This window comes from Netta rufina (genome assembly GCF_964035555.1).
Source record: "Netta rufina genome assembly, chromosome: 2".
Taxonomy (NCBI): Eukaryota; Metazoa; Chordata; class Aves; order Anseriformes; family Anatidae; genus Netta; species Netta rufina.
The window spans coordinates 140813968-140874915 of NC_140124.1; the positions used below are offsets into that span (position 1 = coordinate 140813968).

General features: G+C 38.9%; 2 protein-coding genes across 5 annotated transcripts; one reads left to right on the forward strand and one right to left on the reverse strand.

The window, feature by feature from the left end:
• Positions 1-18935: 18935 nt before the first annotated feature.
• Positions 18936-55761, reverse strand: NUDCD1 (NudC domain containing 1). The gene is made up of 10 exons (XM_084282687.1): positions 55617-55761; positions 47410-47564; positions 40686-40871; positions 36753-36936; positions 34935-35120; positions 30597-30804; positions 27681-27813; positions 26277-26402; positions 24145-24304; positions 18936-21769 (listed from the first exon to the last, which is right to left on the reverse strand). The coding sequence occupies exons 1-10, from the start codon at positions 55732-55734 to the stop codon at positions 21477-21479; spliced, it is 1749 nt and encodes a 582-aa protein (XP_084138813.1). The 5' UTR covers positions 55735-55761; the 3' UTR covers positions 18936-21476.
• Positions 55762-55846: 85 nt separating this feature from the next.
• Positions 55847-60701, forward strand: ENY2 (ENY2 transcription and export complex 2 subunit). 4 transcript variants are annotated; one of them, XM_084281463.1, is made up of 5 exons: positions 55847-55936; positions 56286-56367; positions 57122-57192; positions 59128-59202; positions 60439-60701. In XM_084281463.1, exons 2-5 carry the CDS (start codon positions 56300-56302, stop codon positions 60513-60515), a joined length of 291 nt encoding a protein of 96 aa, XP_084137589.1. In that variant the 5' UTR covers positions 55847-55936; positions 56286-56299; the 3' UTR covers positions 60516-60701. The 4 variants fall into 4 exon arrangements, with proteins under 4 accessions (XP_084137589.1, XP_084137591.1, XP_084137590.1 ...); XM_084281465.1 differs by having other exon boundaries at positions 55929-55957; XM_084281464.1 differs by having other exon boundaries at positions 55936-55984.
• The last annotated feature ends 247 nt before the right edge of the window (positions 60702-60948 follow it).

The following is a 60948-nucleotide window of genomic DNA, read 5'->3' on the forward strand; positions in this document are numbered from 1 at the left end:
ATCAAATAAAGACTACATCAGTAGGGAAAGCCATTGAGTGCTTGCAGTAGTTCCGTGTTTTGTGACAATATTGTGGAAGGGGTTGTTGTATGCTGCACACGACTCATCGTGTGTTAATTAGACATTGCAGTCACATTTAGGAAAAGGTGTTTCACTTCAGATCTGATTCGATGCTGTAGTTTCAATGCTCACTGAAATCTGTTGAAGATAAAGACCTAAGACCTGTGAGTTGCTTAGTCCTGTGAGTTAATGTTGCTGCTTAGCTACATAAGCATTTAGCTTTTAAAGAGAAGGGCGGGGGAGGGGGAGAGGGGGAAAAAATATTACAAATATAAAGAGAATGTCACTCATTTAAAACAGTCACCTACTAGTACTGCAAGCCCTGAGGATGCAATAAAGTTATATGAAGTCTTACATATTATGTATGAAATTTGCTCAGATCATCTTTCTTTCCTATCCACTCTCATATCCCCAGGGTACTTTGATTTTTTCCAGCTGCAATGATTCACAGACATTTGCAGCTGATAAGCTTGTTCCAGAACATGGAGCCATGTGGCAGAGATACTGAAGTGCTGTGTGGTTATGAGGCTTGACTTCCAAGGAGGCTCTCAGAGATGATATGCTATCAAAGACAAAGTCAAATGTATGGACCTTGGCCCTGATGAAGACTTAGATGGTATCCTGTGACCCATCTGTGTGTTTCTGCTGGGCCAGGGGGCTTCCCTGCTGCATCCCAGGATGAAGAAGATGAGATATTCAAGCAGGCTCAGAAAAACTTCTTCAAGGAGGACTTTTGGAAATTGCAAAGGATTTCCAGAGTTTAATTAATTTAACAATAGAGGAGATGGAAGCTGTCAGCTACATCAGCACCTTCCCAGTGGTAGAGAAGCACACCCTACTGTAATGTGGAGAGCTGACAAGGAGTCCCAGACACATCTCAGTCTCTGACACATGAGGTTTTATTAAAAGGAAGCCTTGATTTTCTAGTTTTGAGGAGTATATTCCTTAAGTATGAAGACATCAGTGTTTATCTGTTATACCATTCTCTTCGCTGGTTGAAAATTCATATGCCAATGATAGTGCTTGTGAATGTCTGCACTAATTTGATAACCCTTTAAGCTACACACACACCAAAAAAAATAATAATAATAATAATAAAAGTGAACATATTATTATGGAGAGCCATACTATCCAGTTCAAATGAGTGGCAACTCACTTTGGTGAGATACCAATAGCATGTGGACTTGCCAAAAGGGATTTAGGCTGATTTTGTTTCCTTGTAAAGAAGATCAACTTTCAGAGGCTGGGAAGATGCTGGATTTGATAACTGCAACGTGTACCATCTCAACAACAAATCAAGTTTCTCATAGAAGAGCATGACAATCTAATTTTGATTCTATGGCTGTTGGAGGTGTACCCTCTGACGATGTCAGAGGAATCATAAATCACACAAAACTGATGCCAGTAACAACTGATATTCTTCAGTGATTGTTTCATATATTTTCTAGATGAACAGTTGTTCATATTTATGCTCAAAACTCTGTGGCCAGGTACTTGGAAAAAAAGAGGGTCTTTCCTAAATTCAGAGGAAAATGAAGATTGCTTTAATTTTGAAACTAATTTTTCAAGCAGTTAATGTGCGTTATTGAGTACATGACCCAACTTCCTTGTTTGGTACAAAGGCAAACTATATATACTTTTCTGTGACTGGAGGTGCAAGTCCTGTCTGAAGTTCTCAGCACCTTCCTCCATTGTGTTCAGAGAGCTCTGCCATGATTTCAAGGTCTGTAAAGTAAGGGTATATACAAGAGGAAGTCGTTGCCTATATTTCTGGTAGGCTGAAGATAACACTCAAAAATATTGCCACACATGCTGCTAGAAGCAGAAAACTACCAATAGAAAGCAAGGAATTAGTTGACTATAGGAAGCATCAAATATATTTTTTAAACATTCAAATTAAAGCCAAATCAGAGACATAACTCTACCTTACTTGTAACAGTGCTGTCTAGAAACAATAGTAACAGCAAGGGGTAACAAACATTTTCTTGATGAAGGCAGTGTTTAACATAGCATTCTAATGATTAATGTCAATATTCTTAAGATTTCATCCCATATCTAGCTGTTTGTCCATTCTTCACTTGTTTACTATCCTGTTCTTGTTTCATGATCACAATTTATCTTTTACATTATCCACTTTTTGTCCTAGAGTAAAATGCTTTTTAGCCAAATATTATGGTTCTTAATTCAACACAGTTATAATGTAAAATGTCGTCGGTTTGTTATCTGCTTAGTAGTCTCATCTTGGACGAAACCTCCTATTCAAAAAAAGGCAGCATCACTGAGCCAGGGAAGATACTGAATTCACTGAAAAAGAAGGCACATTGTGTTTTGCTGTAGACCTTTTTGTAGAGCTTTTAGAGCTATGTTGAGGTTGCCTATAACAAATGTAACCTTAACAGATTAATCTTCTACAGGAAAAAAACTACTGTAGCTTGACAGAGTCAATATATTTAATTCTTCATGATGTAGCATCATGTCTCTTGAGAAAACAAGTCTCCATCTCCATCAGTTTTGCCTTAATTTTACTGCTAAATATCATCTGGTTGTATTAGAACTAGAAACTCTTCCTAACTGGATGAGTAATCAAAGTTGCAAAATGCTTATGCTTGGATGGCTAATCAGAATTGCAGACTCTCTCATTGCTTAGAGCTAGACACACTTTCATGTTCAGCTGACTAATTAGAATTCAATGTTTTTCTGGGGAAAACAAGATACTCAGGACCTCATTTGCAAAACATTCAAGTATTAGCAGCTTGAAGACTGTCAAGATAGAAACCAATAAGAGCTAAAGAGCCCCGTAAGTATCTAAACTTTGAATTAGGTTTATTTTCCTCCACCAGAAGTTTAGCTTTTCAAATTAAGCAAAGTTGGGATAAGATGTCTCTTAAACACTGACTTTGCTCCTTAGAGATCCCATCTGTGTCAGCCAGGAAAGATTAAAAATAAATCTATAAGAACAGGTGCACCTGGTTCAGTCACAGTAAATAACAGTGTAATGGAGAACTCAGTACATTTTATCATTGATGCATAGTACTTGTGGAGTGCTTTTAAATTCAAAGTCTTTTGCAAGTATTAATTTATCCTAGGAATAAAGGCAGGTGTTAAGGTTATGTTATAGACAAGGCTTTCAACGTGGCTTCCTTTTAGAGTCTGAACATAGATGACTCCACCACAACCCCCCTCTGATTTTCCATCTGAAAGTACAAGGATTTTGAGTGACATGTTCACATTTGAACAGGCAGTGAGATTTATATCAGAAGAACAAGTCCTAAATGTCTGACTCCCAAGACTTCATGGGGAATTTTCTGCAGCTAACATTTATCATTTCCATATCACTTAAGCAACTTCATAGGCTGCATGGAGTCAAATAATACTAGAATACAGTGCTAAAATATCCAAAATTGTAGAAAATGACATTCAGACATTGCCCAAACAATAATTTGGGTTTGGGGAAGGTTGTTATTGTAGAACTGCATGTGAGTTAACATGCATATTGGGGTGCCTTTAGTTCTAGAATTTGATGTTTGAAGTTAGCTTGGCTGTCTATGCCTGGCACTAGCCTCTGTGTTGACATAAACAAAGTGATTGAAATTTAAAACTACCAAAAAAAAGCCTTTCAGATTTGTAGGAGATGAACTATATGTTGTTATCCTAAGCAGTAAGGCAGTACTAATCTGTTATGCCTTATCCCTTATCCCTTGAACTTCAGAAAGCTGAAGTTCCTCAGATTTCCAAGTCAGTTTGCTGGAGCAAGCTTAATTAAGGCACTTCCCCTTAGATTTTACACCCTTGTGGGAAGAGTGCCCCCATCAATGAGCATTTCTGAAAGGTATGCAAAGCTGATTTCAAAACAAGACTTGTCAAAGCTAAATATATGGAGCTTTAGGTACAGGAAGAAAGGAAAGGTACATGCTGGTTGTATCTTAAGCTGAAGGAGTAAAGTATTGATGTGGCAGAATTCCTACAGATGCTGATAGGATCAGGATTTTTCCCATGGCAGTGTCATTTGACTTTCACTAACCTCAGAAAACAGACTAGGGAATGGGTTTGTGAATAAATACAAAAGTAGCAGAACTACCAATTATGAATAAAAAAAAAATCAATCTAATGCAGTTATAAGGATCCCTCTATAGAGAATAGTCATTGGTTACTTTGGAACAGTTTAGCATTTTTAAAAGACAGAATTTTTACTTCTTCTTCTCTCTGTTTCAACCATCGCTGAATATCTTTGAGAATTTCTATTGTTAGAAATTCTAAGAGAAACAGGGAAAACCAGATACAATGCCTATCTCTTGGTAGGGGAAGAAGGCAGCATTGGAAATTTTAGATCAAGAAAGGTTAACAAAACAGGAGTCAAATGTCTTTATGTGTTTGTCAAAATTCAGTCATAAGGAAAAAAAAAAAAAAAAAAAAAAGACTTACCTTTATATCTAAAATTCAGAAGAGTTTTGACACTGCCTGGAATGATATCCTTATCAGTCAGCCAAGGAATTAGATTCTAGAAAAAATAACAGTCCATGATACAAATTTTTTAAAAAGCTTCTTCCTTACTGAGTAATTTTCAGCATCTCAGTGGCATTAGGAATGCCTCAGCTAAATCAATCTGTCTGATTTTGGATGCTGAACTTTAAGAAAAATGCAGACAAGAACATGAAGTGGACAACTAGCAATGATAAGAGTTTTAAAACATAGCGTGCAGCATGACCCACATATTTGATATGTTTGTAGTAGGTGATTCCCCACATCACTTCTATTATACTACAACCACAAGTAGGACCATAATAGCTCAGCTGAAAGTACAGGTCATTTTCACAGGGCTGGAAATGAAACTTTCACCAACTATAACCATGGAGGAGTACCCTTATATTAGCTTTTGAACAGAATGATCCTCTTTTTTTCCTCAGTTTATGACACTATTTTCAAAGACAAAATATCATAAGGACAGATGATCTGCTAACCAAAATTTAAACTACCAAGAAATATGGCAGGGTCAGGTTTATTCCTTTGGGTTCAAAATGTCGTTGACAAACAATTATTTGATTTTTTTGCACAGAAAGAAAATAAGGAGTGAAAAAACTGTACGTGAATATAAATGATTTTTCAGTAAATTACTCATTTCACTTACACTGTAAAAAGACAGAGAAAAGCACAGGAACTTAAATGTAGATGTCAATTCAGGCACTTTAATGTCAATTTCAGGAAACAAATATAGTCCATTAAATAAGTTTTAATTTGGATTAGAAATTCCTTTAGAGGCAAATCTCCCAATTGTCTTCACAATGGTTTCCATCCTGGGCGTTTCCATCCTGGACAATGCAATCTAAATCCTTTTGCATAAAACCAACCTAGAAAAATGCAACCAGTAGAACTCATAATGAACTGCAATCACTACTCAGGCTGATCCAAGACTGCAAACAATGCCAGTCCAAAAACAAGAAGAAAAAAAAATAAAAATAAAAATAAAAATAAAAATAAAAATAAAAATAAAAAAAATAATATATATATATATATATAGTGTGTGTGAACCTCAGGTACTCAGCATCAACTATTTTATCTCCCAGATTTCCAGACTTGCTGGTCTGCACCATTTGTGCTGTCAGGTCCCAGTGTCAGGTTCATGAATAGTCATTTTATCCATCAATATGAAAAGAACCTCCTATTTTAGCAGAAAGAATCCTAAGACAGCACTTCTGCAAATCTAATTGAAATCATAGTGTCACAGAATGATTTGGGTTGGGAAAAACTATCTAGTTCCACCCTCCTGCCATGGAAAGGGACACCTTCCACCAGACCAGGTTGCCCAAAGCCCCCATCCAACCTGGCCTTGAACACCTCCAGAGATGGAAGATCAATCCAATTCACACTAAATTTAACCATTTCAGTTAGCATTTTATCATGAAGTATGCTCTACAAAGCCCTTTTGTTACATGAGTCATGTTAATCTGCCTAGTACATTGCATCTGAGTGTTCTGCATTCTTGGGTTCTCCTTTACACCCCAAAGTTGGATTAATTCATCCCAGACCTACATCATAGTACTTTCTCATCTTCAGTGTTTACCTAACAAGCCCCAAAAGAGCACACTGTCCTGAGGCTATTGAGAAGTGTACTGGGTCTGGCTGGAATGTTAACTTTCCCGGCAGCAGCCCATTCAGTGCCGTACTCTGTAGTTGTAGCTGGAACAGCAGTGTTATCACACCAGTGTTGTGTCTACTGCTGAGCAGCAGTGGCACAGCATTGGGCCTTTCTCTAACCCTCCTAGGGGGTGGGCAAAAAAGTGAGGAGAGAAACATCACTAGGGCAGCTGACCTAAACCAATCAAAGGGATATTCCATACCGTGTGGTGTCACACTCAGCAATAAAAGGTGGAAACAGGAAGAAGAGGGGAGGGGTGGGCTCTCGTTGAGAAGACGTCGGTCCTCCTCTCGAACACCGGCTGCGTGCGTTGAGGCCTTGCTTCAAGGACGTGGTCAATCATCGCTCATTTGTGGGAAGTAGAGAGTAATTTCTTTCCTCTGCACTTCCATATCGCTTTCATTTATTTTGTTTGTTTGTTTTCCTCCCTTTTTCCCCTTTCCCTTTTATTTCCCCTTAGTTAAATTGTTTAGTTCATGGTAGTCTTTATTTAATTATTATAATTATTTCCCTTTAATTAAATTATCCTTATCTCAACCCGTGAGTTGTTCTTTGCTTTACTTCTCCCCCTCCTTATCTAAAGGAGGGGGAGTGAGAGAGCGGTTGTGGGGTTTAGCTGCCCAGCACGGTAAAACCACCACAAGAAGACAGTCCATCTTAAGGTGTTCCTGAATCTCACTATTCTTCTTGTCTTCTATGTATGCTCGCATCTTCTCATTATGCAGTTATATACTGTGATGACATGTCAGGTGTATGCAAACACACCTGTGTGCATCTCTGACCCCAGAATGCTGTGATGGCAATGGGAAGGCAGCAACAGCTACCCAAATAGTTGTTAGAAACTATATATAGAAATAGAAAGACTAGAAGTCCTGTGGATTCTGAATTAAACACCCAGAAAAAGAAGTCAACAATTTCCAGCTATTTTCTGCCAGATATCCCACCTGGTACTACAAGGAAAGCCCTAAATGCTTAAAAATTCATATCAATGTTATGCTTTAAAGAAACCTGTTCTGTGTGGTTTTAACAAAGTAAAAAAAAAAAAATAATAATAATAATCTGGAAGTGGTTATCCACATACTAATTAGCGCAAAACCTTTATGAGACTGATTTCATATTGTCAGCTTGCATAATAAGCCTCAAGAAGCCCACCAAGATTTAAAATATTAAGATTATTTTACATTTTTTAAATAGAACTTCTTGCACAGTTTGTAAAGATCTTTTATATAGATATAGTCAGGGTGTAGTAACTCTACAGGCTGCTTTGATTGCTCCTGATTTCATCAAATCAGAGAAAAATAGGGATCCATTAAATCCAAGCACCATCAAATGTCCCAAAGAGTGACAGTTGTGCATTATTTCAAGATAAGTTTTTTGTTTGTTTGTTTGTTTGTTTAAACAGCATAATATAGTTTGTAAGGGAATAGTCTAGTTGCCTGAAAAGTGGTAGCCACATTTATTCCCACAAGAGTGATAAATTTCTCCTCACCTAGAAGAGGTGATGTTAATTCAGGATTCAGAAACAGGAATCACCCAGAGGGAACAGGCATGGATAAATTTAATATCTGCCTAAAATTTCAGAAACTTTTGCAGATCTGAGGCTTGAAAACAAATCTTGCTGTATTAAGAAAACTGGAATATTTATTCTTTGAAACACGTCCAATTGAAAGGAGTAGAAACATTTCTAAACGGATGCATGATAGTTCTTCAGATTTCCTAATTCAATTGCTGTTTGCTTCTCAGAAGGTGGACTTTGCTGTCTGCCTTAAAGTTAAATTTGTGCATGACAATTGGTTCTTTGGCATGCTTCCCTGTCTTTCAGCTCTGTAAGGCATTAACAGTGCTAACTGCATAGCAGCTGATAAACCTCTTTATAAAATTCTCACTTACCACCTAGCAATCTTGTATTTTCTAAGATAGGCAGCACCACATCTTAACTTTGAAAGAGAAAAGAAACACACGCTTTTAATAACTTTAGCTCAAAATAAATTTTGTTATCTGGTGCTATTATTTATGAAAATTGCTTCCCTGGTAGGTTGCTTTCAAGAAGGACTTTGCTATAAAATGTCTGTTCTCTCTTCTCTCCTTAAAATGATTTATCTTCCTTTCCTACATACTACACAAGGAAAGTAAAAACATTAGCAAGAATAAAATAAAATAAAATAAAATAAAATAAAATAAAATAAAATAAAATAAAATAAAATAAAATAAAATAAAATAAAATAAAATAAAATAAAATGAGTAATAGCTGCCTTTATTCTCTTTATAATAAAGATAGGAATATCTTACAAAAATGGGAAGCTCTGTTTTAGAACTGATACAGCACAACTACTAGTCAGCCTTAATTCTCTTTAAGCTGAACTGCCTCTCAGGTGCCCTTCAAACATGTATGTTAGGCAGAGCAGCTGGATCCCACATTTTGGGCAGCTGAAAGAAGCTGCAGCCCTGGTGCCCACCCCTGGGTGCCAGTTCTCTGGGTGGTTGGCTGGGAGCAGAAGGGTAGCAAGCTTTTCCAATGAGCATCACACTATAGGAGGGGTGAGCTCTGCCTCAGAAAGCATTAATACTGGACATATAGCACTGTATCTATACTGATTTCACCACTGCATTCCTTCACAGGTCAGAATGAAAATAGAGGAGTGAAGCAAGTTTAGCATTTCAAGCCACAGTACAAGTCACACTGCTTGGGCCATGGTAGCTAAAAGTGTACTGGGCTCTGGGGAAATATTCCTGAAAGACTTCCTGCCATCTCTGGAAGTGTTAAGACAACTTTGTGAATTGCAGTTGGTCTGCAAATATGCACTTCAGACTCCAAATATTTGCCAGACAGAGCAGAGATGCATAGTGAAGTGAAGCTCCAGGAAAGACCAGGCTTCAGCAGTTGGACACCAGCCTATCATCAAAGACCTGCAGGGCAAAGCACACAATATCCAGAACTGTAGTGACAGAAAACAGACATGAACAGCAGGGAAGGAAAAAAAATAGCAGGCAACTTAGTCAGGACCCGAAAAGGCAGAAGTTTAATTAACTTCAGACCTAGCTAATTGGCTAGATTTTTAGTCATGATAATTTAGAGTGTAATTTGTGATGTCTTCCTGTCATCACTGCTAAAAGTGAGCCTGAAAAAAACCACTCTCTCAGTCAGTAAATAAAGGCAAGCTATCTAAACAAAGAGTGCTCAAGTGTTTCAGTATGCTTTTCCACTTCGTTAGGTTTAGCCAAGCCATTAACCAGAGCAGAGACACTACTATTCCCTAGTCAGTATCTAGTCTGAAAATCCTCTTGCATTTCACACATGCTGGTATATATACCAAGGGGGACAACGCAGATGTATAATCTATCTGTACAATAGTGCTTCTGCTCGTGTTATTCCCCTTCTTGCACCCAGCATTACAGAACCTGTACCTGTCCCTCCCGAGCTGCAGCACACAGGAGGTGCACATTCCATGCAGTGAGATCAGCTTCCCAGGATAGACTGGGCCTCAGGCTATTCTATGAAATGTGGAGCTTCTAAGATTTCCACATTACAGGCTGATATTCAAGGCCAGTTACAGCTAATCTGCATCATCATCCTTTTTAGAAACTTGCCTCCAGTATAAATCCATATTGTTCAATAACCCAGCATCCTTTCTATCCTCAGGCATTTTCATGCTGTCTCTGCAATTTGGTCATATTCAACACTGGACTCAAACTGTGCCCCTTTGCTTTTAAGGATTTAATCAATGATATGCACACTCCTGGAAACAAGTTTTTCCACAGGTATTGTGAACAAGAAAATTAGTCCTGTTTCCTAAAAAAATTCTTCTAGGGACTTCCTGATACCAGTATGAAAGAAAAGAAGCTCTGACTGATGCCTTTGCCTTAGCCCCCACAGGAACAGGCCCGGGCTGGAGCTGCAGCCCGTGGAGAGGAGTCCACACAGGAGCAGGGGGTCTGGGGGGAGCTGCCACCCACCTGTGGAGGACCCGTGCTGGAGCAGTTTGCTCCTGGAGGATGGACCCCGTGGGATGGAGCCGTGTGGGAGCAGTGCTTGAAGAGCTACTGCCTGTGGGGAGCCCCCGCAGGCTCAGTTCTGGAAGGACGGCATCCCATGGGAGGGAATCCACGGGGAGCAGGGGCAGAGAGGGACTGTGAAGGAGCGGCAGAGATGAAGTGTTAGGGACTGACTGCAGCCCCCATTCCCCGTTCCCCTGCACCTCTCAGGAGGAGGAGGTTAAAGAAGGTAGTTGAGGGAGAAGGTGATTTTGGTTTGCTTTTAGTTTCTTACTGTTCTATTCTGCTGATCATAGGCAATAAATTATATTAATCTCCCTATGCTGAGTCTGTTTTGGACGTGAAAATAATTAGTGATCTCTCTGTCCTTATCTCAACCCTTGAGCCTGTTCCATTGTATTTTCTCTCCCTCTTCCTCTGAGAAGAGGTGGGTGAGAAGATGGTGGAGTTCAGCTGCCCAGCAGGATAAAACCACAACAAAAAAAAGGCAAAAAGTAAACTAAGTTTTCATTCAGTAAGAACGTACATCTTTAAATTCAGCTGGAAGTGTCCTCTACTCTTCCAGAAAAATATTTATCTCCCAAAAATTCAATGAGCAATAATTTGCAAATGGTACTCAAAAGCCATGTCATGCCACAGGATCAAAGATTGCTGTTACAGAAGATGAATAGCTAGTATGCACAGCACTAGGTGTAGTCTTTGTGTCACTGAGCACACCACAGAAAACAAGCCAAGTTTCTTTTTTGGGGAGAAAAAGATGAAAAGAAAGAAGAGAATAAACCAGCTTGCTAAGATCCATATTTTTTGATGTAACAAGAGAAAAACTGTCAACTTGAGCCTTTCCAAGAGTCACAAAAAGAAGACTGATGGGTTTTATCCCTACAGTTGTGATACTTCTAGGACATAAAAGGTCTTCTCTCTTTTGTGCTTCTTCTTAGGTTTGGATTGGTCTTTTATCTTTCTCCCCTCAGGTCTTTCTAGTGAGTTCCAGTGAGTTGGTTTGTGCAGTAAAGATGCATGAAAAGTTATGTCTTGATTTTGACTATTTTTAATATTTTGTTTTGCTCTGACAGCAGAAAAAGAAAACTCTCTCTTATCTGAAAGTTTTCCCTCTGGGTGAACCCACTTTCTGGTCGAGGTGAGGGTGTCAGAGAACAGAGTGGAGAAGGCAGGGATGTCCCAGGATCCGCAGCAAACAGCAATACTCACGGGCCAGATTTGTGTGTGGAGTCCTATGTGCTGAAAGAAAAAACCTTCCGGAAGAACTGTATTTTCAACTTTGAAACTAAATGCAAGGAGGTTTTAAAGCACTATTCATACCTTAGATGAGAGGTTCCAGGTCTTTTTAGTAGAACACCAACTTCTCTTCAGCTACTGAATGAGAGGAGTTACCAGAAAGAAACACTTAATTAACTTTAAACCCCAAAAGGAGAGCCAGATGGGGTAGAAAGAAAGTCTCCAGTCCCTGTGCATAACCTAAATGTAGTATATCTTCAGTTATGGTGGAATTGGGTATTCTCCACAAGAACAACTGTTTCACTAAGAAATGTTTAATACTGTAAATCGATTAGCTTTTTAAATGTAATTTATTGAGAAAGCAAACCACTAATGTACTTTTCATGGCATTTGTCAAACAGCCTTTCCTGTTTCTTTCACATATGCCTGCAGTGATGAACTCCAGAGCTCATCTGTTAGTGATGCTGGCTTGTATCCTGTTTCTCAGTTCTCCTTTTGCCTTCTCCTAGAGTGACTAAATCCATCTATAAATAAATAAGGTTGAACCCTTTCCAGGAAGGAGAAATTTTAGCACCTGCGAAGTGCCATAATCTGGCACAAAAACACAAAAACCTGTGCCAGGTGTGTCTGAGCCAGCATATGTCAGGGAAATGGCAACTCCTACCATTTCACCAGCTGACTCACTAGCACATAAGTGTTGCTCATCTAAGTCAACACCAGAGCAACCTGAAAAAGAGGAAACATCAGCAATCCCCTTTGGGACCATTTTGTAATCCCGTGTCAGTCATATTTGAGCCCAAGGGAAAAATCCCACCTAATACAATTTAATATGATATAGCCAAACAGGTGTATGGCTTTTTTTTCCCCTTCTTTCCACCCATACCAGCAGTGAAAACTTGTCACAGTTCCATGTGCGTTTGTTTAAAGCCTGAAAAAAAAGGACAAAAAAAAAAAAAAAAAAAAAAAAAGCAAATGGAAAAAAATTGTCAAGTAACATGCCTATTTCTTATTTATCAGTAAGTATCATAAATAAACAGCTATGCATAAATACGAAGCAATAAATCCTGTAGTTTAACCACACAACTGATAAAACTCTCAGCTCAATTTGAATTTTGACCTGTATTTTCACACTGCTAACCTGACAGACTCCTAATGGATTTTGAGTCTTTACAGTTTGCTGTGGAGATAACTGGATTATTAACATCCTGGGCTTCAGGGTCAACAAAGCAGTTCAAAAAAATGAAGCTGACCAGTAATGTCATGGGCAGAAAAATTAAGGTCCCAACCATAATCCAGGAAATTACATCTGGACAGGGTGATTACTAAAAATGCTGATTGCAGACAGATTAACTAAGAAGTTGATAGAAAAGAATACAAATAGAATTATGGTGGATATGCATAACTATTTCATCTGCAGATAAATGCATCCCATATCCTGAGGGGGAAAACAAAATATTAAAAAGTCAGATTATTTACATGTGTAAAAAAGCACTTGTGAACCTAACCTATTCTAACGTAAACTTAGACCCAGTATTCACCCAGTGAACAAGCTTTAGTGGTCTTTTGTCCCTCTTGTCACACGAGGACTGGGAAAGTGCAGTGAGAGCCTTGAGGCCCAGGAGAATTGTGCTTCAGAGGGCACAGCACCTGCAGGGAAGAATAGGAGTGGATCAGAAAGAAATAAGCTGTTTTGGAGACACAGGAAGGAGACAGGAATGCAACTGAGCTGAGCCAACTGGCCCGCTGAAGGTGAAAGGTTTGTGGGATGAGCAGTATGTGCAGAATAACAGATTGTTTGGCAGTCAAAGGAGAAACACACAAGATGAGTAGGTGACGATCACATCAGCCATTTCTCAGAGCAATGGATTTGTACTAGAAGAAACACATTTTGCTTAGCCCAAGACTTCACATGGGTGTCTTCTGTTTTCTTAGGTCTGTGGTGTAGCAGAGAGTACCTCAACCAACACAATGTGCTTAGTAAACACAGACCTGTTCTTGTAATAAGTGCTCATCATGTACACCAAAGACTTAGGGAAATTTAGGGAGATTATCTGCAATGAATATGACCAAAAGAAGGCATTTCACAATTATCCAAAACAATCAGGATCTTGAAGTATATTAGTACATAGCCTTCATCCACTAAGCTAAGCTTTTCTTATCCTGCCTGGAATGGAGGGGTAGAGAAATTATACATATTAGTATATACAGTCAGGGTGTGTTCAGTAAAAACAGCAAGCAGAACCAGCAGGCTGCTTCTAATACGCATCAATTGTTCTAGCTTTCAAAACAGGACATTGCCATGATCTCACTTAGGTAACAGGTTTTTAAGCTTGAAATATATTATAACATGGCCACAGGTCTGGTTCACAATATGAGATTTTCTGGAGAGCAGGATACTTTAATTTATAGTAAAACTGGAGCAAAATTTTACATAGAAAGTCAGATACTATAAAAGTTTTATTAGTCAAAGTTTTATCAGTTCCTGCCACCGCAGAGCACATCAGACCTGCAGTTTAACACTACAAATCTATGGCCTTTTGCTCTCTTCCTGTGCATTTCAGTATAGTCACACAGTAGTTCTGTTCACTAGGACAAGATTTTTCTGAAAATAAAAACATTACCTCCTAAAATATAAGAGTTATAGAAAGTAATCCATTCTCTCATAAAAACTGTGTAAAAATGTAAAAACTTAATGTTCTGGTGCCTAGTTTGAACAAAGACACAGAGTAACCTTAGAAGTGGTAGCAAAAGCTGGAGAACCATTCCCAGGGTTTAAACACAGAGATTCACAGAAAATGGGAAACAGGTTAAAGAAACAAAAAAAAAAATGTCAAGGAATACATGAATGTAACACTGGTTTATTTCTTTAAATCCTTCTGTAACTAAAAGGATCAACTATAAATTAGAAACTACAAGCTATATAAAACTAAAGGAGTTAAAAATATAAACCTCTTATCAGCATATTGCTTTGTTTTACTAGAGTTTTCTCTACAAAGGGATCAAATAAATGAATTGCCTTGGACTTTGGGCAGCCAGGGTTATGTCTTTGTCAGAAAATAAACACATAAAAGCACATGACACCTTCTTTTCATTGGCTTTACTCACATTTACTTTTTTGAAGAGAGATGTTGATAGGCAGAGACAAGAGTTTATAAATCGTAGTCTGTTTTCAGAGGTACAACAGAAGCTAGTTGATGTGCCTCTCGGTTGGCTTTCAAACCAGGTGCCAGCCCTCAGACAGCCTCAGGCAGCCTCTGCATCACCTTGCAGGGCAGCCTGGGGCCAGGAGAGACCTCCACTGTGTCACTCCATCCACTTGGCTTATGCTATATGTGAAAACTAATTTCACTGATAGCTCATCAATGCACTTACTAAAGCTGCTTGTTTGAGTTAATGGAGACACTGAATGCTGCTGGCTGTCAGTTAATTTTATTTAACTACAATCTGATTGTCTTATTTCCTTATAAATCAAGTGATACTACTCTCATATGAATATAAAGTGATTTTTATATTGCCTTATATTCATAATATAAATTTATATTTATAAATCTAAATAAACAATGTGGCACTGTTAACTATTTATATTTATTTTCTTTCTAGGAAATTACAACATTAAAAAGTCTGATTCATGCAGGTTAGGGCAAGCAGGCCTTGGCTGAAGAGAAAACCAGCATGCTATCACACAGTTTTGCCAGGCCACTTATGGTCTGTTATGAAGACATCGTGTTCCTCATACAGCTCCCATCCAGGTGCTGTAACAACGAATTTCAACTTTTACGCCAGGGAGAATATAAGCCTCGACAGCAGAGTCAGCTATATCCCTCATAAGGTGCATGGTGAGGCTAACTCTTCACAGGAGTCTGTGGAAAGCAGCCAACATGGAGTACTTTAGGTCAAAGAGAGAATCAAGTTTTCAATCTACTTCTTCAGGCTCAAAGAGGAAACCAAAGTGTTGTTAGAAGAATGCCCAAATTCAACCTAAATGATCCTTAGACACCCTGCTGCTGCTGTGGATCGGTGAAGAAAAAGTTGCTGACAGCTTTGCTTCAAACTTCATGTTTTCTACGGGGCTTACAGAACATTTATTTTCTAAAGGACTATATTTCTGCCAAATAAAAGACAGAGGAAGGAAGAGGAAGTATATATAAATGAAGTATTGTATAAATACATTTCTCTCTTTTATGAAGGAAAAAAGCATGTATTTTGGAGTCCATGGTTAAGACTGCTGGCTTTAAAGGTATCTTCAATTCTGCTTCAGTAATTACAGAAGTTATATTGATGTTAATAGAATACTTTGAGTGAGAAAATATCAGCAAACATCAGAAAACAGATGCTTTCTAAGTAGCTAAAGGCAGCATATTTCAGAATCTTAGTAGAAGTGCAGATTTTTTTTTTTTTTAAAGTTTCTTTAAGGGCTTATTTTCAGATATCTTCAGCTGGATGCTGGCTTGTTTTTTGTCTTTCAAGTATTTGTTTATTGATTCACCTAGTTTCTTGAAGCACCAGAACATGAACATCTGAACCCCAGCAGGCTCATATATATCAATGCTCAGAGTTATTAATTTCCCTAAGCAGTGCAGCCGTTGGTAACCCACTGCCATATGGCTCATTTCTCTCCTCATCTTCTGCGCACGCTTTCATACATATAAACACATATGATACTCAATTTGTTTAAAATATACCCTCAGCTTTCTGTGAATGTTTTTCTCAATTGGCAGCAATCACATATCCTGTTTTCTCTCAAGTATTTTAATGAAGGGAGGAGGGGTATCAAAACAGCATAAAAAGCAATGCACCCTCCCTTACCTTGCTTTGGAACAGTTTCGCTGAATTTTAGTTCTGTCCTGTCACTGCAGGCACTGTAACTCATGCCACAATGGAAGTGGCCTCAGTTGAAACAGACAGAGGAGAGTGCTAGCCTGGGGAGGGCAGAGCAAGAAGACATTTTAGCCAGGGTTCAGAGACACAGACCGTCCCCCCCCAGGAGCTCATTGCCTTTCACACAGCTGCTAGACTCGGCTTCTGGCAACACTTCAGTCCCATGAAGGGACTGAGCAATGTCCCCAGGAAGGAACATGTGAGCAGTTCTACAGGGCCACAAGACAGGAAGAGGCCGAGTTTCAGAAGTGACTGCCCCATTCTACTTCAAAAGGAATTTGCTTTTTTTCCTAATAGTGGCTACCTGATAAGTCTTAAGAATGGTATACACATTTGATTTAGGAACAACCTTGACATACAAAGCATATTATTGACCAGATTTCTTGAAGAAATAATTCTTATGTCTGCAGACATGGTGCAGCCTCACCTCGAGCACTGTGTGCAGTTTTGGGCACCACAGAATAAAAAGTACATAAAAATGTTAGAGAGTGTCCAAAGGAGTGCCACAAAGATGGTAAAGGGTCTAGAGGGCAAGACATTTAAGGAGCAGCTGAGGTCCTTTGGTTTGTTCAGCCCCGAGCAGAGCAGGGTGAGGGGAGGCCTCATGGTGGCCTGCAGCTCCCTCACGAGGGGAGCAGAGGGGCAGGCGCTGAGCTCTGCTCTCTGGGGACAGCGACAGGACCCGAGGGGACGGCATGGAGCTGGGACAGGGGAGGGTCAGGCTGGGGGTTAGGGAAAGGGTCTGCACCCAGAGGGTGCTCAGGCACTGGGACAGGCTCCACAGGGCAGTGGTCACAGCACCGAGCCTGCTGGAGTTCAAGAGAGTGTTTGGACAATGCTCTCAGACATGTGGTCTGAATTTTGTGTGGTCCTGTGTGCAGCCAGGCATTGGACTTGAAGATCCTTGTGGGTCCCTTCCCACTCAGGATATTCTACGATTCTTTGATCTGACCACCTAGTTATAGATTTTTATTTCAAACTCAACCACACATATGCAGTGCATTTCAGAGGAAAACCCTTTGCAGATGGGCACAGCTGGACATCAGTGGTATTCCGCAGCTCCACATATGTTACCAATTTTGCACAGTGAGAGTCTTCGCAGCGCTACATGGCAGCAAGGGCTGGGTTCCCAGGGACTGCAGCTAAAACTGCCAGATGGGTCCTGTGCTGGGAACCAGAAAGTTAGGAACTGCGATCACTACTCAAGATGAGCTTGGCTTAAATAGAGAAAGAGGACGTGATTCACAGCGAGTTGCTTCTTCCTAGACTGTAGTCTCATTTAGATATAAATGAGGGCTACCAAGCTCAGGGAACATTGAGAAAGGGTAGGATTTTAGCAGTTGTTCTCCCTTTGCATTGGCAGTGTGCTTTTAAGCGTGCTTCTAAAGCATCATAAAGTACTCATTAATCTCTATTTTTTATAGGTTTCAAGAAATTTAGTTTACATAATGAAGATTGAGTAACTGACTGAAAATGAAATACTAATGAGAAGTGCTAATTATCACAAGCTCTGAATTAATGTTCTCATATGTTTACATAAAGTTCTGAGAATAATTCCGCTAGAAAATCTGAGTTGTGGGAATCCATTAATTGTAAACATTAATCAACTCAAAGTTGAAAACACATAAACAATTTGTTATGGTATAAACCACATCTGGTATAGAAATGTATCTCAAAGAATCTACTTACATACATGCCTCGGCATCCCCTCATGCCAAGCTTGCAGACCTCAACACACAAAGTTGGTGCAAGAGATGAGCAGCAGCAAGCTGCTCAGCTCCCCTTCGCCCAAGCCCCATTCTTATCAGTGACACTAACAAGTCTGACTGTTCTCCAACACCCCCTAAGATAATTCATTTTTAGAATTTGGATTCCTTGCATTGATCTTGGCAATTGCTTGCAAGTGCCAATTATAGATTACAAAACCACACTGGAATAGTTTTTAAACAATATTTTGCCTATAGCATTAGACCAGTAATGATTATGGAGTTTTCCAAGTCTAAGTCCAAACTTGTTAATTTATCATTATATTTTAATATCCAACTACCACATCATGGTAAATATTTTATTTATTTATTTATTTATTTTTAAGTGATTTAAGCTACTTTTAAAGGCCAAAAAAAATACTTTGCTACTTCTCCAAGCAAAACAGTACTGAGTACTACACCCAAAATATTTTGTGTGGCAGAATCAGACAGCAATAATTCCAGTATATAATAAGATTCTTATTACTTGCTAATGTGCAATTGGCTGCAGGTTTTAAGTCCATCTAATCTGCATGATAAGAACAGAATTTATAAACTAACAGAAAGCAAGGAAATTCAAAAGTTAGTGGGAATAATGACTATTATTGAAACAAAGCACAGCAAACTGAAATGAAATATAACCTTCAATATTACCTGTTACTCTCTCAGCATCTGCTGTTTCATTAATGAAGAGCCAGTCTTTGACATACGGCGTATGTCCTTGACCAAGACATGACCTTGCTGTGCTGACAACCATCAGAACTTTGCCCCAACAGAACAGTCCTTAACATAACCACTCTTATTTTAAGAAACTGCTTGTTTCTATTTCTATATTTTGTTTCAGTAACGTAGGACGGATGTACATTTGAAAGGAATAAAAATCCATTAAAATAATTTAAAAAACTTTATTAATAAATGTAACATTTTGTTTCCATTTATTTCAACTTGTAGAAGAATACATGATACATTCCAAATGTGCAGCCAACCAAGGGAAACACTAACGAGAATATTTGAAATAAATAATGCAAGTCTGTAATAGCCAAGTAGTTTCTCAGAAATTCTGTAAACAGACTGTGATTGGGACTTTTCAGGAAGTACTGTCTTAAAATGTTAGATTTCAAGAAGTAAAATTCTAGAAAAATTGAAGTGTGGTTCTCAGAAAACCACCTCTTAAATACACCCAATACTTTGTATAAGCCCGCAATAATACACTAAACAAATAAGCCTTACAATTAACTGAACACAGAATTGGAAATGCTGCTAGTAAGTGCCTCCCTGCGGCTTGCAGCCATTTAATTATAATAGCTTGCTGTGCGACAGCATGCAAGGTTCCTGAAGGCAGCAAATATTTTAAATAATAGTGTCCTTAATTCACAGGGAAAGCAAAATAAAAGAAACTGACAACTTTTCTGAGAACCCCATGATTGCAGATAAACAAGTAACAGAGAACATGAATGAACCTCTTCACCATGTTCAGTTGTTCCCATGAGAAAACAATAACTCCCTTGAAACACACACACATTGGAGCAGAATATTTTAAGTCACTACATATGATAATACAGTCTCTGAAAAGAGGACCATTTTACTTGACTTTGTTTTTTATCTGTTCCAGAAAACAACAGAAGTATGTTCCCAGATGTGCACGCCACAGCAAGGGGGAATTTGAAAAAGAGCTGAAAGTCTCATCTATATTCAGGTTACTAAGTAATATTCAAATAAATCTCAATGCACTTACTTTATGCTGCAAAGTAATTGACTGCATGGGCCACTACATGATTTCCACCACGCTGTTGGCATTATTGCCCAATACGGAAATTTAGAAGCAAAGTCATGAAACAGTAATACATTCACTGAGACTTATTAAAAAGTATTTTTAAGCCAGTTTAAAAAATAAAAGAAGTGAAGGTTTGCAGTAAAGAGAAGGAAAATCAGGCTGAATTTGCTTTTGAGGAAAAGCTGCTAAATTTGGATTTATTTTTTTTCCCAAGACAACTGCTTGTCTCCTTCTTAAATTGCCACCATATCATTTAATCATTTCACTGATACAAGTCTGCAGAATTTATGGAATAGTCAAAAGAACCACAGCCAAAAACTTGATAGTCCATAAAAAAGGAACACATTTTCTTCTCAATAGATTCTTACAGAGATCTGAAATAATATTGACAGAGATGCAGACTACCAGGGGACACACACTGTTTGTCTCAGTACTCCAGTAGCACAGGCCATGGCAGCTTTAGTACACAATGTATTCATTAGGCATTCATTCCTATGGAGTTATAAGCAAATTATGGAGAAAAAAAAAAAAAAAAAGGTGGGGAGCAGGACTTACACAACTGACCCTTTTTGGTTTAACTGTATTGACATGGTCACTTTAAATTAAAAAAAAAATAAAATCTTTAAATACAGCTTTTCAACAAAATTAACCATGCCTGTTTGGTAAACAGCATCTTTAAAGCATCCATATTCATACTCTCACATTGGAAACACACCACTTTTGGACTTGTACATCAGGGACAAAATAGTTATCAAGTAACACATTATTTAGGGTGGTATGACATTATTTAAGGCAGAAGCAGAACCTTTGAGTTTCCCATCTCATTTTACAATACAGGTACATTTCCTGTTAGCAGTTTTCTAATTGCAAATTAGTCACTTAAGTTCTTCCAATTAAAATAACAATTGAGAGTATAAGAGTTTGCCTTGTACCTTTCACTACGTTGTCACCAGCTATGCAGTCATCCTGATTCTCTTTCAAGAAAAATCTACCAGAAGCTATCCAACATCTCTTAAAATGTGACTAGATTCCACTGCAAGCATGAGTAAGTCACAGACTTTACATATTGGATATACAATGAAATCATTCCACTTGGATTAAATAACTGTATAAGAAACAATACTCCATTCATTCCACTCACATTCCATTCAATGTTATTGAATATCATAATATTCAATCATTTTTTGGCCAATACTATTTGAATTTCTAGTTTTTTCTTTATGATACACACTTCTTTATTTCGCACACCATACATTTGTAACTCAAGGCTTTATTTTCTATACCTGATTACTTCTTTCAGAGGTAAACAGTGTCGATTAAAAACAGAAGTGAATTCTCAAATTTTAGAAGTGCGGCAAAGAGTCATTTGGAAAAACCAATGCATAAATCTGTTTCACCTATGTAAACAGCAGCCTCTGAAGATTGCTTTGAGTAAGCTGCTAGCACAAAAGGTATTTTTCTGTGTCTCTGAAAAAGCTTAGTTCAGTGACAGCAAAGTTGAAAAACTTTCCCACTGACTTACAGACAAGTTCTAACAAAAATAATGATTCCCCTGTAAAATCCCTTTAAGTTTCAGCAAAACATACTGAACTCTTCAGATCCTTTACCTACCAATTCCTCAAACATAAACATAACTGCAGCAGAATATACTCAGTAATTAATTTCCAGTGTTCACCTTTATTAAAAACAAGGTCTTTGCTGTGAGAACAAATAATCTCTCATTTGTAGCTTGAAAGCCTAGGATGGGATCATTGGCTTCCAGGGTTGCTACCAGCTGCTTGGCAACCTGTCCTACTTGTCTTCCTTCCTTCCTGTTGTAGAGAACTGTGGACAGAGGAGCTGGCTGGCGGTAGATGAAAACTCGCCGCAAGCACTCACAAAGAGCAGAATAGGAGTAGTCTGGGGCGCAAGCCATGAACTTCTTGTCTTGTTTTGATGCTTGTACGTAACCTGCACAGCCCAAAAAGATATATAGGAAGAAGATGCAATATATTAGCTTCAAGAGCACTTTAAATGGCTAAGTCAAAATCAAGCTTAGCTTCAAAAATAATAAGCAATTACTAACAAAATTTTGAATCTGTGACTAAAACAGGGTTGATAAGACACGAATGGTTTGTCTATGGCCGGACACAGAATGGTTTGTCTATGGCCAGACTTGCACAGTGTTAAGGCTTCCTCTTTTTCCAACTCTTTGCCTCACACAGCCAATAGGTTTAGAATGCTCAAGAACTTGGTAGGAGACAGCTGACCAAACTCATCAGAAAGATGGAGAGGCTCCTTCAGAAAACTGCAGTAAGAAGGGGCAAGATCAAGTATTGCTCCTTTAACCAGCAGCAAAACATTGGAATTTACTTGTAATCTGACCAGTGTTTATTCAAAATTATCCCCCTTTTCAAGAGAAAGCTGTTAGGAAAGATACACAGAGCAAGAAAACTCTTGGTCACTTCAGTTGCCCTTCAATTCCTTCCTTAGGTTTCAGTCTAAAACTTGGACTGAAAAGTAACAATTTTGCAATCTTCATCATTGTATTGCTTGTTAAAAAGTAATCCCAAAAGTTCAAGCAAATAAAGATGGAATTAGCACTAATAGCACAGTTTTGTCCAATGTAACAAGTTTTAGAAATTTAGTTTGTTAGCCAATAAAATACTCATTTTTAGTTCTAGCTCTTCTACAGTATTTCAAGATTTGGCTACAGATGAACAAGTTGAGGTCTTATATCATACATGGCACAAAAAAGGTGTACTAGGTTAGTACAGATGTACAAACTTCAATATAGTATTGTAAAATGATAGGACTATAGGGAGAAAGAATTGGAGAAACATTTTGTTTTATCACCATAGGTATAAAAACATCAAAGATATCCTGATTTCCTTCCTGTTATTTTCAAAACAATTGAAACACATTATAAAAAGAGTACTACAAAGTCAGCATAGAAATTGAAACTAGCAATAATTTGAAAAAAAAAAATAACCTTAATCCTTATCATCCCTTTTTTTCCTAGTATAATGAAATTTGAAACGAGCAAAGAACAAATTGTGGAATTAATCTCTTTTGTTAGAGAACTTTTAAGATACTTACCGCTTAATATGACCATAAGTGAAAATAACAGGCTATAAAAAAAGAGCATTCATATACAAACCCAAATAAACTGCAAAAATCCAGACCAAAATCAATTATGCATTATGGAAACCTACATGAGCTCTATAAAACAGCTCGTGCCTTCCATTTCATTTTATATGCAGACAGAGTGGAGTGGTCAAACAAATGTATTTAGGGGACAGAGGGAATAAATTGTCACACGGCACTGTTAAAGGAGTAGGTCCAGACCACACTTAGAGAACATGAACACTATAATAAATAAATAGTAAATGGTGCACTAGATTAAACGAAACCTGATTTATCTTTATTAAGTTATAGGTACAACACTGTGCTATGTAGACCATTCCGCTTTACCTGATACATCAATTCTTACTTACTGTTTTATCTATTTATTTTAAGTATTTTCTGCTTCTTAGCTTATGAATTCTGCTTCCAGCTTTCACTAAAAAAAATCCTACACTTGAGTGCAAGAATACAGCAATAACTAAGGGTTTTCACAGTCACATTTTCCTACATTTCTGGCAGTCTAATCTCAGAGGTAAAGTGGTTTCTGTAGCCATAGCTGGCACAGTTATGCTCTTTATTTTTCCTGTCATGTTTGTTTATTTTAAATTCATTAAAACTTTTCCCATCCACAAGGTTTTATGGAAGAAAGTTCCACAGCATAAATATGCCTTTGCTAAGTATTTATTTTAGTTTCTTTTGAACCTACTATGTACCAACATAATTTGATGTTGCTAGCTCTTGTAACAGAATAAACATTGAACAATCATTTCCAGTTCCTCAGACCTGCCACCTGGGACAACGAGATAGGAAAAGTTTAATGGTCTCTTACTAAAATACCTTACCATAAGCACATACAAAATTAGACATGAACATCAACAGCGAACCTCAACTGTTGCCCTGTTTTTTTTCTGTCTTTTAAGGTGTTTACTGTGCTTTTAGAAGTCTTTAAATCAAGTTCACTTATCCAATGAACTCTCCTTTTTGCTGTGCAGTACTGTGCTTGCGTCATGTATATAGTCTGAATAGGTTCATTTTTCTCAAGGCATAAACATCTTATCTCTCACATTCTAGTATTTCTAGAATTAAGCTAGCATTCTGTTACCTACAGAATTACAGTGCCTTTCAATTCAAATTTAATTAAGTGAAATATCAACAGAAGCCATACTGAGAGAATTCAGGCAGGAATGTCTCAGAAATGTGACACAGAGTCAATATCCTACCTAAAGCATTAAAAGTTGCAATGTGTTCCCACATGTTTTCTGGCTGGTCAGGGTGGGGCTGCCAAAGAAGAGCATCAACATCGTGCCTCAGGCAGAAGCAAGGCATTTCTCTGGGATCCACAACAGCTGAGAAAAGATACTGGTTGCTTCCAAGATTAATCTGAAAACAAAAAGAAATACAAAATACTGATACAAAGCACGAATAACGGATTCTGTCACATGCTGCCACAGTTGGATGTTTAACAGATTAATGTTTGTTAGTTGATAAAATGTTTGAACACATTATGATGATGTGTTCAAACTGATCTCAGTACACAACAGGTGGCTAACACATTTCAAACATGTGCAATGTAGTTTCTTGGGATAATATTTAGGGAAGGATTATGCCCATTACACGAGCACACAGGAATAAATGCTTTTGTATAGAAATGATTTTCTAGGATGGAGGATCCTAATCTACAATGCCTGATGTTAGGAAAAGATTCTCTCTACTTAAAAAAATTAGTGCTGTTTTTCTGCCATGCCAATAGGGAAGGAAATACTGTCCCTATGCAAAAATAAAAGTTGGTGAGCACTGGAAAAAGGATTAGTTAGAATACTAAAATGATGAAATGTCAACAGTTTTGTATTTTCTCACAATGAAGTAATTACTAAGTTCCAGACTAGCACTCTGTTCATCAAGTGTCTAGATGACCAAAACCATTCAACAACCACTTCTATACACCAGGAATGATCATAAGAAAAGTGAGACAGGCATATCCTGCCAATCCCAATTACCTTCAAAATAAATAAAAACTTCTATCAGTGAATGATCAAGGAAACAAAAGTTCCTTCTCTGTGACACTGATGACCTTTATAGTCAACTGCTTTCCAAAAAGCAGATTTGGGAGACCCCATGTTCAGCCTGAATACCATGATATTCTGCCTTCCCAGCCTACAATTCCAAATCTCTTACATGTACAGATGCAAATTATTAAAAAACAACAACAACAAAAAAACAGCTCTTGTATTTATTATTAATGTTATTAATTAATAAAAATAATTTTCTTTCCAAGCACGTAGAAATTTTGGAATTTGCTATCATAAAAGAGTAAAACTAGTTTTGAAAGATACCGAGCTTGCTGCAATAACTGGTTTTGTAAGTGAAAATAAAAGGTCTAGTACAATGTGCTAGTGTTGAACTTTATATATTCTCATACATAATAAAGTAGCAAGCACATATATTTTTGAGATCTAGAAATGGATGAACACTACCTAAACAGACAGTAAACCACAAGCTGAAAAATATATCCTCAAGACTTTTTCTAGAGCTTTTCTAAGGAAATGGGAAATTAGGATTCAGGATCTTACTCTGTAACCATAACGTGTTCTGCAGAACAAAGGTTGTTCTAAATGTGCTTTGAGTAGAACACCAACATTAATTACAAGCTTAGTAGAGGTATCTTGAAAAAAAAAAAAAAAAAAAAAAGTATAATAATAATAATAATAATGACAACCACAATCCGTGATGCTCTCAGATGATTATTTTGTTTGTTCCTTTAGGGAATAAACCAGACCAAGTTCTAACTTACTGATAGTGGGGGACATTGCTCAAAATCTAGATTAAGCATTTTGCTCACTGCTATTTCCAATGTGACTGACCAACAGTGATCACAAAAAGAAATGGATCTATGCTTTATTTTTGTAGTAAAAAAGGTGCAGCTTCCTACCAGGCTATCTGAAAAGTTAGTGAAAAAAATAAAAGCTATGGAACCTACAAAAAATTTATGTCCCTGAAGAAGACTCCATTCATGTCATTATTCTGACATACCTTTGCTTTTTCAATTGACTCACTTTGAGTGAAAGTGTGCCTATGTAGATATATCTGTACAGATATACACAGATTTAAATGCATATATACATACACATACATATTGTAAAAACGAGATAAGAGCAGCCTTACTTTTACATCAAAGTGCTACTGAAGGACACATGGGTAGATAATTTTTTATTGTTGCTGTGATTTTATGTTATGGAAGAAATGTATGTGGTTTCAAGGACTTGCACAGATTTTTGTTCTGATAACAGAATTTAATGTTCATATCAGAAAAACAATATTTAAAAATATTTCTGTAATAATCTACAGTACTTACTACATGAGTGACCTTTAGGGTATCACCATCAAATCTGCATAAAGTTGCACTGTCTTCAAGAAAAGCATCACATTCTTCTAATTCTTGTGCATTACAAGGTGGGTTTTCCTTTTCGGGGTTTGGATTCTGAAACAGAAAGACAATGAAAACTCTGAAAAACTGAGCTTTAAATACAGCTGTATATGTATCAATCCATTTCTAAAACAAAAACAATCCATGGAACTGTAAGAATCATTTGCATATCCCTTTATACTTAAAGATCAAATTACGATGTACTTAACCAAAATGAAAGCCACCATTTCTGTTGTGGAAGATAGCATGGGTGGCAGGTACAACAAAATGTATTTCAGCTTAAGGAAAGGAACATATACCAGTAAAACATGGACAATATTTCTCCCCCATAAGTAGCAAGAGTATATGATCCTGAAAACAACCTAAGTAGGTAAAAGTAAATTTACATCACTGTAAAATTCTTTCAGATTGCTACTGAAAATGCTACAAAAAAAAAAATGGATTGATTTATTGTCTAAGTAGCCCTAATTACCCTCATCATGATAATTACTGCACAAGAACTGAAAACTTGTGACAAAAAAATCCTCTTATCCTCAGTATGAGTTGCAAAAGCAAAGACATTTGAAGTTCCCAATGAAAATATGTTTAGATGTGCTACAGTATCTTGCCCATGAACAGTGGGGGAGAGAGGAGTGAAATCAATTTTAAGCACTAACCAGAATTTATTGTAGTATAACTTTTTTCAGCCCTCTTCAAAAAAGCAGTAATCCACAACTAATATATTAAGATCCACAGGGAGTCATATTTCACAAGTTTTAGATGAGATACCACTTTCTAATCAAACCAAAAGGTGAAGTATCAAACAAACAGTACTTTAAAATTACATTTCAAGTAAAGACTCCCTGTATAACAATGCCAGAAAGTTTGTGAGTCATGCTTATTTTAAAAGGCAAGCCTAGGAAACCATTTCATTAACACTCACAGTCAATATAAGCCAAGTACAGCAACCCTAAAAAGACAGCATACAGTTGTTGCTAACCTACTGATAAACAAGGAATGGACATACTTAAAATTTACTTCAATCAACTGCTTTAAAATTGGCCCATCATGGGAACAAAATCTATTTTTTGAATTAATCAGACTTGTTTTGTTGGACAGACGCTATAATGTAAGCTAAATTCAGTCCCAGATGAAAACAGCACAGTTCTAAACATGTCCAGAACTCTAGTGCCATTAGTTTGTTACCAATTTCAGATAACAATGAATCTGGTGTTAGGATTCTGAATAGTAAATGAACTGAAGGTCTATCAATGATGTGCAAATTAGGGTATCAAGAAAAGACAACATACAAATGTGCAAGAATTTTAAATATTTTATTTTTCAACTTCTTACCATTTCTTCGGAGGTCAGATGCATCAGACATTCACTCATTTCAGTGTCCATAATGAATTCCCCATTTGTGTCGCCAATTATTAGCTCTGGCCACCGGAGACCCTCATTTTTCTTAATTAGAGAAATTTCCAAGCTAAAATGCAAATAGAAGACAACGAGTAGTAGATGAACACACTGCATCCTTTTTTCAGATGACAGTCAGAAAGCTCTGAATATAGATTTGAGAGCTTCTCCTCTCCAAACTGATAATGCAAACCTCGTAACAGAAAACACAAGGAACCAACTTATAAAATAAACTATTCTAATGGAAAATATCCCAAAATATCCCAAAGAAAATAAGATGAAAGACAAGTGATTTCTAAAAGTTTAATAATGAATAAAATGTATTCATGGAAGTGCCCTCAGAGTTTTCAATTCAACTGTGGTTTCCTCTGAAGTAGTTTTGTTAGTTTTTAAATACTGCAGGAGATCACCTATAAGTAAATCAATTCAGAGAGAGAAAATTTCACTGCAGAAGTTTATTTGAAACCTAACAGGTACTAAATGCCACCCCTCAAGCGCACACTACCTTTGTATAATGTGTAGAACAAAAATATTTGTATTTTATAAGCCTCAGAAATAGTACAACTGTTACCTACACTGTCTACATAAAATTCTACATAAAAATGTACAATTACTTTAACTTGTGAGGAAAAAAAAAAACACTTAAGAACTCGGTATAAGGAATAAATAAATACATAAGTAAATAATGAAGAAAACCTGATGTGTCAGCAGTGTAATTCTATTTAATTACACATGGGTAGAACAACAAATACAGTTTCAATGGACATGCTTTTTAGACACACCTACAAGGTCTAGAACATCAGTTGTTTACCTGACACAACAAGAAAACTTTCTAAGTTACTAAGTACTGCATCAGAGTAAGAAGTATTTGGTGACCTCTGAATTATCTTAATTTTATAACTGAAACCACTACATTGGTTATCAGAAATACAATTATTTTATAGAAGATAATTTGGAGCAAGTTTTTTTAATCAAAAAATTTAGTGGTACTGTAGTGTCACTATTAAAAATGAAGTGCTACTTATAACATTCAAATGCGTAAATACCATTTCATATTAAAACAGACACCTGAGAGTCATGCAGTATTAACCACTTGATAATTAGCTCAAACTTGAATCATTTAGCTATTTGTCTAATGATCAACTACTACGCATTCACATTTCAGTATACAGCATTAGCGTAATCTGCATACAAATATTAGTCTTTTAGTTATTCTCCAGAGGAATTACATAAACTTTCATTAGCTACCTTTGGGGAAAAAGCAAAGATTTTTATGAAAGAAAACTCAAGGAAAACACACTTATCAAATTAAATTAAAAAAAAAAAAAAAAAAAAAAAACTTTAACTGTGAATGTCTTGCCAGTAGTTTTCAATTTCAATTGTAGTTTTCCTACTACAACCAATTCTCACAAAACACAGGCTTCACTGTACTTCACATACTACACATGCAAGTTCACACAATGCATCAAGATTAACGTCAAGCTTGCCCAAACACCTCAAAGTCATTATTCCTAGCACATCTTCTTTCATTTAGTATTTTAAAGCATTATAATGGCAAGAATTCAGTCTTCCCAAACATTAGTCCTTAATTTCTGCATCATCAGGTCTGGGAACCTTTCTTTCAAAACTGTTCCAGAGAAAAAACTTCATTTTACCTTCATTAAAGGAAAAAAAACTCTTTTCTTCGAAACAACTTTCTTCTTTTTTTTTTTTTTTCACCTGATGATACCACACATGGAAATTACTCTTTAAGAAACCATTAAACTAAACGTGCTTGTTTCAATGCATAGTGGCTCATTACTTTATCCTAAGAGCAAAAGCAGTAAATGTTCTAACATATATGATATACTGTCAGAGTTTGTTACTTTTCTTATACTTGTTGAAGATCCAAGACAAATTCCATCTATTCTATCAAATTTCTTGTTATTACAAAAAAAGTCTGTGAAAAGCAGGGTGAAAGTCCAGTTAATCAATCCTGAATTGTCATGAGAAGAAAATAAAAAAAAATAACAAAAAAAAGGAAAAAAATAATTGATTAACCTTACTTTGATACAAAACTTTATTTTTTTTTTTTATGTTTGTATACCTTTTTTTTTTTTCCCCTGGACATTTTTAGTACTTCAAAATATTACTAAATTTCCTTACTGAATTTATCACCAAAAGTTTCACGATTTTATGATAAACGGTCTTTGTGAGAATCATTTAACAGTTCAACCTTTTCACTTTTGCACTGTGACCAACTAGAAGTGAATGGACAAGATTATTCTCAAAGAGAATAAAAAAAACACAGACACGTATGGGTTAAGTTTCAGTAGAGCACACCACTAAATACTGTTATAGAAAGGCAACCAAAGGTTTTAAAACATCACATTATCTCTGGTTGCCAATAAGCACAGGCAAAGCATGCAAAAATAGTGAAAAGGCATGAGCATTGATGTATCCTAACACTGTGAAGAATTCTGCTTCACAGCTCAGTAGTGGAAAACCTTGAATTTCCTGGTCTGACACGAGGATAGCTGTCAGTACCATATACATATTTTTGTGTGAAAAATAAATTTTTAGCTTGAAAAGGCTGTTCTGTGTTGTTGTAAAAAATAGCTTGTCATATAACCTCATAAGCAAGTAACTGTAAGAAGAGGGAACTACTTTCACAATTAGTTAAAGAAACAGTACTGTAAGACAGAATTGCAGAAGCCCGTGAGCTACTTTCAGCAGAGGAGATACAACCTTGTAAGGAGGAGTTCAGGGTCTAGCATTAAATGAGTCCATTCCCAGAGGGCCCAGAAGTCAGATATGATACACACTCTGAAATCAATTCCCAGCAGTAGTAAATCTAAAAACCATATACAACACCTTTTGTTCTCTTTAATTATCCATGTGCAGCTTTCATGGTCCACAGAAGAATGTAGTTTTCCTTCCATCAAAGGAGGCTGGTCTTTCAGTGTAACACATATGTTCTCAGGGGAAAAGTGTACTTTTATGTCATCCTTAGTGATGTCTTGAGGAATGTGAATTGTTATTGTCACATCATCTTCAGTCTGCTGCCAGTAATAGAGAGGGTCTACAATTGAAAACGTACAGAAAAATGTCAACCAGATTAAAAAATGCTGTCCTGGATTCCACAGCATGCAATGCTGCTGGGAGTCATGGTTGGGGAAGGGCGGAAATAAGCTTCTAATCTGAACAACTTCCTTAAAATATATTCTGATTATAAAATAGAAATTTTTTTTTTTTAAGCAATCAAGTTCATTTCGGGTCCCTCGGTTGGAAAACATCTTACATTCATAACTATACTCAAATATGCTGACGGAGTTATCCAATGGGCATTAAATATTACTCTAAAGTTAATTGGGAAACTTATTGTGAAAGATATTACAGAATGGATAGCCAAAATGTATCGTAGAATCATAAAGGTTGGAAAAGACCTCCAATATCTTCTGGTCCAACCATCACCCTATCACCAATGTCACCCACTAAACCCTGTCCCTGAGCACCACATCTGACTTTTCCTTAAACACCCCCAGGGATGGTAACTCCACTGCCTCCCTGGGCAACCCATCCCAGTGCCTGACTGCTCTTTCTGAGAAGAAATGTCTTCTCATTTCCAACCTAAGCCTCCCCTGGCACAACTTGAGGCCATTCCCTCTAGTCCTATCACTAGTTATCTGCGAGAAGAGGCTGACCCCCAGCTCCCCACAACTTCCTTTCAGGTAGTTGTAGACAGCAATAAGATTTCCCCTGAGCCTCCTCTTCTCCAGACTAAACAACCCCAGCTCCCTCAGCCACTCCTCATAGGACTTGTGTCCTTCCCCAGCTTCGTAGCCCTTCTCCAGACATGCTCCAGAACATTCAAATGCACTGAAGCATTAATGATCAGTAACTTGGTTAAAAAGACACCAGGTGCAGTGGTTATGATAAGCTACTCCATACTCTGAAGTATATGCTGTTCAGAAATGTGAACGTTTTCCTCTAATCTACTTTGCTAGAAGTTACACTGACTATTCAACAGAAATGGTTTTAAAACACCAAGTAGTCTTCATCTGCCTCAGAAGACAGAGATGAAATAAAACTGCCTGCCAAGGGGTAATGTTTGACCTTTGCTCCTGGGTCTAGAATCTGCCTCATACCTATCTGTATTATACTGCTAGAAGAACTGTACTTCTGTAAGAAATACTTGTACACAGGATGGCAACAAACCTGGTTAAAGGGCTAGAAGGCATGCACTGTAAGGAGCAGATGAGGACACTAAGATTGTTAAACTTGGAGAAAAGGAGGAGGGTGACCTTATTGCTCCCTCTAAGCTTTCTGAGAAGGACAAGCTGGGAGCGAGGTGTTCTTCTTGTGACAGGACATGCAGGAATGGCTCAAATCTGTGACAGGGTAAGTTCAGACTGGACATAAGAAAAAGCTTATTACTGAGACAGTAGTTAGTCCTCTGGATAAGCTTCTGTAGTGGGTTTACATGGAAAGGTTTTGGTAGCAGGGGCTGCAGTTGAGGACTCTGTGAGCAGAGCCCATCAGCTGCCCTACATCAGAGCAGAGCCAGCTCCAGATGGCTCCAAAGGGACCTGTTGCTGGCCAGAGCTGAGCCAGTGAGTGATGCTGTTTGGGCCTCTGGGAGAGCGGAGTTAAGAAAGGGAAAACCGCTGTGCAGCAGCAGCTGGGAGAGAGAGGAGTGAGAAGCAGCCCTGCAGACCCCAAGGTCAGTGCAGCAGCAGGGCAGGAGGTGCTCCAGGCACGCAGCAGCAGTTCCCCTGCGGCCTGTGCAGGGAGAGGCCCCTGGTGGAGCAGGCTGTCCCCCTGCAGCCCATGGGTCCCACATGGAGCAGATCTCCATGCTGCAGCCCCCCCATGGGTGGAGGAGCCCCCGGTGGAGCAGGTGGATGTGGCCTGGAGGAGGCTGCGGCCCATGGAGAGCCCCCGCAGGAGCAGGCCCCAGACAGGAGCTGCAGCCCGTGGAGAGGAGCCCACGCAGGAGCAGGGGGGCTGGGGGGAGCTGCCAGCACCCGTGGGGGACCTGTGCTGGAGCAGTTTGCTCCTGGGGGATGGACCCCGTGGGACGGAGCCGTGTGGGAGCAGTGCTTGAAGAGCTGCTGCCTGTGGGCAGCCGCTGCAGGCTCAGTTCAGGAAGGACGGCATCCCGTGGGAGGGACCCCATGGGGAGCAGGGGCAGAGAGGGACCGTGAAGGAGAGGTGGAGATGAAGTGTCAGGGACTGACCGCAGCCCCCATTCCCCTGTCCTGCTCAGTGGGAGGACACAGAAGAGGGTAGATAGGGGGGGAGCTGTTTTTGTTTTGCTTTTAGTTTCTCAGTAGTCTAGTCTGCTAGTGACAAGCAATAATTTAATTTTAATCTCCCTATGTTGAGTCTGTTTTGCCCATGACAATAATTGTTATCTCCCTGTCCACATCTCAACCCTTGAGGCCTTTTCATCATATTTTCTCCCCTCTTTCCTTTGAAGAGGGTGAGTGAGAGAATGGTTGTGGCGGAGTTTGGTTGCCATGCAGGGTAAAACCACCACAGCTTCCTAGAGGATGTTGATGGCCCACGTCTGTCAATTTTTAGGAGGCATTTGGATAATGCTCTTTACTATATGTTCTAGCTTTGCATCGGCCCCAGGGTAGTCTTGACAGTTGGACTTGATCTTTGTATTTCCCTCACAACTGAAGCTAAGTTATTCTACAAGGAGAGAATCTAAATCTAAAAAATTCTAAAGGTTATGACAGCATGACTGGGTAGTGCACAGCTGGTCACAGAAAATGTAACCACAGATGTATTCATTTTCTTTTACATGTTACCTTCCTAGTTAGATGGAAAGCAAAGCATGGACAGGCTCATTCTCTGGAACGGTTTGAAAGCTCTCAAGGTGTCATAGTATAAGATTTAGCTGATCATCTCACCAACTGTAACTCTGGAAGGACTCTTACACTGTTGCCTGGTACTGTGAGTTTCCTGTTTACTACAGGATCAGTCACAGATGCTACAAATACACTTCCCAAGAACTATTATTATATGAGATGCAACGGCCATCAAAATTCTAAATTGTGACACAGACTGTATCTGATATTAAAGTCCTAATTTGTAAGACAACAGAATGAGACCCAAAAATACCTTCGGCCCTTCTTTTCTACACTATCTTCTAGACTACCTTATTAGTTGTCAAGTATGTATGGAGCAGAATCTGAAAGGACAAAGAAAAAGCCAAAATACCAATAAGCAACATAACCACTCTAATGTTTCCTCATGTATTGTTGTAATCTCATATAAAAATTAGAGTATTACTGCCAGCACATCTTGTTTCGCTATTTGGTATCTGCTATGCCTGCAATTTCATATAGCCATGCAACCAAAATTATAGCCCAGGTTAGGCTAATAGATTTCTGCACTGCTGAAAAAATTGTGCTAATATCATTCAGTTAAGATAGGTTCATTAGCCTCTCTCTCATATTCAGAAGCAAAAATCAAATCTTAAATAACACAATATAGCTACATAAATATACATATTGTGAACTCTGACATTTAGGATTAATACTTAGTAGGGGTTCATATACTTCATTTTGCTTTGATCTCCTAGAAGAAAAGTATGAGTGTATTTTGATGAAGTTGATTCTTTTTTCTCTAAACTACTTTCTTACTGGAGTCTTTTACTAGATTTTCATCTTAAAAAAAAACAAAAAAAAACAAAAAAACAAAACAAAAAAAAAAAAAAAAAAACAACTTTTTTTTTGTTGTTTGAAAGGCAGGAGTGATTTCCATATCAGAGATACCTTTCTGCTGAACACCTGTTTGGGTGCCATGCTCCATTCTCTCACCTAAATCTAGCTTCTGGATTTGAACACTTCAGCTAGATACCTGCATTTAGGTAACTTAACTGTTGTCTTAACTGTTAGCAAATGAGTACAGTTGTTTGCAGAATATTCTTTTTCTTGAGACAAGGAAATTCTTTAAGTGCTTCCTATCCAAAAAGACTTCTCATATAGGTTTATACCCAACACAACTTCCTAGGAAGAAAACAAATACGTTAAAAAAAGCCTGTCTTTCCAAAAAAAAAAAAAAAAAAAACAAACCTGGAAGGCAGATATTAAAGACAAACATTTACTGCTGAAGTTTCCAAACAGATTCTAAACTGACAAGCTCTTTTCTTTGACAAAACAAAGAGCAGTCTGTCATAACCTGACAGTTAAGTTTTACCTTTCTTTTCATTTGCTGTTTTTGCATCATCATTTTCTACCAACTTTTCTTCTTCTTGTTGTATAGATTTGAATGGTTTGTAGGAAAGAATCATTAGACCATCCCCACTTGGCTCTATTGCTGCATAATGGGGGACTGATTTGCCTTGTAAAACTCTCTTTCTGCGGATTTCATATTGATGATCACCTGTAAAATGAAGAAAAAAAAATCTGAGCAGTACTATTTTTCTACAGCGCAAAATCTCATTCAAGAACCTCATTACACCTAAAAATATTACATAATTCTACTGGTTAAATAACAGTACTATGGATTCAAAGGAAATTTCTCTTTTGTTTTTCAATGATTTTATTACACATATAGATCCTAAAATTAATCTAACATCGCTCCTTTTTCCTTATGATGACTTCTTTGATCACAGCTAGCCTGGCAATTCAGAAAACCACTCTCAGTCTCTGCACAAATAAATCTTCTAAACATTTTTGAGGTGCTAAAAAAAATTGAGTAACAACGAAATAGCTTGTGACAACAATTCATGATGGAAAATGCCTACCTTCCCTGTTGATGACTAGTGTTTTACAAGAGTTGAGGAGGTCCTAATTGTTAACTACTGGCACCAAGGACCACACCATTCCCTACTGTGCTCCCAAACACATGACTAACGATGACTTAAAACACAGGTAAGGCGATACATTCTAGTGTTCTTCCTCCATTTAAATTTACCTGGATTCAGATGCCTAAGTATTTGACTGACTTCTGAATAATAACAGATAGTGCAAGCGGATTTTTAGGAATTAACCAATAACTTCGTAAAATTCTCACAGGTGCTAAAATTATCCTCAAGAATTGTTTGATTTTTCACATCTATGCTTCAACTCTTCTTTATAAGAAATTGTTGTACTTGAAAACCAACAACAGCAAAAAAAAAAAAAAAAAAAAAAAAGGAACTTATTAGCAGAGACGTTAGACAAGACCACATCATGAAGGTAAAAATCATCTATACCACTCCAGTCTAATGTGTTCCTGGTTGACAGGTTGACATCAGTGCTACATTTAGGGAAACTCACAGTCACAGAATACAGAGAATAACAGATAAGGGGACCCAAATTAGATCTGGTTTAACTAGTTATCATACTTGTACTTGCTAAAAGTTAGTTCAGAAGTGGAATAAAAAACAATAACCAGACTACAATGTAATTCTGGTACTTGGGGGTGTTAATTAAAGCCCCTCTCCCTCCTTTTTTGAGTGTGGGCAGAGCGGTATTAATGGACTAGACATAGCCATTTTAAACAGAAACAGAGTCAGAGACCTATGCATTCAGAAAACCCCAGGCAACAAGGGATCATCCTTAAACAGATCACCTCAGACTATACAGATGACAAATAGGAGTGCTGTACTGGGAAGGTAATAACTCATACAACATTATGAGAAGTACAACAGATATTTATTAGAAATAGGTATCTTGAACCTTGATTTTACTGGACCAAGCTAAAGGAACTTCATTTCATAATGTCACAAAGTAAAGTTCTTAGTTTGTTTTCTAATCACTTTAGCCACACATGTATAAGTCTACTTCTTCCTATCTTCCAAATATTTGTCATAATTAAGGTCTAAAACTGAGACCTTCATCTGAAAACAACAGAAAATTACCTATCTGAGTAGAGCTTTTATGGGAAGGACATATCAGAAACGGAAGAAAAATAAACTTCTAAAACAAAGAATGAAAGCATGACAGCTGCTTTTTTTTTGTTTGTTTGTTTTCAGTTTTTGTTTGTTTTAGTTCTCCTTAACCACTAGTAACATAAATGTAAAACACTTACCCTCTTTGCTCATCTCTGCAATTGTAACCCATTCCAAGGTAACATGAAATCCACTTCCTTTTGTGTCCAATTCATCTTTTTCTACCCTAAGCAGCAGCACAGCTACTGAATGAGTACCAGATTTTACAAATGAAACACTGTGTGCTACAATAAATGGACTGCCTAGTTCTTCATTAAACACAATCTAGAAGACACAATATTGGCAAAAAGTCAGTCAGTTAAAACCCAGCCTCAGAAAGCAGCAAAAGGCTTCATCGAACACCAGTTAATTTTTGCTTGCCACAAACTGCTTTAACTTTTGGATAGCCCTGAAGCGGTCAGGCAGTTGGACTAGATGATCCCTAAAGGTCCCTTCCAACTGAACTATTCTGTTCTGTTCTATTTCTGGCTCTTCCTTCTTTGGCTATCAATAAACTGTTCTGAAATGTTTTTTGTTATTGTTGTTTCTATTACAGAATCACTGAAATGGCCCATTAGACAAAGCACAAAGATCTACAAAAGTGTCTACATCGCAGCTGTTTAGTACTAAAGTAAATAAGCATACAGAACAGGATCCATAAGCACGGCATACCAACTGGGGAAGAAAGTCTCATACAAGATGAAAATGCAGGCATTTCACCAATACCCTCACTGCTCTCCTAAGCAATCCAAGATCCCAAAAATCATCGTGGACCTTGGCACATGCAAACAAGAAGATAAAAGATCCAGTACATTGCTATCAGTGTTTCATCATCAACCAAAGCTGAGAGAGGCGGCTCTCTTCATTTGATTACTATAAGAGATTTACTTCTTATTTGCTAATAGGAATATTCTCTAATAAGAATAAGAAACAGAGAACCTACCATTAAATGAAGTATAATATTCACATTTATTAGGGGTTTAAGTCAGAACTTTCTGACTTTTTATTTATAGGGTTTGGCAAAGTCCATCTATATTTTTATGTGACTAGGCAGGATCACTGTAATCATGAAACAATGTCATACCGAAGGCCTGCATATCTCGAACCTTGAGACATTTAGAAGTAACTACCTACAGCAAGAAGTTTTAATTCTAGAGACTATGTGTTTCAGCTTTTTCTCTTAAAAGGTGCTTATTCAGCATAAATCACAAGAAGCTGAAAAACAAAATAAATCCAAAGAGCAAATAAGAAATAAAACATCCTTTATTTTCTAGAACATTAATACATTAAAATCAAAGTCACAGACACAGAGTGGTTGATGTTGGAAGAGACCTCTAAAGATCATCTAGTCCAACTGCCCTACTCCAGGAGGATCACCTAAACATGCCCAGCCCTCTCAGCCTTTTCTCACAAAAGAGATGTTCCAGTCCTCCGATCATCTTCGCAGCCCTACACTGGACTCACTCCAGGAGCTCCAGGTCTCTCCTGTAATGGGGAGCCCAGACCTGGACATTGCACTGCAGGTAAGATCTCATCAGGGCTGAGTAGAGCGGCAGGATCATCTCCCTTGACCTGCTGGAAATGCTCTCCATAATGCACCCCAAGATCCCACTGGCCTTCTTGGCCACAAGGGCACACTGCTGGCTCACGGTCAGCCTGTTGTCCACCAGGACCCCCATGTTCCCTCTCCGCAGAGCTGCTCTCCAGCAGGTCACCACTCAGCCTGTACTGGTGTTTGGGATTATTCCTCCCTAGGTGCAGGACCCTGCACTTGCCCTTGTTCAACTTCATGAGATTCCTCTCAGCCCAACTCTCCAGCCTGTCCAGATCTCTCTGAATGACAGCACAGCTTTCTGGTGGATCAGCCACTCCTCTCCATTTTGTGTCACCTGCAGACTTGCTGAGAGTGCGCTGTGTCCCTTCAACCAGGTCACTGATGAGTAAGTTGAACAAGACTGGGCCCAGTATTGACCCCGAGGAACACCACTAGCTAAAGGCTTCCAAACAGACTGCGCCGCTGATCACAGCCCTCTGAGCTCTGCCATTCAGCCAGCCACAGAGAATAAAGGAAAATGAATTTAAGCTGCAGTGGATAAATGAGCATAGGCTCAATCTAGCTGTTACTGAAACCTGATAATGTTTAAGGATTTGTGAGGTTGAGATGTTAAAGTCACTGTAAACCACTGGGTGTTCTAAACACTCAAAAGGTGAATTTAAATGGTGACAAACAGCATAGAAATTTGATGTTTTAGTACAACTCTGATGCAACTTATTTATGGATCAATATTCTCACACTAAGAGAAGACAAACTAATGAGCTCACAGCAGCTGAGGTAGAAAAGTAACAACTACATTCATGGTGTCCAAGCAAGATAACTGATATGAGTATTAGTATTGTAACACCACATTGATGTGGATACAAAAAATGAACCTTTTATCAAGGCTTCTTAAAATAACCCATTTTGTAAACTATTTCATCATGAGAAACACAAAAACAAACTTCAGTTACAACCAACAATTTAAAGTAAAAAATATTAAGCACCAATATTTGCCAGAGCTAAGTGCACAATGTGAAGTTTTTCTCTACCAGAGATGTGGAAACATTACTGTTTGCACTGTATCTACTCTGCAGGTAACCCACAGGGCTACTTAACAAAGCTTTTTAATGAGCAATTTTGTATAAGTTTTATTCTAGTCTCCACTTTTATGATGGGGCAAATTAAATGGTGAATATTTCAAGCAGAATTACATCAGCACAAGCAATTCAGAAGTCTCTTAACTTAAAAACAAAAGCAGCTATTAGCTTGACTGATGGTAATTTTGGACTTAAAAAAATATTTATTATTCCACAGGTCAGTTGAAAAAACAAACAATAAATGATGGTGGGAAAAAAACCTAGGCATATCCATATGAATTGCAAAGGGGAAATGGTTCTTGGAAGTTCAGCTTGACAAGCACTAAGCCACCCATTTAGAAACACTCACTTTTATTTAGACAGATTCTTTTTCCGTCAAGAAGCTGTTCCCATTCAACCATTTTAATTTTATAAATATTTTGCATATAAAGAAATCAGTAGAATGATTTTTATGCTTGGACACAACCATTTATCAACAGTATAGAGTTCAGATTTAAAGATTAATTTTTAATAATTATAAGAAAGGTAAGAATAAGAATTACTTTGTATATGTAAAATTCATAAAATGTTACTGTACAACAATGTTACCACATTGTTACCATATTGTACCACAATGTTAACAAAGGCAAGTGCAGGGTTCTGCACCTGGGATGGGGCAACCCTGGCTTTACATACAGACTGGGCGATGAGACACTGGAGAGCAGCCCCACAGAGAGGGATCTGGGGGTTGTGGTCGACTGCAAGTTGAATATGAGCCAGCAGTGTGCCCAGGCAGTCAGGAGGGCCAACTGTATCCTGGGGTGCATCAAGCACAGCATTGCTAGTCAGTCAAGGGAGGTGATTGTCCCGCTCTACTCTGCGCTGGTGCGGCCTCACCTCGAGTACTGTGTGCAGTTCTGGGCACCACAGTATAAAAAGGACATTAAACTGTTGGAGAGTGTCCAGAGGAGGGCGATGAAGTTGGTGAAGGGCCTAGAGGGGAAGACATATGAGGAGCGGCTGAGGGCACTGGGCCTGTTCAGCCTGGAGAAGAGGAGGCTGAGGGGGGACCTCATCACAGTCTACAACTTCCTCACGAGGGGGAGTGGAGAGGCAGGTGACCTATTCTCTGTAAACACCAGTGATGGGACCCACGGGAATGGTGTTAAGCTGAGGCAGGGGAAGTTTAGGCTGGACATACGAAGAGGTTCTTCGTTGAGAGGGTGGCTGCACACTAGAACAGACTCCCCAGGGATGGAGTCACTGCACCAAGCCTGTCTGAATTTAAAAAGCAATTGGACTGTGCACTTAGTCACACGGTCTAAACTTTTGGGTAGACCTGTGCGGTGCCAGGAGTTGGACTTGATAATCCTCATGGGTCCCTTCCAACTCAGGATATTCTATGATTCTGTACGACTTACCTCCCACTTTTCTGATGCACTGTCTCCACGCTTGCCTGTTTTGATTAAATAGAGTCTTCCTGTTCCATCAGAAAGGGTAACCCATGTGGAAGATGGGAAGTATATAGAGGCACAAAGGCGATTATCACAAGCTGTCAAGTCTGCAGGGAGCCTGAAAACTTCTCTTGGCTTTTGTAGAGAAGTGTCCTGTAAGCAAAGTCATGGATCAAGACTTTAGGAAGTACTTATCAATTCAAGTAAGTATTACAGACAAATTAAGAATAACAAATCTTAATGGCAATTCCCCTGTTTGTTGCAGTTGAGCATATTCCGAAATAAGTGGGTAGCAAGAATCACTTCCACATACATGGAAAAGGTGAGGGAATTTCAGTATAGATTGAGTTTGTTTACTGAAAACAGAAGTGTCTTGTAATTGGTATTTCAGCATTCCATTTTTTTCTTCGATTTTACAGCACTAGTTATGTTTTGCATTAAAAAAAGATTTTCACTTCTTTTCCCCAAGCATTCCTGTATAATCAAACATTTACCTCAAATAATTCCAGCCCCAATAAAATCCTCAAGACTGTACGTGAAATGAAAACCAGAGAATTGTTCACTTGCACTGACTCCTAATTAAAACAAATTTTACCCCACTCTTACTCAACTGGCACATTCAAGTTGATAAAACATTTCTCAGCTTTCCTAGAGTGGTTAGCTCACTCGGAAAATTAGAGAAGTAATGATTGTGATTAGCTAGAAAAAAAAACAAAACAACTGTATTCATGTCATATTTGCAAGTAGCTTTTCTATCACATTATGATTACACTGTGCATCAGGATAGATACATTTATTTAGCATACCATGTCAGCGGCACACTGCAACTTTATTTTTTTCTTTTATGCCAATATTGAAAACCTGGGAAGGGAACCAACTACCTACCTATTATGTGCCATACCAAACGCACCTTCTGTTACAGGGTGAGAAAGGGACTAAGAAACAGCAGTGGAAAAACATCAGATTAAAACAGCATCTCGTTACAGACTCTGGAATTTCAGCCACAAAATGTTCTAAGCATCTGCTGTCCCTCTGCCTTCACTTAAGCAATGGGCAGCACACAACAGAGGCAGGGGGGAGATCATGCATGTACATGTCTACTTCTAGCAAAAGAAACCCACTCCTTCTTGTACATGAAATAAGGCACTGAAAAATACAAAGCAACATCTTTAGAATAGTTCTTTGCACTTGTGCATGTATATGTAACACAGAAAGTGCACATCTGCAGTACAAACAAGCCTCATTTTTTAATAATACTGTATTTAAGGCAATCTTGAATCCTTCATATTTTTCCAGATGTTATTAAAATCAGATGTGTATTTAGAACATGTTCAAAAGCAGGCAAGATAAATTGGATTTGGGTAAGTACCACTTTAATAAGCAAGAGCAAAAAAGAGCAGATGACAAACAGAGAGCCTGCTTGCCTTCTGCGCCTACTTGAATTCATATCAGAGATTACAGTTGCACTACAAGAAGGCACAAGGGCAATTATGAAACCTGCAATGGAAAAGATGCAAATTAGATTTTTAATTACCAGAAGCATTCAGGTTCACTCTCTAGATTCAGTTGTATCACAATACTCCTTCAACTATTCGACTAATTTAGAACACATTCAGGAGGAGAGGATGAAAATTAAAAACAAACAAACAAACAAAAGCTACCCCAAACCAAAACACTAGGAACAAAGCCTCTAGGCATCCTCATCTTTTACTCAATTTCTTAAAGGCTTTACTGAAAGGCAGTATTTTCTGCAATAGAGGTGTTCCACTGTAACTAACAAGTTGTATGAGCATTGCGTCTAGGAAAAAGAAACTAAATCACAGACAAAAAGCATCAGCGCTGGAATAGTGATTTACAGGGCTGTACTATGTAACACTACAGAGGACCATGCTTTTGTCAGCCTTCAAGCGAATCATGACAATAAGCTTCAAATAGTCCTGGATGCAATTCTGTTTTTAAAAACTATCAGCTATCAGCCATTTAATTCTCTAAAGCTCACATTAGGTTATCAGCACTAAGGAAGGATGTCAGGACTCAATATATCTGGAAAATTTTAAAAAAATACATATCTTTAAATCACAAAGCCTCCCCTCAGAAGTCAAGAAAGGAAATGCTCTTATAGTATTCTTCATTTGCTGTTCAGCAATTCAAATTTAGGAATGTATTAGATTCCCTGCTTCAGAAGTATGAGGGGATGCTGAGATACTAGTCAGATGTACTCACTGGAATTAGGTTTAAACATCAACAAACAGTTCCTTTAAGAAAGAACTATAAAATACAAGCTAAAAAATTCCCTCTACTCTTCCTGACGCCTCCCCACCCAGGCTCCACTTAAATGAGCATATGCCAGCTCATACAGTCACGCAGTGAAATTGTACGTAGGGTTGTCAGCATGCCTGTAAGATTTAAATTCTGTAAGTTTTATGAAGAAGTCACATTGTTATCAACAATTCCCATAATGTAAAAATAAACAATATTGCATAAAACATAACAAAAAGAAGTGACAAAAATCAGCCCTGAGTTATACTGTGATTCTCCCCCTCTAGTCTGCTCTTGTGAGACCCCACCTGGCGTGCTGCGTTCAGCTCTGGAGCCCCCAGCACAAAAAGTACATGAACCTGTTGGAGTCGGTCCAGAGGAGGCCATGAAGATGAATAAGGGGCTGGAGCACCTCTCCCACAGGCTGAGGGAGCTGGGGCTGTTCAGCCTGGAGAAGAGAAGGCTCCAGGTAGACCTTTTAGTGGCCTTCCAGTGCCTAAAGGGGCCTACAGGAAAGCTGGGGAGGGACTCTTGGTCAGGGGGTATAGTGGTAGGGCAAGGGGAAATTGCTTTAAAATAAAAGAGAGTAGGTTTAGATTAGATGTTAGGAGGAAATTCTTCGCTCAAAGGGTGGTGATGCACTGGCACAGGCTGCCCAGAGAAGCTGTGGATGCCCCATCCCTGGAGGTGCTCAAGGCCAGGCTGGATGGGGCTTTGGGCAACCTGGGCTGGTGGGAGGTGTCCTTGCCCATGGCAGGGGGGTGGAGCTGGATGGACTTTAAGGTATCCTCCAACCCAAACCATTCCATGATTTAGGAGTGCCATTAGGAGTTACTGTTGCTACAGTATCTCAATTCCATTCTATTGACATAAAAAGTCTCCCTTGGAAGAAGAGCTGACAGTCAAGAAAACAACTCCAAACATTTACCTGCTATAGGAGAAAACTCTGAACTATTTTCCAGCTCAATTCCAGTTTTTAAGTTGTGTAATGTTTGCAAAGTCAGATGCAAAAACAAACAAAAAGCCAACAAAAACAAACAAACCTCCCCAAGCTCACTAATTCTGTCACTGCACTAGCCATTAGGTCTTTAAACCAAAGCATCGATACTGGCTTACTGAGTGACAGTCTTGATAGCTGCAACAGATGAGTGTTAATGCCAAAAATATATTTCTAGCTGAGTTAGGGTAACAACTTTCTCAACTTGGTATAAATAACATCTGAATACTCATTCATCAACTTACAAAATCTGCTCATGTTCCTCACTTTTTTTTTTTCAATTTATGTTTGATTTTGAGCAAGTGACAGTCTTATCTGTACCTCCTGCATTGAGCGATGACATCTTTCTAAACACTTCAGTTGCAGAGATAATTTGTCATCTAAGGGTAAGTGCAACACGCCTCCAAACAAAAACTGAAGTTGCAACAGAAATAGGAATCAGAACTATAAATAATTACTTGTTAAAAAGCCCACACGTTCTTTGAGTAAGAATTTAGGATAAGCATGCTAACACGGTGAATCTTCTGTTAAAGAAAATACTGAAATTCAGTTGAATTGTGGCCTTTGCTAACTTGTAAGCTACGCTTGGCTGTAATGAGATTTATGATATACATTTGACTAATATATGGGCAGGCACATTTGTAATGAGAGACCTTGTTGATGTTTCTGAACACAAGTTCCTCTTTATACATATGCAAATACATAGGCTCTGCAAAACAGCACTTCGCTGCATATTAGGACAAAAGACAGTGGCAATTTGACAGTCTGCTATAACTAAAACCTACTGTACTATATTAATAAAATGCCATTTCCTTGAAGACTTCAAGGGACACACCAGTCCAAGGGATTTTTAGCTTCAAGAATATCTATTTAAAGGTATCGCACATATAAATGCAAGTTGTTGCCTGTTGTAAAATCCTTTACCTGGGTTTATCTGCTACAAATGAAATGCACAGATGCAGCTCCCTCCTAGTAACGGGATGTGCTGGGTTTATACATGCAGGTGTTGGCAGCAGGTGGGGTGGTCTCTGTGAGAAAAGGCCAGGGGTGCCCCACGTCAGGGACAGCGGGTTCCAGCTGGCTGTGTAACAAACCCCCACAGGACACAGCTGAGCCCATCACTCAGGCTGGTGGCACCTCTGGGAAAACATACTTGGGAAGTGGTAAAAAGGTGTTGCACAGTGACAGAGAGGAGGTGAGAACATTGTGAAACAGCCCTGCAGGTCAGTGAAGAAGGGAGAGGAGGTGCTCCAGGCACCAGAGCACAGATGCCCACACAGCTTGGGGAGGAGACCATGGTGAAGCAGGCTCTCCCCCTGCAGCCCACGAAGCCCATCACCCGATGAGCTTTTCCATCTTACTTTCTTCCCCTGGCCTGCTGAGAAGTGAGAGGGTAGTGCAGTGGGCACATGGCAGCCAGGCGAGGTTAGCCAACCACGGGGAAAAAAGCACGAAAAATGAGATTGTGACAAGGCACTGATCACAGGAGGTTTTCCCTGATAAACTTCTTTCTTTTGGATGTTCTGCTGGGAATCCAGATGATTTCCAAAGATTTGGAAGAAGTCCTCTATTATTTTATCTCAATGAGAGTCTGCCAAACACACAGACTGCTTGTACATTCTCTGAAAAGTGACGGAGCTATTTTGCAGCTCCATTTCTCAGCCCACCATACTCTGAAAACCTGTATTTCCCACCAACTCTACAACCACCATCTCAGGATTTCTTTCAGCTTAGCCTTGACCTTGTAATTCTTCCCCTAGGGCCCTGCACAGAACAAGCCACGTTCTCTTAAAAACCAGGCAGTATCGTGGGTTTTCTTTTGTCCCACAGAGTTACACTCAAACTCCTGGGTAGCATGACAATGGATATTTTCCTTTCCAAATGTGAAAATTACATATAGCCAACTACAGCAAGGAAGTAAGCTTAGGCCACGACACAAAGCAAACTGTTCTGTGGAGTCTAGAGAGAACCACATGAACAGACTCCACAAACTTAAACAACACAGCAGTATACCACTACTGTGAATTAACAAGAGGTTAAATATGTTCTCCTCCTCCTAACTGATGTAAAGATACCTTCTATTTCACACTCTCACAATCTATTTAATTTTATGTCAACCAACATGATTCCAAAAGTCAGAATCCAGAAACTGGAAGAGGCTGCCCCACCAACATACATGAATGAAACAGGAACAGCTTTATGAAGGAGGGAAGTACTAATGTGATGCACGCTGTATTTTCTAGAATTATATTAAACCCATAGCAGATCTCAACTGACTTGTTATATAAAATTATTTTTTTTAAACATAAAAAATCAAACAGCAGCTCTGAATCAATTAGTGCCAGAACACATCTTAGGATGAGAATGGAAGTACCTACACGTTATGACCTTTCTCAACATAAAATGTTAACCAAATAACTGGTGATGAATGAAATATTGTTATTCAAATTAGCTAACAAGTGTCTACAATTATGGACTTTTTACTTTCCTTTCTGCATAGATGATTATTTAAGAAGCTATACTTGGTGAGTCAGAAGGATTGAGTCAAAATCGTCACAAAAACAAACAAAACCCTACTTTCTAATGAAAAACTGTAAGCACACCTTTAACAGGGTACAAGTCATAATCATCAGAGATACAATCTTACTCTAAATTATACACTCCAAGACATTGTGATAGCTGCAAAGTCACCACCAGTAAGTCTCTTATCCCTTAATAAACAAGTACTACCACTGCACATACCAGAAACCTAGTGTCCATATGTCCCTTCAGAATAAAGAATGTCTCTGCAGTAGAATTAGCATATCTATGCATCAAAATGCCTCAAAAAAATGGAAAACAATTTACAACTGTGTAAGAACATCAATATAACAACAAAGAACTGTCCTGTTTTCCAGACTTGGTCTAGCTTACACTCTTTCATGTTTGCCCAAGGCCACTGGCATCTTTTTGCCTGCAATGAGTGATGCCCAGATCACGTTATTAGCCTATGCACGCTTTTATTTATAAAGGGAGAAAGAAGCTGTGCAGTTTAGAATTATATCTACAAGGACTGGATTTTCACATTAGCAGACAGACAAACATCAAAAAAAAATATAGGAGGAACAGCTGGCAACTGGAAAAGCAGCGTCTGCTCTCTTCTTCAGCTTGTTACCATATGTCTGCCTTCCCCATCACGGAGTACGATGCCGTACGACTGCAATACCAACGCAGCGCAGTGCTAGTAAAGTACCTTTAATGAAAGATGTCAGAAATTTCACTTAACCCCCTTCATCCTTCCTGGTAAACACCATTCTTGTCTGATCTACCTCTCTATCTGGCATTAGCTTTCCCTCTGATTTTGCATCCAGATTCTCCTTGACAAGTATTTTCTACTTGATTTTTCTACCCCTACCATTTCAAATTCAGTTATTTTAAAAATAAGTTTGTTCTTACCAGAGTCACTGACAAATTCATAACCCTTCCAGACTGATCAACATAGTAGACATTATCCTGGGACCAGGAGTCAAGGTGAAGGTAATTATACATGCCAAAAGCACGCATGTGGTCAAGGGTATATTGATCATCACGGAGTTTCACTTCTGCTACAGCTGTGAAAAAAGAACAACGTTTTAAAATTGAAAATTGAATAATTTAAAGTTCCAATTAAGAATTTAAAAATAATTTGTCCATCCTTAGCCCACAGCCTTGGTTTATTTGAAGAAAAATACATTATGTATAGTTTAAAATTTCACCATAAATTTGGAAAGCAAGCCATCCATGCCAAAGGTCACCACAATCACTCACCGTGATAATGGATCAACTACCACCACTCAAGGTGTCCCACACTGCCTATTCCAACACGTGTTGGATCTCTCCAGTTTGTCAATAATCCTCACAACACAGAAATACCCATGATACCACCAAGTAAAACTCACTTTTAAATCTACTTGTAAAGAGGAAAAATCATTCTTGATAAACACATGGTATTACAGTAAAGGAAAACAATCCTGCTCTACTGTAACTCAAAGAAAACAATGAAAAACAACAAAAAAAAAACATCCAACTATGTGAATTTTATAATCTCAAATTCTGAACCAAGCTACCAACACTTGCAAAGCAAAAGATTAATACAGTACAGAGCAGAATTAGCACATGGTCATTACTGAAACAATATGTTCCTAGCACTTCCACTGAGGTTGAAGAAATCTTCAGAAATCTCCAGGATACCACCATCAAAATTACAGTGTAAGTTTTGTCTGAAGGAGGCTGCAAAGAACAGCTGCTCACTAATAATAATGCCTCCTTGAGGACAGGAATTGTGCTACTTAAAAGCATCCTTGAGCAACATGTTTCCAACTAGAAACCTCCCCTCAGCTACCAGTAATCTCAGCTGGAATTATCTTTGCAAGACTAACCTAGTTTAACCTAGCTGCAGCTCCTTCCTGCTATCCCACGTCTATATGGAGATTGAACAGCTCTGCTCCCAATGTATCCAAGTGCAGAAAATCTTCAAGTTCTAGCAAAGACGTGAGCAAGCGTCTAGCCCATCCTTCCCAAATAGTCTCAGACAGATTGCAACTGCTCAGCCGCCCCCACAGTCAGCCCAGGATCCTCCATTTCCCTGCGGGAAGTCTCTCTCACCCTTCATATGCCAAGAAAAGTCCTTCAGAAAGTTAGGAGATGGGAACTCTGTCAGCCCATGATGAAAAGGCTTCAAATCTCCAGCATGGGAAGAGCACCTCAAGGCTAACAAAGTGAACTCATCCCAATAGTTATTCTAGTTTCTACTTCTCCAGTTTCCACACTTTCTTCTCTTTTCAGCTCAAAAAAAAAAAGAGTGAAGTAATTGCCAGTGTTTCACTTCTGTCTTTACCAGAGCAAGGACCATTCACAACTCCATCCAGCAGTCCTCACCTTACACTTTTTAAACCAAGATTTCTTACACTTTTCGTTAGCATCTATTTAAAGCCTACTGAAGCAGCAGTTATTTTTTTCCATAGGAAACTATGCAACATATCCTGCCTGATTAAAAAAAAAAAAAAATCCAGTCACAGAATAGAAAACGTTTGTAAAATGACGGTACAATTAGTTTCCTAATCACTGCTGATATTTGCAAACCGACAGCATTAATTCCACTCAGCTCACATCATTATTCACATCCACCACACTGGAGAGATTTCAGCACCTCTGCAATTCATAGCTTGCTGTTCTATGAAGCACGGCCCTCCACAAAGAGCTGGAATAGCAAAAAAAAAAAAAAAAAAAAAAAAAAAAAAAAAAGGAGCAGGAAGAAAACCTCATAATGGGGAAGATGCTACCCATTCTGATTTCTGCTTTAACTAATTTGAATGTTTCACCATAAATGACACTGTAAAAGAAATTAAAAGGCTGCGTTGTGAAAATGCTTTTTAAAGTCATTTGGACAATCAAGCTTTATCACAGAGATATATTTCCCAGCACGACAAGAGGTGACATGAATATTCTGTAAACAAAGACAAAAACAAACCTAACTCAAGACAATTATTTTCAGCAAAACCAAGTAGTTATCACCTACTTTCTATGTAGATCCATTCCCTGATCTTCTGAAATTACGACTCACACACTGAAGCATGTAAAGCGTTTTCAGCACAGAAAAGCTGAAACTGGCTCATTTTGTAAAGAACTTTACAAGAAGTGTTTATCCGCTTCTCCCCTCTACCCCCCTAAGCACATTGTTATGGGCATAATTTTAACTAAAATATACACACATGTTGAAAATAGTCCAAATCAAAAGCTTCCTAAACAAATTTATAACTTTCAAAAGAAACTTTGGAACAATGTACCATTGATTAGCTGATTGTGAGGCTATAAGCTTTGCAAAAGCTGAAAGAAGATGAAGTTTTCCAGCTGCAGTTTTGACAAGCCCTGAATAAAGACATCAGTTAAAGGAGATCCAAATCCCTTAAGATGCCTTATGTAATTAATTCTTCATAAATACAAGTCAGAAACTATACAATGTGTGATTTTAAACCAGGAAATCAAGCAAGTGTGTACTGTCCTGTCACATAACGCTTCAAATACAGTTATCAAATGCTCACAGAATGTACCCTGTGTATACATCCCTGTGCCAAGAAGAAATAATTAGAGCAACTATTCTGGCCTTAATTAATTGAAACTCATTCTGTGATCAAGTGAAACCTGCACACAAATGCCATCTGCTATCACATACCACGTGCTCAGGCAGTTTATAGATTTCATACTAGGATGAAGTTACATTCTTTCCTTTCTAGGGCCTTCCAAGTTCAACTTTCCTGATGGTCCTTGGAAAAAATGAGGAGAAAGCCAGCAGAGCAGAGTGCAAAAGTAAAGTACAAGATGAAAAAAAATAAGAATTAAAAAATAAATAAAAATCCAGCAAAATAGAAGCTAATATAAAGGGAAAATAATTATTTCAATTGGATCATCATCTGATTCAGTTACATAGGAAAAAGAGCCTTAAGGAACTGGATCAAGAACATGGACTGATTCAATAGCACCAACCTTTGAGGTCCAATTGCCAAGCAGCAGTTTATGACAGCTATTCCCACAGAATGATACACAGTCTTACTTAAGTTTCTGATAGCCAAATCTGCACTGCTGAAACCCAAGAACATCGATTCAAACTGTCACATCAGTAATGAGAAAGAATGTACAGAATGTATACGTTAAGTCTCAGCTTTCAATATTATTATACAACTGCAGTGAGGTGTCACAGTTCAGGCTGGCTTGAAGAAAATTACACCACTCGTCTAGAACTGTATGTTTCCAACACAATGTTTAAAAAAAGTAATTTGACTCAAAATATGTCCAAACTAATTAAGCCAAGATTATCACTAATATCTAATTTACCTAAAAGCAGAAGCACTAACACAAAGCAACTCATAAGAGTCAAAAGCAGCAAGATTTTCCTATCCTAATGAGATCACCTTATAATTATTCCTCTGTACCGCAAAATATCTCCTCTGAATAAAAAACACTATCAAGGATATCAACACTATCATACTTTATCTGAATACTTGAGTCTTGCATCTGTCATTAAACACCATAAAGCAAATTTGAAAAAACAAAGTGAAGAAAATGTGTGAAATCCACACTGTTCATTGTTGAATACATCACAATGACTTTAAAATACTGGAAAATCTGTAAAATAATTATACTAACATATCATTTGGGGCATCAAATACTACATACATGCTTCCATGTCATTCTTTGTTTTGCAGTGCCACCCAGTGGAAGCAATTTAGTATTTCATATACACTTCATACCGATGGAAAATATTCATTTATTTTCTAGTATCAGTGATCTTTCAGAGATCTATCAGAGATCTTTCTAACCCATCATCAGTTATTTTTCTTTTAACATTAACAAAACTGTTTTTATTGTTAATGGCAGCATCATTGTGTTGTTGCTGAGTAAAAAGCTTGCTTTGTCTACTGTAGTAAATGTTAATAGTCAGAACACACAAGCTTACTGTTTAACAAGCATACAGCTCGCTGAAGACATGCATGTTTTCATCATAGGTCATTGTCAGGAGGTATTTTCATCAGATCAAATTACTTGCACAGGTATGGAATGTATGTGCTCTACTGCACACTCAAATGAACATAAAAACTGAAGAAGCTGCAAAAACTAGCAAGGCACTTGGTCAAAGTGTCACTTTGGCAACACACCTTCATTTATAAGCTGACTCGTGCCAATTGTGAGAACCATTTCCATTAACAGCAGCTGTACAGCAGAACTCACCTGTACGTTATCTTTTTCTTTCTCAACAAATTAAAGTAAAACATAAGAACAGTCACACATCCCTGAGATCTAAACCTAGATTTCTGATCTACAGTTGTAAAAAGCCTGGGGAAACCATGCCTCGCACTTTCTTCTTCGCACTTTACTTCCCAAACATGACTTTAAAGATGTTCTTTTTTCTACATGTAATTTTTCAGTTTTCTAGTATACTACAAAAGGAAACCTCCATAAAAGTTTGAAACCATCAGTTTCCTTGTCTCCATAAGACACAAATGCATTTTGCCTTGTAGCATTGCTAAGGGGCAGGTACTTTCCAGTGAAATTCAGTGAATGGGGAACTACTTTTCACTGAAGCACAGAACTTCTAGTCTAAGCAGACTGCAAGCAGAGCAGTACCTTATTAACACCATTGTTCAAGAATGCAAAAGGCCATTACAAAACTCAGTGCAAGGGTAGCACCTGAATAAAAGTTATGGACACAAACTAGAGAGAATAAGGAGAAAAATACACAAAATTTAGCATGAAGAGTTGGGCATTAAAGGCATACCACTGTGTGACTCATTCCTAGTTGAAACATATTATCAGGGTGAGGTGAAGAAAGACAACAGCCAGTGAAAGTTGAGATGAACTAGACAGAAGGGGTGGCCAGTAAGGAAGACAAAGAACACACTCATCAGAGTATTTAAAGGGGAATGTCTTGTAACGAAATTTCACCATTCTTTTCCACTGTGAGCATATATTTAAGAAATTCACAATTAAATTTCGCTCTCCCATTAGATCCAATGAATAAACCAAGGTTTTACATTTCTTTCAGCTTCAGCTGCACATCTGACCAGCAAATTCATGGCAACCAGAGCCTGACAGTATTCACTGCTAGTTTACCTGCAACTCAGTTTGACACGATGGTCAGATACTGAAAATTGCTATAGCCACGAGCACAACACTATAAGGTGCCCAGCAACACCACATGCTGCTGGCCACCTGCTCCACGAGTACAAATCTGCATTGATTCCATACAACAAGGTTTTTTCTCATTTGATTGTAAAGGTGGCAGTTAAATTCATAAGACAGATCAACTTAAAAACAGCAAATGTGACATTCTTTTTATGAGCAAAGAAATAAAAAAATACTTCTTTTAATGAGCAAAGAAGGTAATGGTTAATGCTCAAGTTTGTCATAAGACTGCACATATGTCAGCTACAGAAGGGGTAATTCAGTTCTGCTTAAGAACAAGACCTATTTATTGTCACATATTCCAAGTAGCTCCAAAACCTACATGCTCATCTCACTGCCATGAAATTTGGGATGCCACAGAGGCAGAAGTCCAAATCCCTGGTCATTTGAGGCAAGCTGAAGCTCTTTCCTGGAAAACAAAGACAAAATTCAGCATCCATTTTCCATTAATCTTCCAGATTCTACCATCCTATCTCTGCGCACAATTGTAAATAAAATCATAAATTAGTCATGCTGACAGCATTCTTAATTATTTGACATTTTCTTCAGCTATTATCTTTTATTATTCACTCCCAATTCAAGGAAATAAAAGTAAACTCCCTGTCCCTCTCACACAATGTCAATTTGCGTGTTAATTGATTCGTGCAGTGAATCGAAAAAGCCAGGGCCTACAGGCCATACCTGGTCTTTACAACTCACCCCATTACTTCTGCCCAACATGCAAGCCCAGCTATGGGAAGATGCCCTCAGTATAACACACATGGAGACCACAGAGAGCAGGAAATACAAAGTCCAGGTACAGACCATCTCTGTAGTATAAGGAAACTACCATGAAGTAAGCAGAAAAAAAACAAAAGGGAGAAAGAACCAGTGCATGGCCCAAGGACAGGCTGAATGAGACAAACAAAACATCTAGAAGACACATACAGAGCCTGGATTGGTTTAGATTTCAGATTACTAATTAAAAGGGGGAAAATAAAAAAAGAAAAAAAGAAAAAAAGAAAATGGGTTTCTATTCTCCAGTAGACTGATAGCTGTACACACACACAAACACACCAGAATGTAGTATTAATGATTAATGACAGCAATTTAGTATTAATGATTCAGCAGGACAGCCATATAAGTTGGACTGAAAATAAGTCAGGGTCTTTGTGCTGTGGGAAGCAGATAAAAAAAAGAACACTCTGACTTCTATCACACAGGTTACTGCAACTATTATGGAAAACATCTCAATGGAGAGATCCATTAGGAACTCCCATCAGTCACATGTTCTATGACATCTGTTTAGAGCAGGTATGCAGTAGACTTATCTGAGAACCACACAGCTTGTTTGATCTTTTTACAGACAGAACATCACAGTAAGGATGAAACTATATATACTTATATATATTTGTATATAATTAAAATGGACAACTTAATTTCTACATGAAACACCTCACTTGTTCAAAAAGAACATTTGTATTTTAGCAAGACAGTCCACAAATATCTTAAAAACCAGCTTTGCAAAACTTTAATCTCGAAACCAAGACACAAAACTAAGAAGCTGTACTTACATTACATGAGTTGTTGCTACTTCTGACAGAGCTGTAAGATGCTCCTAACACACACACACAGTCTTACATTTGGATGGTATTTTAAAAGGCAGCACCTACACCTTAGAGTAAAGTCTTAGAGTGGAAATGTTAAACTACATAACAAAAATGGCACTGTCATTAAGTTTTTCAGTCCTATCATAGGTCTACATATAGTATTGTCTAACTTTCATTCACTCATCCTTTGATACACAATTCACACACAACACATCTTTTGCCCCGCTATTAAAATAAAGTACTTAAGACAAAAGTAAAAGCAATTCTTAACGGATAACTCGGAAGACTGGTGTATTGCCTGGTACATGTACAGACAAGGTCAGCTTGCCCAAATAGTACGTAACTGTCTGGTCCTTAAAAAAAAAAGAAAGGAAATAAAAAGAAGAAAAGTAGATCCTTCATGTACCTTACAACAGACTCAAATTTCACACATCAATAAAGCTAGAATGCTGAGCAATTTCAGGGGGGCATGGGTATGTATGTGGGCCCATACCCCATATGGCTCAGCAAATTGAGGACTGTGGTAATTAACCCACTGGCAGAGCAGCACCTTAAACGCTGGTATTGCTTAGTAAAAGAAACAGAGCATGGAGTGAAGAGCCTGACCATCCACCTGTGAACAACAAGCAAAGGAAAATGGCAGTTTGCAAAAGACTGTGTAAGACTACGCTAACTGAATCACAGAATGTTAGGTGTTGGAAGGGACCTCGAAAGATCACCTAGTCCAATCCCCCTGCTGCAGCAGAAACACCTAGATCAGCTCACACAAAAACACGTGCAGGCGGGTTTTGAATGTCTCCAGAGAAGGAGACTCCACAGCCCCCCTGGGCAGCCTGCTCCAGTGCGCCATCACCCTCACTGTGAAAAGTTTCTTCTCACATTTAAGTGGAAACTCCTTATGGTCCAGCATGCACCCATTGCCCCTTGTCCTATCATTAGATGTCACTGAGAAGAGCCTGGCTATGCTCTCCTAACGCTCACCCTTCACATGTTATAAACGTTAATAAGGCCTCCCCTCGGTCTCCTCTTCCCCAGGCTGAACAGACCCAGCTCCCTCAGCCTCTCCTCGTAAAGGAGATGCCCCACTCCCTTCATCCCCCTCTTGGCTCTGCCCTGGGCTCTCCAGCATCTCCCCGTCCTTTTTGAGCCAGAACCGGGCACAACACCCCAGATCCCGCCGACCCACCCCCGGCCCCGGCCCTCCCCACAGCCCCCAGCGGGTCCGGGCACCTCCGTGTCCGCCAAGCGAGCGGGACGGGGCCGGCCGCCATGCCGGGGCCCTGTCACAGCGCGGAGGGGAGGGCCGGGCAGGCCAGGGGAGGGCAGGGGCCGCCCGCCCGCAGCGCCGCCGCTCACCGTCGGCCAGCCCGAGGCGGTAGCAGGCCAGCGGCTCCAGGGACAGCTTGTAGCCCTCGAAGCGGGGCTCCAGCAGCAGCCGCTTGGCGCGCAGCGAGCAGCTGGTGGCGGCCGCCATGCCGGGGCTGCGCGGGGCCCCTCAGCACCGCCCGCCAACTCCAACGCCGCCGCGGGGCACGCTGGGAGCTGTAGTTCCGCCCCGAAGGCTGCTGCCGGGAGGAGCCCTCAGCCCTGGAGCACGCCGGGAGCTGTGGGCGCCCAGCTCGGCGTGGCCGCGCTAACTACATTTCCCAGCGGGCCCTGCGAGGAGGGAGCGGGTGGTGAGCGCCCGGCCCGGCTCGGTTCGGTCCGGCCGTGGGGGGGGCGGGGTAGGGGCTGAGGGGGCCGGGGCGCTGGGAGGGGGGGGCTGCGGGTGAGCGGTGGCAGGGGGCGGGCGTGGAGCCACAAAATGGCCTGGTGGGAAGGGACCCGAGCCCTAACTCCAGCCCTGCTGTGGGCAGGGACACCTCCTGCCTGCCTAGGGTGCCCACAGCCCCATCCAGCCTGCCCTCCCATCAGGGATGGGGCAGCCACAGCTCCTCGGGGCAGCCCCCGCCCGTGTTCCCCCCGTTGTCTTCTCGGAGCCGTGTTGGCGTCGGTAGCCTCGTAACTTTCTGCTTCCCCGCCTAGGTCAGCTTTGCACCATGAATAAGGACGCCCAGATGAGAGCCACCATTAACCAGAAGCTGATCGAAACGGGGGAGCGGGAGCGGTAAGTGGGCGTTGGGCGCTGCTGCCAGATGGGAGTGGTGCCTTGGTCAGAACACCACGAAAACACCGAAATTTTAAATGGCTGAATAAAAATATTATCATCTGAACGCTTTTCTGATTTTACCCTTCAAATAAAGGATGGGGTGGTTGGCCTGAGAACTCCAAAGCTTCTTTGTCTGGTGGGTTGTGTTGGGGAACTCCTGGCTCATGCAAAACTTGTTTCAGTTTAATTGATAAAATTAAGTAGAAAAGATTCCTTATATATAACAAGTAGATTTCTGTTGTTTAATTGGTCAGGTTTCTCAGCTCCAATTTGGGGAGACAGCTGAAGACAAAAGTAGCACAAAATTGTTGTTTCAGAAAGGATGGGAGAAGGCTTTATTTATGTTGAAAGCCTTGTTTAAACTAAATATTCCAGCTTTGAATATCAGCATACGTTTGCAACAGAGTAGTCTCAGGTAGTTCACGTGATTTGTGGGCTTCTACCTCTTCTCTGTGGTTGCAGCATCAGTGCTACCTTAAGAAAGATTGAGTTAAGATAGCTTCTGAACCAACTCCTTCTCGTAGTCCAAACGTTGTACACTGAAATTGGTACCCATTCAAGATGGGATTCACATGCCATTCAACCATTTCTGCTGCTGGTCTGGAAATTCTACTATGAGTAGTAACTGTGGGCTTACTTTTCATGCTGAAGCATATTTGAGCTTGCTGGGAATGTGTGCTGTTCCTAATAATTTTGTTTATTGTCTTAATAGCCTTAAAGATTTGCTGAGAGCCAAGTTAATTGAATGTGGCTGGAAGGATCAGTTGAAGGCACATTGCAAAGGTAATTGGTGGTCAAATAAATAATCCTTTGTAGTCAACTGATGTTGTGGTCAAATAAAGGTCCCATGTGAAAACTTTTACTGTCTAACAGTCGATTTAAATCGTATTTAGGGAAGCAAAATATCCCTGGCAGTTGTTTTCATGTGCAAGAAAGCATCTTGCCATCTTTGCCAAAAAAAATCTTGAAACTCTTCTCTGATCTGAAACTCAATAAGTGCCTGAGGAAAAAAAAAAAAATGAAATCAGTTCCCTAAATTTTCATGACCATACAGCATTTTCTTTTGAGAAAGACAATTTCTTACACAACTTAAAAATATAAAAGAATTGTGTCATTTGCATACAGGAGTGAAAAATGTGCATTTTTACTACTTTTGAATACAATTCATGAAAGTAAGATCATCTGCCTAACTGAGAGAAAACAAGCTGATGAACTTCTGCATACCCACAATTTCAGCGTCGAATTAACTATCATTTCTACAGTTTACTGACTTGTATGAAACTGTTATTTTATAAATAGTATTTCAGCCTCCAGAAGTATTACTACATGGTCAAATTTGCTTAGCGTAAATAACATATCCTTTGAGCTTTCATTTTAATTCTGATTTGGTCTATCAGCCGAAATTTTTATGGGGCTGTGTATGACAAATTGTTTTCATAGGTGAATTTGCAGAGAAGGCTGAAATGGCTGTCTGCCTGATGCCAGTGCCACAGATTACTCATTTCAATAGTACGGATAATAAAGGGAACGTATATATGCCTTTTCAACTATACGTTTTGTAATCTGCTGTAGTAAAGTTATTTGGAATTACTGAATTTATGTTTGTATTTTGAACTGTAACTGCAGCTGCTGAGAAGGCAGATGTAAGTTCAGTTGTCCTTACTAAGGGCATAATAACCTCCAGTAGAAAACAGAGGGGGTTTGTTTGTTTGTTTTCAGTAGCTTGATCTATATCATGGAATGGTTTGGGTTGGAAGGGACCTTAAAGACGATCCAGTTCCAACCCCCCTGCCATGAGCAGGGACACCTCCCACCAGACCAGGTTGCTAAGTCCCATCCAGCCTGGCTTAGAACACTTTCCAGGAGGGGCATCCACAACCTCTCACCTGTGTGGATAAGGGCCAATAATTGAGCAATCCAAAATAAATTTCTTTAGGAATTTAACGCCCCAAAATAGTTGACAAATCATGATGTCAGTTCAGAAAATATATTTGGTACCTTGGAGACTAGGATTCTCCATTTCTCAAAAATACTGACATACAGTTAAAACGTGCATGTTTAAACAAAATGTGTTGGGTTTGTGCTTCTGAATTGAGGCTTTTCAGCATTGACTTCGGCATTTTTTTCAGTAGCCGTCTAGGTAGTATAAGTAGGCAATTTGTTAAAATACAGGTATGTGTATATGGGATGTCTTAAGCATTGCTTTTATTTTGTGGCAGATTTATACCTTTCAAACTTGTTTTTTTTTACTGTCCTGAAGTTTAAGCAACATAGCTCTATAATCTATTTAGGAAGAGTTGTAAGTGTTTACTGCCTCTGTGCAGTAAAAAACTTTTTCCAGTTGCATCTTTCTCACTGTAATGTAAATAATGATTTTGAAGAGATGTTTAGGCTAGCTTGCAAACTCCAAAATGCTCTAGTAATGTGCACATCATCTGGTAATGCTCAGATAAACTTAAACCTTCCAATATTTGATTTTAAACTATGAGCTGGCTGAGATACATCAGTAGTAGTAAGCTTCCATCCTGAAGCCTATGGCACAAATTGGAGACTAAATCCACTGAGCAATGTAGTAGGTAGTGAGTTAATAACCTACATCTAGGTCAGAATCTCTAGGCTGCTCTGATACCTGCAGGCTTTATATCTTAATCATTGACAGAGGTTTTGTCTTCTACTGAATGAATTAAGACTTCAAATGTCTGTCTTGGTCTTCCCCAGATGTCATCAAAGAAAAAGGATTAGAGCATGTCACTGTTGACGACCTGGTGGCAGAAATCACTCCAAAAGGCAGAGGTAAGAAAACACAAGAATGGGTGTTATTCTTGCAATACAGGTAGGTATGTTCATTAATGTATTATATATGGAAACTATGAACTTGTCTGTGTTGGATGCAAGGAAAAACGTTAATACCTTGATTTTAATTATGAATAAGACATGTAAATGGGTGTTGCATAACAGCCATTCAAAAGTTGTAATGAGCTGTGTGTTTACTTCTGCAGATTATCTTATTTAGTCATGAGTCTGTATTCAACTTGATGATTGATTTGATGCTCCCAACAAAATTTTGGGTATGAGGTAAAGATGTATTAAAATGTCTTATAAAGATGTCTTCTGTTTCCCAAAGCCCCATCCATCTTGACCTTGAACACCCCCAGAGATAAGGGATCCACAACTTCCAAGGGCAACCTGTTCCAATGCCTCACCACCCTCATAGTAAAGAATTTCCTCCTATCATCTAATCTAAATCTCCCCTCTTTTAGTTTAAAACCATTCCCCCTTGTCCTATCATTATCTGCCTATGTAAATGTAAGTCACTCTCCATCTTTTCCATAAGCCTCCTTTAAGTTCTGAAAGGCTGCAATGAGAACTCTCAATGAGTTTTCCCAGTCTGCGCTGCTCTCTGGGATTGCCCTGAGCCAGGTGCAGCACCTTGCATTTGGCCTTGCTGAACCTCGTTAGGCTCTCATAGGGCCAATTCTCCAGCTTGCCCAGGTCCCTTTGGATGGCATCCCTTCCTTCGGGTGTATCAGCTGCACCACTCAGCTTGGTGTTGTCTGCAAACTTGCTGAGGGTGCACTCAATCCCACTGTCTGCGTCATTGATGAAGACATTAAACAGTACTGGTCCCAGGACAGACCCCTGAGGGACACCAGCAAATAGTCATTACCAGCCTCCACTGGGACATAGATCCAGGAAACATTTCTTTATATAGTTTTTCTTGGACTCTCTAATAAGCTTTGGTTTTAATGGGTGAAACTTCATTCAGTCTTAAAAAGTAGATATTCAAGATAATGTGCTTAATACCTTCACTCAGTGGTCATGGCTGAGATCTTTGCTCTTAAATTTCTGAATGAAAGAGGTATCCAGGATGATCAAAGCAGTTTCTGGTCATTATGTCCTTGCTACTGTTGAATAATCCTTTTCCTCAAATTCTCAAGTTTTCTTGACTATGGTCATACAGAAACCTGCTTGGTATTAGCATATTTTCCCTTTTGTCTTTTTAATTTCTTGCTTTCTTATGTATTTCAGCCTTGGTACCAGACAGTGTGAAGAAAGAACTCTTACAAAGAATAAGAACCTTCCTCGCTCAGCATGCCAACCTTTAACTACAGCAGTCGTCTTGGATACAGTATTACTGTTTCTGCATTATGTCGGTTGTGTCAGGATTGGAACTCAGTTTCCATGCTTAATGATTGAAATTAGTTTCTTTTTTTGTATGAGTTGAAATTTCCTTGCACTGAATCAATTTCTTGGTGTTATTTTAATTAAAAAAAAATGTGGACTTGTGGTTCTATGGCTCCTGATCAATATACTGTAACACAGTATCATCTATTTCACTTTTTAATAATCCAGTACTGTACAGTTGTGTAGAGCTGTTCAGGTTCTCCTCACACACACAGCAAAAACACAACAAAAAAAACATAGAATCACAGAATCACAGAATTTCTAGGTTGGAAGAGACCTCAAGGTCATCGAGTCCAACCTCCAACCTAACGCTAACAGCCCTCCACTAAACCATATCCCTAAGCTCTACATCTA

Bases quoted from the DNA above. Each gene is read 5' to 3' on its own strand.
- ENY2 (XM_084281463.1), top strand. From the start codon at position 56,300: ATGAATAAGGACGCCCAGATGAGAGCCACCATTAACCAGAAGCTGATC. The intron at 57,193-59,127 runs GTAATTGGTGGT...GGTCTTCCCCAG, and splicing joins GTTGAAGGCACATTGCAAAG to ATGTCATCAAAGAAAAAGGA. The intron at 59,203-60,438 runs GTAAGAAAACAC...TATGTATTTCAG, and splicing joins AATCACTCCAAAAGGCAGAG to CCTTGGTACCAGACAGTGTG.
- NUDCD1 (XM_084282687.1), bottom strand. From the start codon at position 55,734: ATGGCGGCCGCCACCAGCTGCTCGCTGCGCGCCAAGCGGCTGCTGCTG. The intron at 35,121-36,752 runs GTAAGTGTTTTA...TTCATTTTACAG, and splicing joins TGCAGAGATGAGCAAAGAGG to GTGATCATCAATATGAAATC. The intron at 26,403-27,680 runs GTAAGAAGTTGA...TTTCTGTTTCAG, and splicing joins ATCTGACCTCCGAAGAAATG to AATCCAAACCCCGAAAAGGA.